The following is a 72,089-nucleotide window of genomic DNA, read 5'->3' as shown; positions in this document are numbered from 1 at the left end:
AGACGATAGGAATACTTCCCATCCTTGATGTCTCACTGTTTCAACCCAAAACCTCACTGATGGATAAATAACTTCATTGTAAATCGATCTTTTCCAGACTTGGACGAAAGACAGAAGCATTAAATACCTAAAACTGCAGAAATCTGGCATTGTAACCGAGAAACTCATATTCCCCGCTGTTTTGTCGCCACCTATGGGTTGTAAAGGGAGAGACGGCGCCGAAGTCCCAATGAACTGCACTGACCCCGAGCTTCAGGTGAAATTGCATGACGAGCACTCGGATCCAGACCTCATCACAGCCTTGGTCCAAACATGGATAACAGACCTAAATTCCGGAGGTGAGCTGATAGTGACAGCCCATGACATTAAGGCAGCATTTGACCGAGTGTTTGGCATCAAGGAACCATATCAATGGGAATGAGGGAGAAAAAAATCCCCATTGGCGACAGTCATTGCTCGCGCAATGGAAGATCGTTATAGTTGTTGGAGGCCAATCCTTTCAGCCCCACGACCTCGTTGCATAAATTCCCCAGTGCAGTGTCCCAGGCCCATCCACCTTCAGTTGCTTCACGAATGACCTTCCCTCCATCGTAAGGTCAGAAGTGAGGATGTTCACTGTTGATTGCACAGTGTTCACAACTCTTCAGATAATGAGGCAGCCCGTGCCCACATGCAGCAAAACCTGGACAAAATTCAAGCTTGGGTTGATAAGTGGGATCTCTTTTGTGCCACACAAGTTCCAACAAATGAACATACTCGACAAAATAAAGTCTAACCTTCAACGGAATTACCACCGCAGAAGCCTCAATATCAACAGCCTGGAGGTGCCCATTGACCAGAGACTTACCTGTTTCAGCCACAGAAACAATGGGGCTACAAGAGCAGGCCAGAGGCTGGGTATTCTGTGGCGAGTGGCTCACATTCTCTCTCCCCAAAGCATTTCCATCACGTACAGTGCACAAGCCAGGAGTGTGATGGAATACTCTCCCCTTCCCTGGATGAGAGCTGCTCAATCAAAACTCAAGAAACTCGGTACCATCAAGAAAACAGCAGCCCGATTGATTGGAACTCCATCCATTACTGTAAACATTCAGTCCTTTCTCCACCATCGCACCGTGGCTGCAGTGTGTACCCTCTACAAGATGCACTGTAGCAAGGCTTCTTTCACAGCTCCTTCAAAATCCGATACCCCTCCTGGCTGGCACTCTGTGTGTTATTGAGGCATTTAGGGCTTGAAAGGCCCAGAGTCCAGCTCTGGCCCGTGCAATGTTAGTTCATCTCGCAAGTTAAGGGACTGAGCACCACAGAGAGCAGGATGGGCCCACGAACCATCCCCGGTCTTTTCTGACTTATCTGATCTCAACTGGTGATGTACTGGACCATACAGAAATGGAAAGTCCGAGGATTCATCTCCGCCCTGTGCTGAGATTGATGATCTCACCCAGTGTGTTTCCGGGCCACACAGAGAGTAGGAAGGGCTCAGGATACAACATTGGTTTGTGCTGCATTAGCTGATCTCACCCGGCAGGGTGCTGAGCCACACAGAGCATGTTGGGCCCAGGCTTCATTCCCGGCCTGTGGTATGTTAGATCACCTCACGGGTTGCGCTACTGAGACAATACAAAACAGGAAAGGAACAGGCTTCATCGCTGGCCTGCGCTGAGTTAGCAGATTTGCATTGAGGTGAACTTGTGTAGAATTATATAAATTTACAGCGCTGAAGGAGGCCATTTCGGCCCACCGTGTCCACGCTGTCCAACAAAGAGCCGCACATATAAGAACATAAGAATTAGGAACAGGAGTAGGCCATCTAGCCCCTTGAGCTTGCTCCGCCTTTCGACAAGATCATGGCTGACCTGGCCGGGACTCAGCTCCACTTACCCGCCTGCTCCCCATAATCCTTAATTCCCTTATTGGTTAAAAATCTATCTATCTCTGAATTGAGTACATTCAATGAGCTAACCTCAACTGCTTCCTTGAGCAGAGAATTCCACAGATTCACAACCCTATGGGAGAAGAAATTCCTTCTCAACTCGCTTTTAAATTGGCTCCCCCGTATTTTGAGGCTGTGCCCCCTAGTTCTAGTCTCCCCAACCAGTGGAAACAACTTCTCTGCCTCTTTCTTGTCTATTTCTTTCATTATTTTAAATGTTTCTATAAGATCACCACTCATCCTTCTGAACTCCAACGAGTAAAGACCCAGTCTACTCAATCTATCATCATAAGGTAACCCCTTCATCTCCGGAATCAGCCTAGTGAATCGTCTCTGTACCCCCTCCAAAGCTAATATATCCTTCCTTGAGTAAGGTGACCAAAACTGCACGCAGTACTCCAGGTGCGGCTTCACCAATACCCTATACAGTTGCAGCAGGACCTCCCTACATTTGTACTCCATCCCTCTCGCAATGAAGGCCAACATTCCATTCGCCTTCCTGATTAGCTGCTGCACCTGCTTTCCCACTAATCTTTGTGTCATCTGCAAATTTTGTTTCACTACACTCTGTCCCCTCTTCCAGGTCATCTATGTATATTGTAAACAGTTATGGTCCCAGCACCGATCCATGTGGCACAACACTAACCACCGATTTCCAACCCGAAAATGACCCATTTATCCCGACTCTCTGCTTTCTGTTAGCCAGCCAATTCTCTCTCCATGCTAATACATTTCCTCTGACTCCGCATACCTTTATCTTCTGCAGTAACCTTTTGTGTGGCACCTTATCGAATGCCTTTTGGAAATATAAATACACCACATCCATCGGTACACCTCTATCCACCATGCTCGTTATCTCCTCAAAGAATTCCAGTAAATTTGCTAAACATGATTTCCCCTTCATGAATCCATGTTGCGTCTGCTTGATTGCACTTTTCCAATCTGGATGTTGCGCTATTTCTTCCTTAATGATAGCTTCAAGCATTTTCCTTACGACAGATGTTAAACTAACCCGCCTATAGTTACCTGCCTTTTGTCTGCCCCCTTTTTTAAACAGAGGCGTGACATCAGCTGCTTTCCAATACGCTGGTACCTCCCCAGAGTCCAGAGAATTTTGGTAGATTATAACGAATGCTTCTGCTATAACTTCTGCCAACTCTTTTAATACCCTGGGATGCATTTCATCAGGACCAGGGGCCTTGTCTACCTTGAGTCCCATTAGCCTGTCCAGCATTACCCCCCTAGTGATAGTGATTGTCTCAAGGTCCTCCCTTCCCACATTCCAGTGACCAGCAATTTTTGGCATGGTTTTTGTGTCCTCGGGCCTCGATCAGCAACCCGGAAGGTTACATATAAACCGATGAACAATGAACAATGGCGGACGGTAAAGAGCATCCGGCCGAACCTGTCTGCCCCACGCAACTGCGATTCCCAGGCATCGCCAAATTTATATTCCACACCAACCGGAGTCATGAGATCTCCTTTGAAAGGCAAAAAAACATTTAAAATGCAGGCCAATTGGGGAAACAAAAATCTCGTAAAATTCCTCTCCAATCTCTCCAGGCGATCATCCTGGCCGTAGTCGACTCACTGCACTACTTACCATCGTACCTGCGCCAGCCAACAAGAGGTTATCCAGTCTAATCCCATTTACCAGATCTCGGTCCGTAACCATGCAGGTTACGGCACTTCAAGTGTCCATCAAAGCAATTTTTAAATGTGGTGAGGGTTTCTGAGTTCCAGATACCCACAACCCACTGCCTGAAGAAGCCTCCCCTCAAATTCACCCTGAACCTTCCACAAACCACCTTACAACTATGCCCCTCATAATGGACGCTTCCACCAAGGGAAATATGTCCTTGCTGTCCACTATATCTAGGTCCCTCAAAATGTTATACACGTCAATGAAGTCTCCTTTCAGCCTCTTCTGTTCCAAGGACAACATATGCAACCTGTCCTCATAGCTAAGATTCTCCATTCCAGGCAGTCTCCTCATAAGTCTCCTCTGCAACCTCACCAGTGCCGTCCTTCCTATAATATGGCGACCAGAACTGCACGCAATATTCTAGCTGTGGCCTAACCATCTTATTATACAATTTAAGCATAACTTCCCTGCTCTTATATTCTATGCCTCTGACCCATAAAGGCAAGCTTTCCGTATACTTTCTGAACTACCTTATCCACCTGGCCTGCTACATTAAGAGATATTTGGACAAGCACTCCAAGGTCCCTTTGTTCATCTACACTTCTAAATTTATTTAGCCAATATTTAATAGGCCCAACAAGGAAGTTAGCGGTTCTGTACTTGGTTTTGGGGAATGCAGAGGTGCAGGTGGAAAGGCAATCAATGGGCGAGCATTTTGGTGCTAGTGATCATAATAGAGTAAGAATGAGTGATTTATGGAAAAGGACAAAGGTGGACCCAGAAAAATTTTCTCAATTGGGGTAGCCAATTTAACTGAGCCGAGGTGGGATTTGGCCTAACTATAATTCAAACGGCTACTTGATGGTAAATCAGTGTTAGAGCATTGGGAGGCATTAAAGAAGATACTGAGGGTGTAGAGCAAATATGTTCCATTAGAAAAAAGGTGGGACTAACAATCCAGTGTCCCCTGGATGTCAAGGAAAATCCAGGGTACGATAAAGACAAAAATGGAAGCTTTTATGAGAGGTACCAAGAACACAACACTGCAGAAACTCTAGAGGAGTATAAGTGCATGGGTATCAGGAAATGAAAGACAGAGCATGTAATAATGCTGGCAAGTAAAACCAGGGAACCCCAAAGACGTTTTATAAATACATTAAGAGCAAGAGGATAAGTACAGAAAGAATGTGGCCTTTTGCAAACCATAAAGCAAATCTGTGTGCGGAGGCAGAAGACGTGGGTGTGATTCATCTTGAATACTTTGCATCTGTTTTCTCAACAGAGAGGGGCGATGCAGACTTTGCAATGCGGGAGGAGGAGTGTGAGATATTACACAAAATAGACATCGCGAGAAAGGAAGTATTAAGTGGCTTAGCAGCATTAAAAGTGGATGACTGCTAATGTTGTACCCTTGCTTGAAAAGGGAGAATGGGAGAACCGAGTAATTATGGGCAAAGTCAGCCGAACCTCAGTGCTGGAATTTTTATTGGGAACAATCCCGAGGGAGAGGATAAATCTTCATTTGGAAATACATGGATTAATCAAGGATAGTCAACAAGGATTTGTAAAGGGAACATCGTGTCTGAATAAACTGATTGAGTTTTTCAAGGAGGTAACCATGAGGGTGTGCATTATATAATGTATATGTATTTTAGCCAAGCTTTCGATAAGGTCCTCCATGGCAGACTGGTCACGAAAGTAACCATGGGATCCAAGGCAACGTGTGACGTTGGACCAAAATTGACTTCGAGTCAGAAAGGAAAGATTTACGGTTGATGGGTGTTTTTGTAACTGGAAGAATATATCCAGTGCGGTTCCACAGGGCTCAGTTCTGGGTCCCTTGCTTTTTGTGGTATGTTACAATGACTTGGTCTTGAATGTTGGGGGTATGATTAAGAAGTTTGCAGATGAAACTAAAATAGACTGTGTGGTGGATAATGAAGAAGAAAGCTGCGGACTGCCGGAGGATATCAATGTACTGGCCAAGTGGGCAGAACAGTGGCAAATGGAATTCAATCCGGATAATTGTGAGGTAATGCATTTGGGGAGATCTAACAAGGCAAGGGATTATAACTAAAATTGTACGACACTGAAAAGTGTAGAGGAACGAAGGAACCTCTGAGTACAGGTCCACAGATCCCTGAAGGTAGCAGACCTAATTAAGGTGCTTCAGAAGGCATATGAAAAGCTTGCCTTTATTAATTGAAGCACGGAATGCAAGAGCAAGGAGGTTATGCTTGAACTGCATAACACTTTGTTTAGGCCGTAGCTGTAGTACTGTGTGCAATTGTGGTCACCACATTACAGGAAATATGTGATTGCACTGGAAAGGATGCAGAGGAGAATTACAAGTATGATGCCTGGACTGGAGAATTTTGGCTATGAGGAAAGATTGAAGATGCTGGGTCTGTTTTGTTTGGCAGAGAGGAGGCTGTGGAGAGACCTGATTGAGGTGCATAAAATTATGAGAGGCATGGAAGAGTGCCTCAGAAGGACCTGTTTCCCTTGGCAGAGGGCTCAACCACCAGGGGGCATAGATTTAAAGTAATTGGTGGGGGGTGGGAGAGGGCGTGTTTAGTGGAGATATGAGGGGAAATGTTTTCACCCAGAAGGTGGTGGGTGTCTGGAACTCACTGCCTGAAAGGATGGTAGAGGCAGACATTCGCACCACATTTAAAAAATACTTACATGTGCATTTAAAGTGCTGCAATCTACAGGACTACCGATCAAGAGCTGGACAGTGGGATTAGTCTGTATGGCTCCTGTTCGGCCGGCGTGGAGACTATGGGGCAAAATGGCCTCATTCCATGCTGTCAATTTCTATGAAACTATGATTCTATGGTAAGATATCTCACGGCGTGGTAATGAGAGCCACACAGAGCAGGATAGTCCCAAGGTCATTCCGCGGCTTGTGGTGTCACTTGGTGCAGTACTAAGCCAAGAAAAACATGAAATCTTCCGGCTTCATATCTGGTCATGCTGAATTTCCTGGTCTCACATGCTGCCTAGGCATGTGTTGGGCATTACTGGTTCCCTGTAACAACTGTCAGATTCTCAGTAGGATGTCCAGGTTCTGTGCAGGTTTTGTCTGGGTTTGTGTGTCGGTCCCAGGTCCATGCGACAGCTGTTTGTGTCAGGGTAGGAGCTGTATGTGCCTATATGTTATATCACAGTCTCTGTAGTCTCGCTGTAGGTTTGTATAGGAGCAATGGAGCAAAGGAGCAGGGTCTATGGAGAAGCTGAAACGTAATTGATCGGAAAAATTCACTTTGATTCTCCCTCCAGAGATGCCATCTGACCCGATGAGTATATCCAGCATTTTTCGTTTTTCGTTGAGATTTCGAGCAACCAATAGCTCTGTAAAGGAGCTGTCTGGGTCTATGTTGTAGCTCGCTATGTCATGGTTGAAACTGACTGCGTCTGTGCAAGAGCTGTCTGCGACTGTGTAGGACCTATTACTGTCTGCTGAATAGTTTCTGGGTCTGTGTAGGAGTGTCACGGTCTGTTCTGGAGCTCCTTGGGACAGTGTAGGAGCTGACGGATCTGTGTAGGAGCGCCCTGGGTCTGTGTCAAAAGAGTCTGGTTATGTGTTGGAGCTGTCTGACGCTCTGTAGTAGCTGTCTGAGTTTCTGTATTTCTAAGGCTGTGTCGGAACAGTCTGCGTCTGTGTAATAATGGTCTGCGACTGTATTGGAGCTGTCTGAGCCTGGCACAGTCTATGTCTGTGCAAGGTCATTCTGATTGTGTATAAGGCCTGTCTGTGTCGGTCATCCTTTGGTCTGTCGAAGCTTCCTTGGCCTGTGTGGCAGCTGTCTGGGTCTACGTTGCTCCTGGTTTAACCTTTATCGATGTGTAAACCTGTGTGATGGGGCTGAGAATTGGTCAGCGGTCACAGACACCCCGTCCCCTCCAGCATTGGGTGAATTTTCAGGTGCGCATTTACAGACTGGGGAAGTTGGTGATTAGCGGAGCTGGAGCCTCAGGGAACCCGGTTGAGACAGGAAACAACCTGCGAGAGGTTGTACGTAGAAATCCTGGAAAGATATCTCCTTTACCCCCGATCATTGACTTTGAACTGCCAGTGAAACTTGTGCAAAGCTGGAAAAGTTGCCTAGTCACTCCTTGTGAATCCGAAATGCTGTGGGGAGAGGTTCGATGTTACGAATCCCCATTAAAGGCACTTTAACTTCGTATGAATGGATTTGTTTGGAATTTGATTTCGATCTTCAACCCGTTCTAGAGCAGATGAAAGACAGTCTTGCATTTATATAGCGCAGTTGGTGACCACCGGACGCCGCAACTAGCATTCCAGCCAATGCAGCACTTTTCAAGTGTCGTCACTGTTGTATTGTAGGAAACACAGTTGCCAATTTACAGACAATAAGCCCCACAAACAGCAATATGATAATGACCAGATAATCTGGATTTTGTTATGTTGATTGATGGATAAATATTGTCCCACATGAGTGATGTCCCAGTCTTATTCAGTTTGAATACAGTCATTAAGGTAAATAGTATTGAAAACTGGGGAGGACACCTTTTCCACCTCTACCCGTATTGATCCCAAGATCCATATCCATGAGGAAGGCCATAATGCTCACTCTATTTCAGCCCTCTGGATCAAGCACATACTTCACCACATTGCTTAATCCATTTGTTTCCAAAATTATTCCCAGTCTTTCTCCATCACCACTCTGCCTGGAGTCCACTCGAAGTGGTGATCATTCTCCTGATCTTAGTCCTAAATAAGTCACTTTTAATTTTAAGCCTGTTCCACCTTGGTCTTTCTCCCACAATGTAATTTGCACGAATATTCCCCGCAAGTTACAATATGATATATCTCTGTAATACCATAACACAGATGCCTCCATTCTGGGCTGAAATGTCCAATGTGTCGATTTATTCTCCCAGCAGCTAGGTGTAAAATCCCTCCCCACGGGTGTATGTTCTACAAGATCGTTGTGCGTCTGGTACTGCTGCTCTGTCTCTGGCTGCTGAGCAGCATTGCACCACCTGGGACAGCTGCTCACTCATCTGGCCGTTGTACTATATTGCACTACCTAGTACAGCTGCTCCATCCTCTGCCAGCTGTACAGCATTGCACCACCTGGTAATGATGCTCCCTCCTCTGGCTGCTGTACAGCATTGCACCACCTGGTACTGCTGCTTTGTCTCTGGCCGCTGTACAGTATTACACCACCTGGTACAGCTGCTCCCTCCTCTGGCCGCTGTAATGTATTGCAACACCTGGCACAGCTGATCCCAGATATGGCCGCAGTACAATATTGCACGACCTAGTATAGCTGCTCTCTCCTCTGGCCGCAGTACAGTATTGCACTACCTAGTATAGCTGCTCCATCCTCCGGCCGCAGTACAGTATTACAGCACCTAGCACAGCTAACCCCTCAGCAGTATTGCAACATCTGTTCCCTCCAACACTTGGAGCACTGACAACATTGTCCTGAAAATCCAGCCCGTGTGCACAGACCGTCAATGTTGTAAATTAACTCAAACCAGGAAATGCTAAAATCTCAGCGGGTCAGTCAACATCTGTGGAGAGAATAACAGAGTTGACATTTAAGGTCGATGACCTTCGTCATGATCTGACAGCTTCTGCTGGAGAAACCAATTTACGTATTCTTACATCAAGTCCAAGGCTTTCTCAAGCTGTTGGGTGTACAAGAGTTCTGTTTGGTGTAAGAGACGGTCTCAACCACTGTGTACAAGGCCAAGGGCTAGTACTCCAACCTGTCATCTTCTGATAACAACACGATTCAAACCTAACCCAGATTCTACATCCATTAGTCCTCTCGACCAGTCACTGACGGCGAATGTATCTGGTGCGTTTTTGCTATCATCACCAGACTCAAATCGTATATCCTGCACTTCAGCAAAAGCTGAAAGGTATAGTCAGCTAAATTGTGCCCTGACCCATGATACCCGCAATCATCCTCGGAAGTAACAACTTTTAAACATTTTCCATTTCTTGCTTTATCAAAATGTATAATTACAACTAATAGTAATCCAAAAACGTCAGTCACGTGAGATTAAAGCAAATCCTAATCCTATATATATATGTGTATCGGAATATGGTATAATTTGGCTAGATCTGCTCTTCTACAAGATACAATGCCTTTGGGAACTCGGGCAGACTAATACGAGCTGCTGCATGTTTAACAGCCAAATACAATTTTATTGTGGAGAGAAGGGAGGGAAGAACAGTTTGAGAATTGAGGCAACCCACAATGTTAAGTCTTATCGCCCTTCTTTGGTTGTGGATATGCCCACAATGAACTGTTCATAGGTGTTGAAATAAAATCAGTTATATTCCCCTTTCACTATTCTTTAGTATTAAGTTTTGCTAGATTGCAGATTAATATTAACTTTGCGAGCCTATAATGTTGTTAATTCAGCTTTATTTTACAACTTTTTTAGCATGAAGGGAAATCATTTTATTTACAGATAGAGGTCGTTTTGATTCCAAGATCCACGGGGTTTGTTATCAGCTGTTGGAACAGAAAACAGAACACGTTCCGCTAAAACCAGAAGACAGATATGGGAAGCCCAAGGTCAGTCGTTATGGTTGAATGGACCTTTCCGTTTTTCGGGTGTGTATCCTAGGTGTTTTGGTTGTTTCTGTGTAGAAGGCCCACAGCGGGAAACAGGGAAACATGTGTCTGTGAGCAAACAGTACAGGAAATTGGTCGCGTCTAATATGCATAGGACAGGAGTAATATAATTCTCTATTGTACTATGCACACTGCTGGTTAGAAATAGTAATCTGTTAATTCTTGTTTATGTTAATAAAACCAGATAATTATAACGAATATGATGTCAATGTTAAACAATTGAATGGACAGACAGATCCGAAAAGGACTACAAGGTGGGCCTTCGCTTTTACAGGACAATTCATGAGGTTATGATAGACCATAATTAATCAGCCAGTCCAAGTCGTGGTGATGGACATTCTCTTTAACGGGGCGAGCCTGGAGGTGATGTTGGGCTGAAACGGGAGAGCCTCGAGGTGAGGATCGAACTTTTCTTTCAACGGGATTTTCATGAGGTAATGTTGCACACTCTTGCACAGGAAGGCCTTGAGATGATGATAGATCTGTTCTTTAAATGGTCCAGTTAACATGCGCACCAAGAAGGGAAGTTGGGATGTCAGAGTTTGTTGGAAATTGGGTCAGAAAGCAGAAGGTTTGTCGCATTGACACGATGAGCTCAGGTCGAGCACAAGGGGAGATATGAAAGAATCTGCAGGAAGATCATAATAACAAGCTAGAACAAGTGGCGTTTTCCTTGATGCGGAAAAGATGGAGCAAAAGCAGATCAATAGACACCTTCAGTATTTCCTCTGAGTTGTTCTCGGAGGTTTGTGGAAGGGACAGGACAGAGGTGCTTAAGGATATGGTTGCTAGTTTTGAAAAATAAATCGGTGGCTATATTTGGGTTCCATGATAATATTGTTGATTGGGACCTTTTGGGTGAACGAAGCAGGATCTGATGGGGCTTGATGAGACGAGACAGATACGGCGATAAATGAGTAAACCAGGTGTGTGCCACATACGATCCAATCTTTCCCTTGGACCTATAGGAGCTAGAATGGGATGCATTCGTGTGGAAATGACCAAAGTTGGAGTGGGTAAGGGTTTTACTGTGGACAAAGACATCAAAACTGTTGGTCAGTGAGTGGTGGAGGACATCGACAGCTGCATAAATACCTTAGGAAATTGAGAAGGTTAGTCAGCAGAGAATTTTGAAAAGTCGTAAGTGACATGTGGAGAGCTTTCTTCAGGTGCAAGCGCACTGGAGGAAGTGGTGTTGAAATGCAATAGTGGGCGTGGATGGTGAAAAATTCACGAAGCAGTCGGAGATGGCTTTGTATGTGATGGAGACAATGATAGCATCGAAGCTGCTCAATTGACTAGCTTGAAGAAATCAAGCTGACAACCAGGGTGCTCAGAATGTTGGTTTGTCATTGTTTGTCCTTACCCAACGTTATTGAAATTCTTTTATCTCATTGGGCATTTCCACTGCACATCCATGGTACATGTCTTTCACTATATTTATTGGAGTGAGGACTGTTGGTTTGAAAGGGGTTAACTGAATGTGTTTTACCGTGACTGTAATTAATGTCAGCCCCTTGGTTTAACTGAATGTTTTTGTTCAGTGACTGTAATAAATGTGACTGGCCATGGTTACTAATTGTGTCACTGGAGAGTTTCCATCTTCTATTAATCAGGATCATTTCAGTGTGTTGTACCACACTGTCAGGGAGAGCATCACCTCTGGCACTAACACGGATCAGCGGCTCCACCGAGATGAGAAGAATGTATCTTGAGTTTGAAATACTAACGGTCTTTTATGAGATAGAAAAGATATACTACCCAATTCTGGCTGCTGTCGGGGTTCCTGGTAAGTACTATATCTGGCTATTCGAGTTGTAGATCATGTATAACTCTGTGAATGCATTTTCTCATTGAGGTAACAATATCCAGCAAGTAATTGAACCCAGAGCTTCACTCTGGCTGTGCAGCAGGTAATGCTCCATGATCCCTGACAGTCACTGTCACATCACCCGTTCACTGGTCTGAGTGCAATGAATTGCAAATCGCACCTTGAGATCTTTTCTCCGTGTGATAGGGTCTGATAGTGATCTGAATCATCTGTTGGTTTCCAACACAAGTGATTTTACTGGATGTTTCTGTTATATAGCAGCTGAGCGTCTCTATCCGATCGGACAGATGTGTCCACAGGTTTCCAAAATGCATCACCGTGTGTTGGGAACAGTGTTTATACCAAATGGAGGAATGCAGTCTTGACAGAAAGCTCAGAAACATAACATGAATGTTCGACACAATCCACCATGATCCAGATCAGTCTCCCTTTGTGCAATCTCCTTCACAGCTAAGTCAGTGTTTGGAGTGGTTAGCATGGGAATATAAATTCATCCTTGATTCAATGAAATGTGTCTATAGTTATTGATGATCATGACTGCTCATATAATTGCAACAGTTAAAGTCGAGATTATATAAAACCTATTAGAGATTCTGTGAGCTGAAAAATGTTTAAAATGTTAATCAATAATGTGTTACTTTCAGTGGATGTGAAATTTCAGATTTAGGTGGCAGTGGAAGCATTGCTCTGTTCTATGACTTGTTTCCTAACCTGATTAATATGTCAAATAGTTGTCCATTCCACACCTTAAACAACCGCTCCTATCTGGCCCGTGATACCATGTAGAATTTCAATTAGCTCAGTGGAAGCAAGAGGCCAGTTTGAGCCACTGCCACCTGATACCCGCACTTGCTTTCCTCTGGTTTATTATGTTCATTCTCCTCCAGATTCTATCTCAATGGTCACTGCCTCACTCTACCTGGTCACTGACTCACTCTCCGCAGTCATTGAATCACTCTCCCTAGTAAGTGATTCACTCTCCCCAGTCACTGACTCACTCTCCCCGGTTACTGACTCACTCTCCGCAGTCACTGAATCACTCTCCCTGGACACTGACTCACTCTCCCCGCTCACGGACTCACTCTCCACGGACACTGTCTCACTCTCACCAGTCAATGACTTACTCTCCACAGTCACTGACTAACTTTCCCCACTCAACAACTCACTCTCCGCATTCACTAACTCACTCTCCCCAGTCACTGACTCACTCCCCATAGTCACTGACTCACTCTCCCCACTCACTAACTCACTCTCCGCAGTCACTGACTCACTCCCCCCAGTCACTAACTCACTCTCCCCAGTCACTGACTCACTCTCCCTAGTCATTGACTCACTCTCCCCACTCACTAACTCACTCTCCGCAGTCACTGACTCACTCTCCCCAGTCACTGACTCACTCTCCCCAGTCACTGACTCACTCTCCCCAGTCACTGACTCACTCTCCCCAGTCATTGACTCACTCTCCCCAGTCACTGACTCACTCTCCCCAGTCACTGACTCTCTCTTCACAGTCATTGACTCACTCTCCATAGTCACTGACTTACTCTCCCCAGTCACTGAATCACTCTCCCCAGTCACTGACTCACTCTCCCCAGTCACTGACTCTCTCTTCAGAGTCACTGACTCACTCTCCCTAGTCATTGACTCACTCTCCCCACTCACTAACTCACTCTCCGCAGTCACTGACTCACTCTCCCCAGTCACTGACTCACTCTCCCCAGTCATTGACTCACTCTCCCCAGTCACTGACTCACTCTCCCCAGTCACTGACTCTCTCTTCACAGTCATTGACTCACTCTCCATAGTCACTGACTTACTCTCCCCAGTCACTGAATCACTCTCCCCAGTCACTGACTCACTCTCCCCAGTCACTGACTCTCTCTTCAGAGTCATTGACTCACTCTCCATAGTCACTGACTTACTCTCCCCAGTCACTGAATCACTCTCCCCAGTCACTGACTCTCTCTTCACAGTCACTGACTCACTCTCCCCAGTCACTGACTCACTCTCCCCACTCACTAACTCACTCTCCCCAGTCACTGACTCACTCTCCACAGTCACTGACTCACTCTTCACAGTCACTGACTCACTCTCCGCAGTCACTGACTCACTCTCCCCAGTCACTGACTCTCTCTTCACAGTCACTGACTCACTCTCCCCAGTCACTGACTCTCTCTTCACAGTCACTGACTCACTCTCCCCAGTCACTGACTCACTCTCCCCAGTCACGGACTCTCTCTTCACAGTCACTGACTCACTCTCCCCAGTCACTGACTCACTCTCCCCAGTCAATGACTCTCTCTTCACAGTCACTGACTCACTCTCCCCAGTCACTGACTCACTCTCCCCAGTCACTGACTCTCTCTTCACAGTCACTGACTCACTCTCCCCAGTCACTGACTCACTCTCCCCAGTCACTGACTCTCTCTTCACAGTCACTGACTCACTCTCCACAGTCACTGACTCACTCTCCTCAGTCACTAACTCACTCTCCCCAGTCACTGACTCACTCTCCCCAGTCACTGACTCACTCTCCCCAGTCACTGACTCTCTCTTCACAGTCACTGACTCACTCTCCCCAATCACTGACTCACTCTCCCCAGTCACTGACTCACTCTCCCCAGTCACTGACTCACTCTCCCCAGTCACTGACTCTCTCTCCACAGTCACTGACTCACTCTCCCCAGACACTGACTCTCTCTTCACAGTCACTGACTCACTCTCCCCAGTCACTGACTCACTCTCCCCAGTCACTGACTCTCTCTTCACAGTCACTGACTCACTCTCCCCAGTCACTGACTCTCTCTTCACAGTCACTGACTCACTCTCCCCAGTCACTGACTCTCTCTTCACAGTCACTGACTCACTCTCCCCAGTCACTGACTCTCTCTTCACAGTCACTGACTCACTCTCACCAGTCACTAACTCACTCTCCCCAGTCACTGACTCACTCTCCCCAGTCACTGACTCACTCTCCATAGTCATTGACTCAATCTCCTCAGTCACTGACTCACTCTCCCCAGTCACTGACTCACTCTCCATAGTCATTGACTCAATCTCCTCAGTCACTGACTCACTCTTCACAGTCACTGACTCACTCTCCACAGTCACTGCCTCACTCTCCTCAGTCACTAACTTACTCTCCCCAGTCACTGACTCACTCTCCCCAGTCACTGACTCACTCTCCCCAGTCACTGACTCACTCTCCCCATTCACTGACTCACTCTCCCCAGTCACTGACTCACTCTCCCCAGTCACTGACTCTCTCTTCACTGTCACTGACTCACTCTCCACAGTCACTGACTCACTCTCCTCAGTCATTAACTCACTCTCCCCAGTCACTGACTCACTCTCCCCAGTCACTGACTCACTCTCCTCGGTCACTGACTCACTCTCCCCAGTCACTGACTTACTCTCCCCAGTCATTGACTCACTCTCCCCAGTCACGGACTCACTCTCCACAGTCACTGACTCACTCTCCCCAGTCACCGACTCACTCACCACTGTCACTGACTCACTCTCCCCAGTCACTGACTCACTCTCCATAGTCATTGACTCACTCTCCTCAGTCACTGGCTCATTCTCCGCAGTCACTGACTCACTCTCCCCAGTCATTGACTCACTCCTCCCAGTCATTGACTCACTCTCCATAGTCATTGACACACTCTCCTCTGTCACTGGCTCACTCTCCGCAGTCACTGACTCACTCTCCATAGTCATTGACTCACTCTCCCCAGTCATTGACTCACTCTCCCCAGTCACTGACTCACTCTCCATAGTCACTGACTTACTCTCCCCAGTCACTGACTCACTCTCCCCAGTCACTGACTCTCTCTTCACAGTCACTGACTCACTCTCCCCAGTCACTGACTCACTCTCCCCAGTCACTAACTCACTCTCCCCAGTCACTGACTCACTCTCCCCAATCACTGACTCACTCCCCGCAGTCACTGACTCACTCTCTCCAGTCACTGGCTCACTCTCCGCAGTCACTGACTCACTCTCCCCAGTCATTGACTCACTCTCCCCAGTCACTGACTCTCTCTTCACAGTCACTGACTCACTCTGCATAGTCACTGACTTACTCTCCCCAGTCATTGACTCACTCTCCCCAGTAACTTACTCTCTCTTCACAGTCACTGACTCTCTCTTCACAGTCACTGACTCACTCTCCACAGTCACTGACTCACTCTTCACAGTCACTTACTCACTCTCCGCAGTCACTGACTCACTCTCCCCAGTCACTGACTCTCTCTTCACAGTCACTGACTCACTCTCCCCAGTCACTGACTCACTCTCCCCAGTCACTGACTCTCTCTTCACAGTCACTGACTCACTCTCCCCAGTCACTGACTCACTCTCCCCAGTCACTGACTCTCTCTTCACAGTCACTGACTCACTCTCCCCAGTCACTGACTCACTCTCCCCAGTCACTGACTCTCTCTTCACAGTCACTGACTCACTCTCCCCAGTCATTGACTCACTCTCCCCAGTCACTGACTCTCTCTTCACAGTCACTGACTCACTCTCCACAGTCACTGACTCACTCTCCCCAGTCACTGACTCTCTCTTCACAGTCACTGACTCACTCTCCACAGTCACTGACTCACTCTCCCCAGTCACTGACTCACTCTCCCCAGTCATTGACTCACTCTCCCCAGTCACTGACTCTCTCTTCACAGTCACTGACTCACTCTCCCCAGTCACTGACTCACTCTCCCCAGTCACTGACTCACTCTCCCCAGTCACTGACTCACTCTCCCCAGTCACTGACTCACTCTCCCCAGTCACTGACTCACTCTCCCCAGTCACTGACTCTCTCTTCACAGTCACTGACTCACTCTCCACAGTCACTGACTCACTCTCCCCAGTCACTGACTCACTCTCCCCAGTCACTGACTCACTCTCCCCAGTCACTGACTCACTCTCCCCAGTCATTGACTCACTCTCCCCAGTCACTGACTCTCTCTTCACAGTCACTGACTCACTCTCCCCAGTCACTGACTCACTCTCCCCAGTCACTGACTCACTCTCCCCAGTCACTGACTCACTCTCCCCAGTCACTGACTCACTCTCCCCAGTCACTGACTCACTCTCCCCAGTCACTGACTCTCTCTTCACAGTCACTGACTCACTCTCCTCAGTCACTGACTCACTCTCCCCAGTCACTGACTCACTCTCCCCAGTCACTGACTCACTCTCCACAGTCACTGACTCACTCTCCTCAGTCACTAACTCACTCTCCCCAGTCACTGACTCACTCTCCCCAGTCATTGACTCACTCTCCCCAGTCACTGACTCACTCTCCACAGTCACTGACTCACTCTCCCCAGTCATTGACTCACTCTCCCCAGTCACTGACTCTCTCTTCACAGTCACTGACTCACTCTCCCCAGTCACTGACTCACTCTCCCCAGTCACTGACTCTCTCTTCACAGTCACTGACTCACTCTCCCCAGTCATTGACTCACTCTCCCCAGTCACTGACTCTCTCTTCACAGTCACTGACTCACTCTCCCCAGTCACTGACTCACTCTCCACAGTCACTGACTCACTCTCCTCAGTCACTAACTCACTCTCCCCAGTCACTGACTCACTCTCCCCAGTCACTGACTCACTCTCCACAGTCACTGACTCACTCTCCTCAGTCACTAACTCACTCTCCTCAGTCACTGACTCACTCTCCCCAGTCACTGACTCACTCTCCCCAGTCACTGACTCACTCTCCCCAGTCACTGACTCACTCTCCGCAGTCACTGACTCACTCTCCCCAGTCACTGACTCACTCACCACAGTCACTGACTCACTCTCCCCAGTCACTGACTCACTCTCCATAGTCATTGACTCACTCTCCTCAGTCACTGGCTCGTTCTCCGCAGTCACTGACTCACTCTCCATAGTCATTGACTCACTCTCCCCAGTCATTGACTCACTCTCCCCAGTCACTGACTCACTCTCCTCAGTCACTGGCTATCTCTCCGCAGTCACTGACTCACTCACCACAGTCACTGACTCACTCTCCCCAGTCACTGACTCACTCTCCATAGTCATTGACTCACTCTCCTCAGTCACTGGCTCGTTCTCCGCAGTCACTGACTCACTCTCCATAGTCATTGACTCACTCTCCCCAGTCATTGTCTCACTCTCCTCAGTCACTGGCTCACTCGCCGCAGTCACTAACTCACTCTCCCCAGTCACTGACTCACTCTCCCCAGTCACTGACTCACTCTCCGCAGTCACTGACTCACTCTCCCCAGTCACTGACTCACTCACCACAGTCACTGACTCACTCTCCCCAGTCACTGACTCACTCTCCATAGTCATTGACTCACTCTCCTCAGTCACTGGCTCATTCTCCGCAGTCACTGACTCACTCTCCATAGTCATTGACTCACTCTCCCCAGTCATTGACTCACTCTCCCCAGTCACTGGCTCACTCTCCGCAGTCACTGACTCACTCTCCGCAGTCACTGACTCACTCTCCCCAGTCACTGACTCACTCTCCCCAGTCACTGACTCACTCTCCTCAGTCACTGGCTGACTCTCCGCAGTCACTGACTCACTCTCCATAGTCATTGACTCACTCTCCGCAGTCACTGACTCACTCTCCGCAGTCACTGACTCACTCTCCCCAGTCACTGACTCACTCTCCCCAGTCACTGACTCACTCTCCTCAGTCACTGGCTCATTCTCCGCAGTCACTGACTCACTCTCCATAGTCATTGACTCACTCTCCCCAGTCATTGACTCACTCTCCCCAGTCACTGGCTCACTCTCCGCAGTCACTGGCTCACTCTCCGCAGTCACTGACTCACTCTCCCCAGTCACTGACTCACTGTCCCCAGTCATTGACTCACTCTCCCCAGTCACTGACTCACTCTCCCCAGTCACTGACTCACTCTCCTCAGTCACTGGCTCATTCTCCGCAGTCACTGACTCACTCTCCATAGTCATTGACTCACTCTCCCCAGTCATTGACTCACTCTCCCCAGTCACTGGCTCACTCTCCGCAGTCACTGACTCACTCTCCCCAGTCACTGACTCACTGTCCCCAGTCACTGACTCACTCTCCTCAGTCACTGGCTCACTCTCCGCAGTCACTGACTCACTCTCCATAGTCATTGACTCACTCTCCCCAGTCATTGACTCACTCTCCCCAGTCACTGGCTCACTCTCCGCAGTCACTGACTCACTCTCCCCAGTCACTGACTCACTCTCCTCAGTCACTGGCTCGTTCTCCCCAGTCACTGACTCACTCTCCATAGTCATTGACTCACTCTCCTCAGTCATTGACTCACTCTCCCCAGTCATTGACTCACTCTCCCCAGTCATTGACTCACTCTCCCCAGTCACTGTCTCACTCTCCATAGTCACTGACTCACTCTCCCCAGTCACTGACTCACTCTCCCCAGTCACTGACTCACTCTCCCCAGTCACCGACTCACTCTCGCCAGTCATTGACTCACTCTCCACAGTCATTGACTCACTCACCTCAGTCACTGGCTCACTCTCCGCAGTCACTGACTCACTCTCCTCAGTCACTGACTCACTCTCCCCAGTCACTGACTCACTCTCCATAGTCATTGACTCACTCTCCTCAGTCACTGACTCACTCTCCCCAGTCACTGACTTACTCTCCCCAGTCATTGACTCACTCTCCCCAGTCACTGACTCACTCTCCGCAGTCACTGACTCACTCTCCCCAGTCACTGACTCACTCACCACAGTCACTGACTTACTCTCCGCAGTCACTGACTCACTCTCCATAGTCATTGACTCACTCTCCTCAGTCACTGACTCACTCTCCCCAGTCACTGACTTACTCTCCCCAGTCATTGACTCACTCTCCCCAGTCACTGACTCACTCTCCGCAGTCACTGACTCACTCTCCCCAGTCACTGACTCACTCACCACAGTCACTGACTTACTCTCCGCAGTCACTGACTCACTCTCCATAGTCATTTGCTCACTCTCCTCAGTCACTGGCTCACTCTCCGCAGTCACTGACTCACTCTCCCGAGTCACTGACTCACTCTCCCCGCTCACTGACTCACTCTGTCTCGTTACTGACCCACTCCCCCTGGTTACTGACTCACTCTCCCCTGGTCACTGACTCACTCACCCCCGCTCATTGGGAGACGAGACTGGCGAATGATACTTAAAGGGTTGACATCGGATAGGCAATGGCAAACATTTAAAGATCACATGGATGAACTTCAACAATTGTCCCTCCCTGTCTGGAGTAAAAATAAAACGGGGAAGGTGGCTCAACCATGGCTAACAAGGGAAATTAAGGATAGTGTAAAATCCAAGGAAGATGCATATAAACTGGCCAGAAAAGGCAGCAAACCTGTGGACTGGAGAATTTTAGAATTCAGCAGAGGAGGATAAAGGGTTTAATTAGGAAGGGGAAAATAGAGTACGAGAGGAATCTTGCTGGGAACATAAAAACTGACTGCAAAAGCTTCTAGATATGTGAAGATGAAAAGATTAGTGAAGACAAACGTAGGTCCATTGCAGTCAGATACAGGTGAATTTATAATGGGGAACAAAGAAATAGCAGACCAGTTGAACAAATACTTTGGTTCTGTCTACACTAAGGAAGACACAAATAACCTTCCGGTAATAATAGGGGACCGAGGGTCTTGTGAGACGGAGGAACTGAAGGAAATCCTGATGAGGAGTGAAACTGTGTTGGGGAAATTGATGGGATTGAAGGCCGACAAATTCCCGGGGCCTGATAGTCTGCATCCCAGAGTACTTAAAGAAGTGGCCCTAGAAATAGTGGATGCACTGGTGATCATTTTCCAACAGTCAATCGACTCTGGATCAGTTCCTATGGACAGGAGGGTAGCTAATGTAAAACCACTTTTTAAAAAAGGAGGGAGAGAGAAAATGGGGAATTACAGACTGATTCACCTGACATCAGTAGTGGGGAAAATGTTGGAATCAATTACTAAAGATGAAATAGCAGCGCATTTGGAAAGCAGTGACAGGATCGGTCCAAGTCAGCATGGATTTATAAAAGGGAAATCATGCTTGCCAAATCTTCTAGAATTTTTTGAGGATGTAACTAGCAGGGTGGACAAGGGAGAACCAGTGGATGTGGTGCATTTGGACTTTCAAAAGGCTTTTGTCAAGGTCCCACACTAGAGATTAGTGTGCAAAATTAAAGCACATGGTATTGGGGGTAATGTTCTGATGTGGATAGAGAACTGATTGGCAGACAGGATGCAGAGAGTCAGGATGACGGGTCCTTTTCAGAATGGCAGGCAGTGACTAGTGGGGTGCTGCAGGGCTCAGTGCTGGGAACCCAGCTATTTACAATATAGATTAATGGTTTACATAAAGGAATTGAGTGTAATATCTCCAAGTTTGCAGATGACACTAAACTGGGTGGGGGTGTGAGCTGTGATGAGGACGCTAAGAGGCTGCAGCATGACTTGAACAGGTTAGGTGAGTGGGCAAATGCATGGCAGATGCAGTATTATATAGATAAATGTGAGGTTATCCACTTTGGTGACAAAAACACGAAGCAGAATATTATCTGAATGGTGGCAGATTAGGAAAAGGAGAGGTGCAACAAGATCTGGGTGTCATGGTACATCAGTCATTGAAAGTTGGCATGCAGGTACAGCAGGTGGTGAAGAAGGCAAATGCAATGTTCGCCTTCATAGCTAGGGGATTTGAACATAGGAGCAGGGAGGCCTTACTGCAGTTGTACAGGGCCTTGATGAGGCCTCACGTGGAATATTGTGTTCAGTTTTGGTCTCCTAATCTGAGGAAGGACGTTCTTGCTATTGAGGGAGTGCAGCGAAGGTTTACCGGACTGATTCCCGGGATAGCAGGACTGACATATGAGAGACTGGATCGACTGGGCCTGTATTCACTGGAGTTTAGAAGGATGAGAGGGGATCTCATAGAAACATATAAAATTCTGACGGGATTGGACAGGTTAGAAGCAGGAAAAATGTTCCCGATATTGGGGAAGTCCAGAACCAGGGGACACAGTCTAAAGATAAGGAGTAAGCCATTTAGGACTGAGAGGAGGAGAAACTTCTTCACTCACAGAGTTGTTAACGTGTGGAATTCCCTACTGCAGAGAGTTATTGATGCCATTTCATTGCATATATTCAAGAGGGAGTTAGATATGGCCCTTATGGCTAAAGGGATCAAGGTGTATGGAGAGAAAGTAGGAAAGGGATACTGAGGTGAATGATCAGCCATGATCTTATTGAATGGTGGTGCAGGCTCGAAGGGCCGAATGGTCTAAACCTGCACCTATTTTCTATGTTTCTATGTTTCTATATTTACAAATGCCACCATGGCCTAGCCCCTCCCTATCTCTGTAATCTCCTCCAGCCCCAGAACCCTCTATGATACCTGCAATTCTCTAATTCTGCCCTATTGCATCCCTGATGATAATTGCTCAACCATTGGTGGTCGTGCCTTCTATTGCCTAGACCGCAAGCTTGGAATTCCCTGCCTAAACCCCTCCACCTCCCTACCTCGCTTTCCTCCTTTAAGACGCTCCTTAAAATTTACCTCTTCAACGAAACTTTTGGCCATTTTCACTAATTTCTCCTTATGTGGCTCGAAATCAATTGTCTTTGCCCTTAAATGCTCCTATGCAGTGCCTTGGGATGCTCTACTACGTTAAAAATGCTATTTAAATAAAAGTTGATTTTGTTATGCCTGACGAAACTGATTGAATTTTTTGATAAATTGACTAAAGTAGTGGACAGTCGAATGTCTTTGGATGCTGATTATGTGGATTTACAGAAGGCATTTCATAAAGTCCCTCATGAGAGACAGGCTGGTGGACGACCTTTGTCTTACGGATGTTAAGCATAAGGCCTATGCTTTTATATGCCTCGGAATACATCGACTTTATCCTGGAGTTCAGCCTCAGACTGTGCGCAGTCGCAGGCATCATCCATGTACTGTAGCTCAACGACAGGTCCTCGACAACATGAGCCATTTCCCATACCTTGGGAGCCTCTTACCAACAAAGGCAGATATTGACACGGAGATTTAACATTGCCTCCAGTGCGCCAATGCTGCCTTTGGCCGCCTGAGGAAACGAGTGTTCGAAGACCAGGCCCTCAAATCTACCAACAAGCTCATGGTCTCTACAGGACTGTAGTAATACCCGCCCTCCTGTATGGCTCAGCGACATGGATGATGTACAGGAGACAGCTCAAGTCGCTGGAGATATATCACCAACGATGTCTCTGCAAGATCCTGCGAATCCCCAACATCAGCGTCCTCATCCAAGCTAACATCCCCAGCATCGAAGCACTGACCACACTCGATGAGCTTTGCTGGACAGACCACAAAGTTCGCATGCCAGACATGAGACTCCCAAAGCAAGCGCTCTATGCGGAGCACCTTCACGGAAAACAAGCCAAAGGTGGGCAGTGGATACGTTACAAGGACACCCTCAAAGCGTCCCTGATAAAGTGCAACACCTCCACTGACACCTGGAGTCCCTGGCCGAAGACCGCCCTAGGTGGAGAAAGTGCATCAGGGAGGGCGTTGGGCTCTTTGAATCTCAACACCGTGAGTGTGAAGAGGTCAGGTGCAGGCAGCGGAAGGAGCGTGTGGCAAATGAGTCCCACCGCACCCATCCCCCCACCCCCTTCCCCGATGAATGTCTGTCCACCTGTGACAGGGACTGTAGCTCTCCTATGGGATTGTTCAACCACCAAAGGACTCACTTTAGGAGTGGAAGCAAGTCTTCCTCGATTCCAAATCACTGCCTATGATGATGATCATCATCATCATAAGAGACAGTTAGCTAAAGTTGAAGCTCATGGAATTGGGGGCAAATTATTGACACGTTGAGGAGATTTGCTGAGCGGTAGGAGACAGAATAGGGATAAGGGCGCGTACTCTAATTTGTAGCATGTGTCACGTGGTCTCCCGGAACGCTCAGTATCGGGGCCACAAATATTCATCATGTTTATTAATGAATTATATGATGGGATAGAAAGCCATATATTCCAGTTTGCAGATGACACAAAGATAGGCGGCTTTGTTAGCAAATGGAAGCATAGAATTCCATTGCAAATGGGCTAAACTGTGGCAAATTGATTTCAATGTAGGCAAATTTGAGGTTATCCACTTTGGACCTAAAAGAGATAGAACAGAGTACTTTTTAAATCATGAAAAGCTAGACCCAGTGGCGGTCCAAATAGGCCTAGATGTACATGTACCATAGATCATCCGTAATACGAGTATCTGTAATAAGGTGGATGAATTAACTGTGCAAATAGATGTTAACAAATATGATATGATTGGGATTACGGAGATGTGGCTCCAGGATGATCAGGGCTGGGAACTCAACATGCAGGGGTATTCAACATTCAGGAAGGATAGAATAAAAGGAAAAGGAGGTGGGGTAGCATTGCTGGTTAAAGAGGAGATTAATGCAATAGTGAGGAAGGACATTAGCTTGGATGATGTGGAATCTATATGGGTAGAGCTGCAGAACACCAAAGGGCAAAGCACGTTAGTGGGAGTTGTGTACAGACCTCCAAACAGTAGTAGTGATGTTGGGGAGGGCATCAAACAGGAAATTAGGGGTGCATGCAATAAGGGTGCAGCAGTTATAATGGTTGACTTTAATATGCACAGAGATTGGGCGAACCAAACTGGAAGCAATACGGTGTAGCAGGATTTCCTGGAGTGCATAAGGGAAAATTTCGAGACCAATATGTCGAGGAACCAACTAGGGGGAGGCCATCTTAGGCTGGGTGCTGTGTAATGAGAGAGGATTAATCAGCAATCTCGTTGTGCGATGCCCCTTGGGGAAGAGTGACCATAATATGGTGGAATTCTGCATTAGGATGGGTAATGAAACAGTTAATTCAGAGACCATGGTCCAGAACTTAAAGAAGGGTAACTTTGAAGGTATGAGGCGTGAATTGGCTAGGATAGATTGGCGAATGATACTGAAGGGGTTGACTGTGGATGGGCAATGGCAGACATTTGGAGACCGCATGGATGAACTACAACAATTGCACATCCCAGTCTGGCGTTAAAATAAAAAAGGGAAGGTGGCTCAACCGTGGCTATCAAGGGAAATCAGGGATAGTATTAAAGCCAAGGAAGTAGCATACAAATTGGCCAGAAATAGCAGCGAACCCGGAGACTGGGAGAATTTTAGAACTCAGCAGAGGAGGACAAAGGGTTTGATTAGGGCAGGGAAAATGGAGTACAAGAAGAAGCTTGCAGGGAACATTAAGACGGATTGCAAAAGTTTCGATAGATATGTAAAGAGAAAAAGGTTAGTAAAGACAAACGTCGGTCCCCTGCAGTCAGAATCAGTGGAAGTCATAACGGGGAACAAAGAAATGGCTGACCAATTGAACAAGTACTTTGGTTCGCTATTCACTGAGGAGGACACTAACAACTTTCCGGATATAAAAGGGATCAGAGGGTCTAGTAAGGAGGAGAAACTGAGGGAAATCCTTATTAGTCGGGAAATTGTGTTGGGGAAATTGATGGGATTGAAGGCCGATAAATCCCCAGGGCCTGATGGACTGCATCCCAGAGTACTTAAGGAGGTGGCCTTCGAAATAGCGGATGCACTGACAGTCATTTTCCAACGTTCCATTGACTCTGGATCAGTTCCTATCGAGTAGAGGGTAGCCAATGTAACCCCACTTTTTAAAAAAGGAGGGAGAGAGAAAACAGGGAATTATAGACCGGTCAGCCTGACATCGGTAGTGGGTAAGATGATGGAATCAATTATTAAGGATGTCATAACAGCGCATTTAGAAAGAGGTGACATGATAGATCCAAGTCAGCATGGATTTGTGAAAGGGAAATCATGCTTGACAAATCTTCTGGATTTTTTTCAGGATGTTTCCAGTAGAGTGGACAAGGGAGAACCAGTTGATGTGGTATATTTGGACTTTCAGAAGGCTTTCGACAAGGTTCCACACAAGAGATTAATGTGCAAAGTTAAAGCACATGGGATTCGGGATTGTGTGCTGACATGGATTGAGAACTGGTTGTCAGACAGGAAGCAAAGTGTAGGAGTAAATGGGTACTTTTCAGAATGGCAGGCGGTGACCAGTGGGGTACCGCAAGGTTCTGTGCTGCGGCCCCAGCTGTTTACACTGTACATTAATGATTTAGACGAGGGGATTAAATGTTGTATCTCCAAATTTGCGGATGAAACTAAGTTGGGTGGCAGTGTGAGCTGCGAGGAGGATGCTATGAGGCTGCAGAGCAACTTGGATGAGTTAGGTGAGTGGGCAAATGCATGGCAGATGAAGTATAATGTGTATAAATGTGAGGTTGTCCACTTTGGTGGTAAAAACAGAGAGAAAGGCTATTATCTGAATGGTGACAGATTAGGAAAAGGGGAGGTGCAACGAGACCTGGGTGTCATGGTACATTAGTCATTGAAGGTTGGCATGCAGGTACAGCAGGCGGTTAAGAAAGCAAATGGCATGTTGGCCTTCATAGCGAGGGGATTTGAGTACAGGGGCAGGGAAGTGTTGCTACAGTTGTACAGGGCCTTGGTGAGGCCACACCTGGAGTATTGTGTACAGTTTTGGTCTCCTAACCTGAGGAAGGACATTCTTGCTATTGAGGGAGTGCAGCGAATGTTCACCAGACTGATTCCCGGGATGGCGGGACTGACCTATCAAGAAAGACTGGATCAACTGGGCTTGAATTCACTGGAGTTCAGAAGAATGAGAGAGGACCTCATAGAAACGTTTGAAATTCTGACAGGTTTAGACAGGTTAGATGCAGGAAGAATGTTCCCAATGTTGGGGAAGTCCAGAACCACAGTCTAAGGATAAGGGGTAAGCCATTTACGACCGAGATGAGGAGAACCTTCTTCACCCAGAGAGTGGTGAACCTGTGAAATTCTCTACCACAGAAAGTTGTTGAGGCCAATTCACTAAATATATTTAAAAAGGAGTTAGATGTAGTCCTTACTACTAGGGGGATCAAGGGGTATGGCGAGAAAGCAGGAATGGGGTACTGAAGTTGCATGTTCAGCCATGAACTCATTGAATGGCGGTGTAGTCTAGAAGGGCCGGATGGCCTACTCCTGCACCTATTTTCTATGTTTCTATGTTTCTATCACTAAAATGACATGGACAGGTACAAAAAAACTATCCAACAGGCTAACAGAATGCTAGCCGTTATATCTAGAGGACTAGAATACCTGGCGCTGGAAGTTATGCTACAGCTATACAAAGCCTTTATACAGCAACACTTGCCTTTATACAGTAACACTTGCCTTTAAACAGCAATACAGCAACACTTGGCTTCATACAGCAACACTTGCCTGCCGTTATACACCAACACTTATCTTTAGACCACACCTGGATTACAATGAACAGTTCAGGGCACCGCACATTAGGTGGGATATATTGGCCTTGAAGGGAGTGCAGCGCAGATTCACCAGATTGATTCCCAGTCTCCAAGGTTTAAAATACGAGAAGAGATGATACAAACCTATGTTATGTGCCCTGGAATTTAAAAGGTGACGCGGTGATTTGATGGACGTTTTCAAGATATTAACAGACTGAGGGAGTCGATAGAGAGATGTTATTTCCGCTGGTTTGAGACTCTAAGGTTAGCGGGCAAATTTGAAAATTAACCCAGACCTTTCCTGCGTGAAGTTAGGAAGTTAAGGGTGAAGGGGATGTAGCAAAGGCGCCATAAGATCAATACTTTTTTTTACACAGCGAGTGGTTAGGATCTGGAATGCACTGCCCCAAAGGGTGGAGGAGGCAGATTCAATCGCGACTTTCAAAAGGGATTTCGATAAGTAGCTGAAGGATAAGGAATGCTGGGCTACAGGGAAAGGGTGGGGGAATGGGACTGGCTGAAGTGCCATTGCAGAGACCCGGCACGGGCTCGACCGGCCGAATAGCCTCGTCCTGCTCTGTTTCTGTAATTCTATGATTCCAGGAAACCATTCAACATGCAGAGGATGGTATAAATTTGGAACTCTCTTCCAGAAACGACAATTATTGTTAGATCAATTGATAATGTTAGGTCTGACCAAGCAAAGGTATACAGGGATATGGCACAAAGGTGGATATAAGAATTTAGGAAGCAGATCAGCCACGATCTTATTGAATGGCGGAATATGCTCGAGGGGCTAAATGACATCATCCTAGTCCTGTGTTCCTATGTTTTCTAATCGATACACATTCAAATAGACCCATCTACCATACCCGCATTAGTAAGATTGCTATTATTCACAGTCACGTCCATTTGGGCACATCTATAGGAAGACCATCAATCAGACACCCATCATAAGATTGACTTCAATCAAACCACATCGATCAGATCCCATCTGCGGTGCTCATCTCTATTGGACACCTATCAGTCAGACTCCCATCAGTCAGTTCACCATCAAACAAATCACAACCTTTGAGATCCATCATTAACCAGCAATCAGACCGCATCAAGCAGATACCTATCCATCAGACCCCCCTTTCATCGTTCGCCATCTATCAGACCCACAAATTTCAGAATTCTAGACTCGATTTATCAGAGACCCTATCAATTAGATTTCCATCAATTCGACTCTCATTAATTGGAAGCTCATCTATCAGAATCCATCAGATTCCCATATATTAGATCTCAATCTGTGAGATCCATCAATGACCTGCATCAATCAGATCCACATCTATTTAGATTATTATGTATCCACCCCATCAAACAGATGCCCATCAATGCGATTCGCAATCAGATTCCTATTAATCAGACCCCCATCAATCAGACCAACTTCTATCATTGTACTATTTATCCACCCCATCAATCAGATGCCCATCAATCTGGTCCCTTTCTATCAGCCCCCATGAAGAAACTTCCCATTAAACCGCCGCTCATCTTTCAGGCACCCATCTATCTGATTCCAATTAAACAAATGCACATTAATCAGATTACCCTCTGTCTCAACCGCTAGAATCAGAATCCCCTTTATCATATCCCTGTCTATCATACCCCCAACAATGAGACCCGCATCTATCAGAACCTCACCCAGAAGATCCCCATCCATCAGACCCCATCTATCCGATTCCTATAAATCAAACCCAGATCTATCAGACCCCAAATATACGATATCTCAATCTATCAGCCATCCATCAACCAGATTCCCATCAATCAGCCCCCATTAATCAAATTATTATCAACAAGAACCCCAACAAAAACGATTACCATGAATAAGAGCCCCTTCGATCAGATTTCCTTCAATAACATCCCACATATCACATCCCCTATTATCAGATTCAAATCTGCGTGTCCCATCAATGAACCATACTCATGAGACTCCCATCTATCAGACCACAATCAATCAGATTCCCATCTACCAGACAACTATCAATCAGATTCTTATCTATCAGATCACTATCAATCAAATGACTGTCAATCATATTCCTATCAATCAGTTTTCCATCCAGCAGACGCCCATCCAACAGGCGCCCATATAACAGGCCCCCATCAATCAGACACCAATTTATCGGGCCTATATCTGTCAGATACTTTATCTATGAGAGCAACCATCTATCAATAGGCTGTGTTTTGGTGACTGAAGTGCTGTGTGACACCAGGACTGCAGCCCTGTGGAGTTGCATTAATCCCTGTCCTCGGTCCATTAATCCTCTTCTAACTTCAACCTTCTTCCTTTACACCGTGTTCTCAATCCCTTGTCATGTATTTGGCATTTTACATCGACACAACTCCAAAATCATTCAAAATAAATGTATTTAATTAATTATAATTGATTACATCAGTGTGAATTAAAGTTACTCTATTTTTACTCATTAAATTAATAAATTTTATTCTTCCTCCTCCTCCGCCTTTTTGTCGAGATCCGAAGAATCGACCCGCACCTCTTCGTAATCCTTCTCGAGTGAGGCCATGTCCTCCCGTGCGTCCTGGAACTCCCCTTCCTCCAGCCCCTCTCCCACGTACCAGTGGACAAAGCCCCGCTTGGCGTACATCTTGTCGAATTTGAGGTTGAGGCGGGTCCAAGCCAAGGAAATGGTGGTGGTGTTGCTCAGCATACAAACAGCGCGCTGCACCTTTGCCAGATCGCCCCCTGGCACCACCGTCGGGGGCTGGTAGTTGATGCCAACCTGTGGGGGAAAGAGAATACGTTAGATTTCAGTTGCAGAAAAAGCAGCTTCAAAATCACATCTGTTGGCAGGCACTTCATTTACAGAAAGATAAATTTAGGAAAGAGTTTCACTGAACAAAATTCTGGCCCGGGTCATTCACTGGGCTTTTCCCCAGTTTTATACCTTCAGTTTTTGGTGTAAGCTCACTGTGTCATGTGACTGCATTCAGGAGCCCAATCAATTCCTTACCTCATCTACAACAAAGTGTGCTTGAATTTCAGGAGGCTTTTTCCTCGTTCCAATGCACGACCTCTCCTCGGACACTCAGGGCTGCATTCAAGGATTGAAACTGAGAATTCCACCTCCAGCGTCAGAGGGAGCTCGTCTTTGGGACGATCTCTCTCATTCCCGTGGATTATTCCGGTCTCCATCGATCCCCGCATTCCAGTGCATTCCCGCTGTGTCAGTGCATTCTCCCCCTGGCTTCGCTTTCCCCGTGAATCCCTCTCTCTCGGTACAACACCGTCGCCCTGTGCATTTCCCCCCGCGCCCACTCACTATGATCTCCGTGTATTCTCGCAGCTCCAGAAAATGTGGCGGGTGTCGCCGCTCCCGCTATTTATACCGCGCGGGTCAGAACGCTGCTATTCAGTCAAATCGGCCTCTGATTGGTCGGTGAGATAAAGGGCTGCGGTTGCTTGTGGAAACAGAAACACTGAGGGTTTGAAGGTGCTGAGCGCTGATTGGTCCTTTGTGTCCAAGGCGGAACATGAGGCAAGAAGTGAGCAGCTTTGACTATCAGATTATTATCAATAAAACCCCGATCAATCAGAACATCAGCAATCAGATCCGCATCTATCACACCCCCATTAACCGCAGCTCAATCAATCACATCACAGCAATTAGACCCTAATCACACCCACATCAATCAGGCCCCCATCATTCAGACATACATCAAACAGACCCCATCAATCACACCCACATCAATCAGACGCACAGAAATCAAACCTCCATTTATGAAACGATCATCAACAACACCTCCAACAGTCGGGTCTCCATCAACCAAAGCCGTATCGCACCCTAGCTATCAGATCCTCTTCCACAAGCGGCAATTCGTGTTAGATCAATTGATAATGTTAAGTCTAACCAAGCAAAGGTTTTCAGGGATATGGGGCAAATGTGGTTCTAAGGATTTTGGGCACAGATCAGCCACGATCTCATTGAGTGGCAGAACAGGCTCGAGGGGCTAAATGACCTAATCCTAGTCTTGTGTTCCTATGTTTTCTCACCGATACCCATTCAGATAGACCCAGCTGCAATACCCGCATTAGTAAGACCGCCATCCTTCACAGTCACGTCCAATTAGGCCCATCTCTTGGATGACCATCAATCAGACACCCGTCATCAGGTTGACTTCAATCAAACCACATCCATCTGATCCCATCTGCGGTGCCCATATCTATTGGACACCTATCAGTCAGACTCCCATCAGTCAGGCCGCAATCAGACCACATCAAGCAGATTCCTATCCATTAGGCCTCTAATCATCAAATTTTCATCTACAAGGCAACTCTCGATTATCTGAGGCCCTCCGGGATCGGGCTATTCCTTGTAAACAATTTTGCCGCTAGGGCGAGTGCACGTACTTGCCGAGAATGCTTGGGTCCTGGAGGTCGAATGAGACTCGGCTTTTCTTACCCGCGAGGCCGGGCGGCACCCTCAGTGATACTCCAGACTAAACAAGAGCACATTCACCAAGATTTATCCCAATTTCTTTATGTTTGCAGAGGAGTTCCGAAGTGACAGTCTGCTGATCTGATTGCCTATGAATAGAGTTGCAGAAGTGTCAGTAAACGGAAAAACGGCAGGGAAGAGAGGAAGAGTTGGATAAATCTTTGGCCCCTTTGAACTTACTTCCAGCGTGATGATCTGGACAGTGCCTTAAAAGAGCGGATTTGGGAGCAATGCCTTCTATCTGATAACGTGAGGATGGGTCGCAGTATGAGCGGACAGACTGTCCAGATCTGAGTTAACTTGATTGACGAGATTGATTGGAAGTTTTCTAAATATATAAATCGGAATTCAGAAGTGATCCATGTGCATAGGCTTGACTCCCGAACTGCGTAAAAAATAAGTACAAATGTTACTCTACAAGGATTCCTTTAAGGTCGATACAGCATTAAACTTTATTAGAAAATAAAGCCCTTCCTCTGTGTGTAGTGATAATGCTGTGTGTCAGCGCAGGAATGTGTGTGGGGTGGGTTTAATGGTCGTGTACACGGGACAGAATCACAGTTTTTAAAAGTGCCGTTGCAGCGGGTTCTCAGTTAGATCCGTGTATGAATAATCGAGAGTTGCCTGTATTAGACATAATCTAACACGCTAATAACCTCCATTTATTAGAACCCCATCAATCAGATTCCAATCCATCAGACCCGCTTTCATTGGTCTCTATCTATCAGACCTGCAACTTTCAGAATTCTAATCTCCATTTATCATTGAACCTTTCAATTAGCTGATGGTCTTGCCGGCCGGTACCGCACCGATTTCCGGGCCGGGCCACCGCACGCTGCTCCTTCCAATGGGCGCGGCCTGCTGATGGTATTGCCGGCCGGAACCGTGCTGCTGCAGGAGGGCGACGGCTGCAAAGCCAGGTCGCTGATTGCAGTGCGGGGCCAGGTTGGTGCGAAGGAGTGGCCAGAGTTTGTAGATGGAAGTGACTGGGGCCCAAGAGAGGCGTGAGTTTGGGGCTCAGAAGAGGCGAGGGCCCCAGGGCAGCTCAGGCCAGCCCACACTTGGATATGGAAAGCAGTGACAGGATCGGTCCAAGTCAGCATGGGTTTATGAAAGAGAAATCATGCTTGACGAATATTCTGAAATTTTTTGAGGATGTAACTAGCAGAGTGGACAAGGTAGAACCAGTGGATGCGGTGTATTTGGACTTTCAAAAGGCTTTTGATAAGGTCCCACACAAGAGATTGGTGTGCAAAATCAAAGCACATGGTACTGGGGGTAATTTACTGACGTGGATAGAGAACTGGTTGGCAGACAGGAAGCAGAGTCGGGATAAATGCATCCTTTTCAGAATGGCTGGCAGTGACGAGTAGAGTGCCGCAGGGCTCAGTGCTGGGACCCCAGCTCTTTGCAATATACATCAATGATTTAGATGAAGGAATTCGTGTAATATCTCCAAGTTTGCAGATGACACTAAACTAGGTGGCGATGTGAGCTGTGAGGAGGATGTTAAGAGGCTGCAGGGTGATTTGGACAGGTTAGGTGAGTGGGCAAATGCATGGCAGATGCAGTAGAATGTGGATAAATGTGACGTTATCCACTTTGGGGGCAAAAACGTGAAGACAGAATATTATCTGAATGGCAGCAGATTAGGAAAAGGGGAGGTGCAACGAGACCTGGGTGTCATGGTACATCAGTCATTGAAAGTTGGCATACAGGTACAACCAGCAGTGAAGAAGGCAAATGGTATGTTGGCCTACATAGCGAGGGGATTTGAGTATAGCAGCAGGGTGGTCTTGCTGCAGTTGTACGGGGCCTTGGTGAGGCCACACCTTGAATATTGTGCACAGTTTTGGTCTCCTAATCTGAGGAAGAACACTGTTGCTATTGAGGGAGTGCAGCGAAGGATCACCAATCTGATTCCTGGGATGGCAGGACTGATACACGAGGAGAGAGTGGATCAACTGGGCCTTTATCCACTGGAGTTTAGAAGAATTAGAGGGATCTCATAGAAACATAAAATTCTGACGGGATCTGACAGGTTAGAGGCAGGAAGAATGTTCACTTTGCGGGCGAGTTCCAGAACCAGGGTTCATAGTTGAAGAATAAGGGGTAAGCCATTTAGGACCGAGATGAGGAGAACATTCTTCACTCAGAGAGTGCTTAACCTGTGGAATTCTCTACAGCAGAAAGTTGTCGAGACAAGGTCGTTAGATATATCCAAAAGGGAGTTAGATGTGGCCCTTACAGCCAAAGGGATCAAGGGGTACGGAGAGAAAGCAGGAAAGGGGTACTGAGGTTGAATGATCAGACATGATCCTATTGAATGGCGATGCAGGCTCGAAGGGCCGAATGGCATGATTCTGCACCTAACTTCTATGCTTCTATGCGTCTATGCCTCACAGGCAGCACAGTGTAGAAAGTGCGTGAGCGAATGTGTTATTATTCACTCTGATCACTGGCCCCTCACAGTGAGCCCAGTGTACACAATGTGTGAGTGAGCAAGTTAATATTCACCTGGATCACAGGCCCCTCAAAGGGAGACCAGTGAAAAAACTGTGTGGGTGAGCGTGTCAATATTCCCAGTGATTAACAAACCCTTGAAGGGAGCCGGTGTAGACATTGTGAGAGTTAGTGCGTTAATATTCACCCGCATCACTGGCCCCTCACAGGGAGCTCAGTGCAGACAGTGTGTGAGTGAGCATGTTAGTATTCAATCGGATCACTGGCCAGTCTGAGGGAGCCCAGTGTAGACAGTGCGTGAGTGAGTGTGTTAATATTCACCCTGATCTCAGGCCTCATCACAGGGGGCCCAGTGTAGACAGTGTGAGAGTGAGTGTGTTAATATTCATCCTGATCGCAGGCCTCACACAGGGAGCCCAGTGTATACAGCGTGTGAGTGAGCGTGTTAATATTCACCCTGATCACAGGGCCACACACAGGGAGCAGAGTGTAGACAGTGTGTGAGTGAGCATGTTAGTATTCACTCGGATCACTGGCCAGTCTGAGGGAGCCCAGTGTAGACAGTGTGTGAGTGAGTGTGTTAATATTCACCCTGATTTCAGGCCTCATCACAGAGGGCCCAGTGTAGACAGTGTGAGAGTGAGTGTGTTAATATTCACCCTGATCGCAGGCCTCACACAGGGAGCCTAGTGTATACAGCATGTGAGTGAGTGTGTTAATATTCACCCTGATCACAGGGCCACACACAGGGAGCACAGTGTAGACAGTGTGTGAGTGAGTGTGTTAATATTCACCCTGATCACAGGCCTCACACAGCGAGCCCAGTGTAGACACTGTGTGAGTGGGTGTATTAATATTCACCCTGATCGAAGGCCTCACACAAGGAGCCCAGTGTAGACAGTGTGTGAGTGAGTGTGTTAATATTCACCCTGATCACAGACCTCACACAGGGAGCTCAGTGTGGACAGTGTGTGAGTGAGTGTGTTAATATTAATTCGTAACACTGGCCCCACACAGAGAGCCCAATATAGATAATGTATGAGGAAGTGTGTTAAAATTCTTCCAGATCACTGCCTACTCGCAGGGGAGCCGGTGTAGACAGAGTGTTAATGAGTGTGATTGTACTCCCCCGGATCACTGGCACCTCACACGGTGCCCAGTGTACACAGTGTGTAAGTGAACGTGTTGTCATTCACCATGATCACTGGCCCCTCACAGCGTGCCAAATGTAAACTTTGTTTATGTGGGCCTCTTAATATTCACCTAGATCACTGGCCCCTCATAGGGAGCCCAGTGTAGACATTGTGTGAGTGAGTTAGTTAAAATACAGCAGGAGCACTGGGCCTGTCACAGGGAGCCCAGAACAGACAGTGTGAGTGAGCGTGTTAATATTAGCTGGATCAGCAGTATTCACTGGGAGACCAGTATACACAATATGTGAGTTAGTGTGTTAATATTCACCAGGAGCACTGGCCCGTCACAGGGAGCCCAGTGTAGATTGTGTGAGTGAGCGAGTTAACATTAGCTGGATCACTGGTGCCTCACAGTGAGCCCAGTGTACACAATGTATCCGTGAGCCTGTTAATATTCACGTGGATCACTGGTCAGTAATTGGGAGCCCAGTGTAGGCGCTGTTTGACTGAGCTTATTAAAATTCACCCGGATCACTGGCCCGTCAATGTGAGCCCAGTGGAAAAACTGTGTGGGTGAGTGTGTTAATATTCACACTGATTACCGAACCCTCGAAGGAAGCTGGTGTAATGGGTGTGAGAGGGAGTGTGTTAATATTCATCTGCATCCCCCACCGGGAGTCCAGTGTAAAGTGTGTTCGAGTAAGCCTATTAATATTCACCCGGATCACTGGCTGCTCACAGCGAGCCCAATTAGACAGTGTGTGAATGAGCATTTTGTTATTCACTCGGATCACTGCCACTCTCAGTGAGTCCAGTGTCGACAGTGTGTGAGTGAGCATGTTAATATTCACCCTGATCACTGGCCCCACACAGCGAACGTAGTGTAGACAGTGTGTGAGTGAGCATATTAATATTCACCCTGATCACTGGCCCCACACAGCGAATGCAGTGTAGACAGTGTGTGAGTGAGTGTGTTAATATTCACTCTGATCACAGACCTCACACAGGGAGCCCAGTGCAGACAGTGTGTAGTGAATGTGTCAATATTCACCCTGATCACAGGCCTCTGACAGGGAGCCCAGTGTAGACAGTGTGTAGTGAGTGTGTTAATATTCACTCTGATCACAGGCCTCACACAGGGAGCCCAGTGTAGACAGTGTGTGAGTGAATGTGTCAATATTCATCCTGATCACATGTCTCACACACGGAGCCCAGTGTAGACTGTGTGTGAGTTAGTGTGTTAATATTCACCCTGATCTCAGGCCTCATCACAGTGAGCCCAGTGTAGACAGTGTGTGAGTGACTGTGTTAATATTCACCCTGATCACAGGCCTCACACATGGAGCCCAGTGTAGACAGTGTGTCACCGAGTGTGTAAATTTTCACCATGATCACAGGCTTCACACAGGGAGCCCAATGTAGACAGTGTGTAGTGAGTGTGTTAATATTCACTCTGATCACAGGCCTCACACAGGGAGCCCAGTGTAGACAGTGTGTGAGTGAATGTGTCAATATTCATCCTGATCACATGTCTCACACAGTGAGCCCAGTGTAGACTGTGTGTGAGTGAGTGTGTAAATATACATCATGATCACAGGCCTCACACAGGGAGCCCAGTGTAGACAGTGTGAGTGAGTGTGTTAATATTCACCGGGATCACAGGCCTCACACAGGGAGCCCAGTGTAGACAGTGTGTGTGTGAGTGTGTTAATATTCACCGGGATCACAGGCCTCACACAGGGAGCCCAGTGTAGACAGTGTGTGAGTTAGTGTGTTAATATTCACCCTGATCTCAGGCCTCATCACAGTGAGCCCAGTGTAGACAGTGTGTCAGTGACTGCGTTAATATTCACCCTGATCACAGGCCTCACACATGGAGCCCAGTGTAGACAGTGTGTCACCAAGTGTGTTAATATTCACCCTGATCACAGATCCCTCACAAAGGGAGCCCAGTGTAGACAGTGTGTGAGTGAGTGTGTTAATATTCACCCTGATCACAGGCCTCACACAGGGAGCCCAGTGTAGACAGTGTGTGAGTGAGTGTGTTAATATTCACCAGGATCACAGGCCTCACACAGGGAGCCCAGTGTAGACAGTGTGTGTGTGTGTGTGTTAATATTCACCCTGATCACAGGCCTCACACAATGAGCCCAGTGTAGACAGTGTGTGAGTGAGTTAATATTCACCCAAATCACTGGCCCCTCATAGGGATCCATGTGTAGTGTGTGCGATTGTCAGTATTCACCCGGATCACTCGCCCAGTGGACGGGCGTGGGAGAGCAGCTCGCTAACAATATCACACCACATGGAGTCTGAGGCTCCAAAGTCTCTGCTTCTTCTCATCGTTTAATGAATTTCACAAGCACAGTAAAGGGATATTTTGCCAAATTCTTGAGCTGCACTCTGAACTTTGCCTGGGTCACGGCATAAATACCAGTGTTTGTGCAGCAACTCAGCATCTGCAGCATGAATCCAAGTACACTTACATAATCAGGTATTTTGACAGACTTATACCCGAACCACCACATCCGGTAATATATAGAATACAACATAAATACCGCCCATAACAGGATGAAATTTCCGGAGATAACAAACAGTGAAATTATCGATTTTTTGCGGCTCGCCATCTCTGGGTCTCTGGGCCTCTCCCCACTGCTGGGACCCCGGAGTCTCCTGCGGGCTCTGCTGGCCACTAAAATATGTCTGACGGTGACTGTATTGAGCAGCAGAATCAGAACAAACGGGACACGCGGGGTTAGGATATTATGTAGGAACTCGATTGCTGTCCAGACCGGCGAATACAGAACAGCCACTGATACAACACAAAACCAGGGGACGTTCACAAGCAAATACCAACGGTTCAGCATAAAATACCAGACAATGTTTTTTAAACCGCTCAGTACAGTCACTGTTCCCAGAACCACAGCCGCTGTTTTCTTGGTGCAATATTTAGTTTTCAGCTTCTGACAACAAATGGCCACAAATCGATCAAAGGTGAAAGTGACGGTGAACCAGACAGAACAGTCTGTGACTGCATACAGCAGGACGGCGTGGATATTACACATGGGGAGGGACCGCACAAATTGAAACTGCCACCAATAAACAACCGGAATGTGCCTCAATATCAGATCGAGGATAACGACCAGTAGATCGGCCACTGCCATGGCCACCAGGTATCGAGTTACACATTTGGAGAGACCGCACTTTCCCCGAGACAGGATCACAATCGTCACTAAGTTCACTGTGAGGGAGGGGAAAAAAAGCAGGAAAATTATATATCAGGCTGGGAGCAAGAGCAACAGTTTAATTAGATTTGGGGTGATGTCTGTAATGCATTACCATTATTCATTGATATCGTCAAGTATATTACCCGTGGAGCGGAATACAGGGTTTATTGTGGCATCAATAAAGGAAATAGCGATAAACTGAATGATTAGCGGATATTTCAGACATGTAAACCTGTGCCTATGATCTGCTAGCAAATTTCCCTGTGTCTCTGTGTAAATAACCATACCGAACATTGGGTGAAAACAACTGCAAAATACTGCGGTTGCTGGAAATCTGAAATGGAAACAGGACATTTTGGAAATTCTCAGCATGTCACGCAGCATCGGTGGAGAGAGAAACAGAGTTAATGTTTCAGTTCCATGCCCTGTCATCATTAGGTGAAAAATCTTATGAACCAAGACAACATTATTCTGATCTGTTACACATTTTGAGTGCAGAAAACAGGCTGTAATTCGTTAAATAAAGAGTCTCGACCAATATAATCGGCTGAGTTAAATATAGAACATTTGAATCTTGGTAACATTGAACAACGTTCAGAATCGATAACCGACAGCAGCGTGGATGGGATTGGGAATGACAAGGAGAGAAACACAATAAACATTATTTATAGCAACATTGCTGTGTAAATAGACTTAGCAGGGACACAAACAGAAGCAAGGATGTTCCAGTAATTTTAAACTACTACCCATGTTGTAAGAAAGAAGCAGTAACTAGAACCACAGTGTACCATTAATCAGAGAGTATCCCACGGGTAATAGTAAGAATAATATTACAGTGTAACATGGTTTATAGAAATAATATAGGGACTGACATACTTACTAGTAACACCAACAATATCAAGGATGGGATAGTAAATATTTGGAGAATCATAGAATGTTTACAGCACAGAAGGATGTAATTCGGCCCCCGAAGCCGTGCTAGCTCTGTTCAGTAGCACTTCAGGTCGTCCCAATCCCCCGCCCTCTCCCCGTAGCCCTGATTCATTTTATTTCAAGTAGTTACCCGATTCCCTTTTGAAAGCTACGATTTAATCTACCTCCACTAGCATTTGAAGCAGCGCATTCCAGATCCTAACCACTCATTGTGTAAAAAATATTCAAGGTGAATGTCAGAAGAATCAAAGGCGACATGAGGAAACACTGTTTATGCAGCAAGTGGTTGTAATCAAGAATGCACAGAGCCAGCACGGGCTTGAGGGGAAGAATGGATTCCTCCTGTGCTCTAACCATTCTATGATTCTATGTTTAATTTACCAATAATCTTATACCAGTGTAACTTTGCTCATGACATTGTGGCCATTGGAGCAAACCCTCATAATTTTGAACACTTCTATTCAATCTCCCTCTGAACGTCTCTACTATAAGTAAACCAAACCCAGCGTCTCTCGTCTCCCCACATAACTGAAATCCTCATCCCTGATGTCTATGATAAATTCTCTCCACACAAGCGGCAGACGATGACCACCTCCAACAAGCGATAGTCTAACTTCGTCCACGGGAAAATCATCCCCGAATACTCCACCATCAAAATCCTCAGGGTCGCCATTAATCAGAAACTTAACTGGACCAGCCACATGAATGTTGTGGCGACTACAGCAGGCCAGAGGCTGGGTATTCTGCAATGACTCATGACTCCACCAAGTGTCTCCAGCACTTAAAGCACACAGTTACGTTATGGATTGCTATCTGTAGACATTCTTAGGACATGTGGGTAAAACCATACTATTTCATATTAAATATTTCACAATACTATGGACAATTAAATATATTAAAAGGAGTCTGCAAGATAAGAGTTTCTAAAGTGTCATATTCATGACAAGATTGGTATCTGTGAATGAACATTAATGGTCTAATAATCTGTAAGAACTATATGAGGGCCTAGAATTTACGCTCTGAATTACCGATCCAAAACTATCTGTTCTGTGCGGCCCCCTTAGAGGGATTTAAGTTTCATGGGTAGACTGGAGAAGCTGAGGTTGTTCTCCTTGGCACAGAGAAGATTGGGAGGAGATTTGAAAGAGGTGATCAGAATCAGGAGACGAATTTCAAGCCCGTCTTTTTAGAGTTTATTCTCCGTAAATGCATGTGTGACGGCTCTTGTCTCTTTCAAAAGACATGTGTGACTTGTCCTATCGCTTTTCTCGCCTGTGCGGCAGAAGAAGATACGAAATACGATCTGGAGTCATCATCATAGGTCGTCCCGAAAACGAGGATGACTTGCTTCCACAGCAGAAGGCTGAAATTCATAGATGTTTCAATGCAGCACCCGATGTTCCAGTCCTGAACTCCAGGGGTGGAAGATGCCTGTGCGTGGATGTTTTAACGTGTGATGACCGTGGCACATCAGCCATCACACGGGCTTGACAGAGCTAGGTCTTTAACCAGTGGCAAGGGTTAACCAGGCCAACTGGAGACCTGCTCTGCTGCATGGACCTAGTGCACACACAAATTGCAGTGCAGTCAGGCCGTGCTGCCCCTAGCCCATTTGACACATTCTGCCTGCTCTGCCATTCAACAAGATCATGGCTAATCTTCTAACACAACTCCACTTTCTGGCACTATCCTCATATCCCGTAATTCTCCTAGTTGCCAAAAATATATCGAACTCTGTCAGGAATGTACTCAAAAACTCAGCATCCACATGCCTCTGGGATAGAAAATTCCAAAGATTCACAACTATTTGAGTGAAAAGATATCTCCTTATTTTAATCCTAAATGACCGAGCCATTCTTCTGAGACTGTGACCCCGTGTTTTAGATTGCCCAGCATTAACCCTGTCAAGACTGTTACGGGTTATATATTTTTCAATTAGATTACCACTCATTCTTCTAAACTCTACGAAATATAGGCCTAATCTACTCAAACGGTTCACATTGGGCAATGCCCTCATGCCAGGTTCCAATCTAATGAACCTTCACTTCACTTAGGTAAGGTGACCAGACAAGGACACAGTACACCAGAGTTGGCTAAATTGGACTGGGGAAATAGATTAAAGTTTAGGACGGTTGATAAACAGTGTCATAAATATAAGGAGATATTTCACAACTCTCAAGAAAAATATATTCCAGTGAGAAGAAAAGGGTGTCAAAGAAAAGCTAGCCATCTGTGTTTAACTAAAGAAATAAAGGACGGTATCCAATTAAAAACAAAGGCATACAAAGTGGCCAAAACTAGTGAGAGGACAGAAGATTGGGAAGCTTTCAAAAATCAGCAAAGAATGACAATAAAATGAATGAGAAAGGGATGATAGATAATGAAATTAAACTAGCACTAAATATAAACAGATAGCAAGAATTTCTACAGGTATATAAAAAGAAAAAGAGTGGCTAAAGGTAATCCGGGTCCCTTAGAGTATGAGACTGGGGAATTAGTAATGGGGAACATGGACAAGGCAGAAACTATTAACAAATATTTTGTATCAGTCTTTACGGTAGAGGATACAAACAAATTCCCAACAGTGGATAGTCAAGGGGCAAATGGGGTGGGAGGAACTTAACACAATCACAATCACTGAGGAGGTGGTACTCAGTGAGATAATAGGAATACAGGCGGATAAACCCCCTGGACCTGATTGCTTGCATCCTCGGGTCTTCAGAGAAGTAGTGGCAGGGATAGTGGATGCATTGGTTGTAATTTAGAAAAATCACCTGGATTCTGGGGACGTCCCAGCAGATTGAAAAACTGCAAATGTAACGCCCCTTTTTAAAAAAGGAGGCAGACAAAAAGCAGGAAACTATAGACCAGTTAGCCTAACATCTGTGGCTGGGAAAATGTTGGAATCCATTATTAATCAAGCAGTAGCGGGACATTTGTAAAAGCATAATTTGGTCAGGCAGAGTTCGCATGGATTTATGAAAGAGAACTCATGTCTGACAAATTTGCTGGAATTATTTGAGGATGTAACGAACTGGGTGGATAACGGGGAATCAGTGGGTGTGGTGTATTTGGATTTCGAGAAGGAATTTGACAAGGTGCCAAATAAAAGGTTACTGCACAAGCTAAAAGTTCACGTTGTTGCGGGTAATAGAGTAGCAAGGATAGAGGATTGGCTAATTAAATGAAAACAGAGAGTCGGGATAATTGGTTAATTCTCGGGTTGGCAATCAGCAACTAATGGGGTGCTGCAGGGATCAGTGCTGGGAACCCAACTATTTACACTCTATATTAACTGCTTCGAAGAAAGGACCGAGTGTAATATATCCAAATATGCTGATGATATAAAGATGGGAGGAAAAGCAATGTGTGAGCAGGATTCAAAAAATCTGCCAAAGGACATAGACAGGCTAAGTGAGTGGGCACACATTTGGCAGATTTAGTATAATGTTGGAAAGTGTTGAGGCAGAAAAATGTCACAAGAAAGTTAGTATTTAAATGGAGAAAAAATGCAAAGTGCTGCAATACAGCGGGATCTGGCGTTACTTGTGCATGAAACAGCAAAGGTTAGTATGCAGCCAAAGCAAGTGATGAGGAATGCCAAAGAAATCTCGGCTTTATTGCAAAGTTGATGGATTATAAAAGCAGGGAAGTCTTGCTACAGTTCCACAGGGTTTTGGTGACGCCACGCTTGGAATACTGCGTGCAGTTTTGGTTTCCATATTTGTGAAAGAATATAATTGCTTTGGAGGCAGTTCAGAGAAGGTTCACTAGGTTGATTCCGGAGATGAGGGGGTTCACTTATAAGGAAAGGTTGAGTAGGTTGGGCCTCTACTCATTGGAATTCAGAAGAAAGAGAGGTGATCTTATCGAAATGCATAAGATTATGAGGGGGCTTGACAAGGTGGATGCAGAGAGGATGTTTCCACTGATGGGGGAGACTATAACTAGGGGGCATGGTCTTAGAATAAGGGGCCGTGCAATTTAAACTGAGATGAGGAGGAATTTCTTCTCTCAGCGGGTTGCAAATTTGTCGAATTCGCTGCCTCAGAGAGCTGCGGATGCCGGGACATTCAATACATTTAAGACAGAGATATATAATTTCTTAAACGATAAGTGAATAAGGGGTTATGGGGAGCGGGAAGGGAAGTGGAACTGATTCCATCATCGGATCAGCCCTGATCGTATTAATTGGCGGAGCAGGCTCGAAGGGTCGCATGGCCTACTCCTGCTCCTATTTCTTGTGTTCTTATGTTTACCAAGTGTGGTATCACAAATGCCCTGTATAATTGTAGAGACGTGTCCTGTCTCTTTAAAGCGCCTATGTCACTGCTCCTGGCTCGTTAAACAGCCTGTGTGACTGGTACTGTCTCAGCAAAAAGCCTGTGTGACTAGCCCTTCTTTAAAAAAGCCTGTGTGACAGGTCCTGTCTCGTTTAAAAGCCTGTGAGACTGGTCCTGTCCCTATACAAAGCCTGTATGACTTGTGTAAAAATCCGTATTACTGGTTCTGTCTCTTTAAAAATCAAATGTGACTTGTCCTTTATCTTTAAAACGACAGTGACAGTGTTTCTGTGTCACTCCGCCCTGCTGTTTAGGGGCTCACTGCATGTTGTACAATTACTGGCTGTTTGTCCGCCCTCCTGTTTTGAGGCACATTGCATGTTATACAATGAGAAACTTATCTCGAGTAGAGCCGTAATGTTTTTTTTTAAAGAGGACGATGGATTTTGGGACGACAGGTGTGTCGATGGTGCAGAATTACTGAGATTAGTTCTGTGACACAGAAGTGGCTTCACAGAGTTGCGAAGACACCTTTGCTGGAAAATAGTGTTGATAATTGAAGACCTATGCCTAGAAATCCGTCATTCACTGCAGTACAACTAAATATCCGGTGCTGAGTGTAACGGGCGCCCGATCAGATACCGCCCGTTTAGCTCCACTGCCCGGAGAAATGTCTCCGTCCTTGTCTGCAGACCTCGGCAGATATCAAACATCACAGCGTGCTGATTAATTGGACTAAGATTTTGCCTCTCAAAGGCTTGGCTTGAAACCAATTCACAGTCATTTGTTATCCTCCGAGGTAAATTGTTCCAGGTGTGGGGAGATGTGAGTTAAATCTAAAAGTAATTACAACTATTTCTGTCTCAGCCAACACTCTGCTGCCCGTGTCCTAACTCACTCCAAACCTAGCTCACCCAACCACCCCGCCCGTTGCTCGGTGACCGACAACGGTGCCCAGTCCGATAATGCCTCGATTTTAAACTTTTCATCCTCGTGTTCAAGGCCCAACTCATTGCCACATGTCCAGTAAAGGATTTGCATCCCGAAAATGCAAACGTTAGTTTTTTTATGTTTAGTATTTTACCATAAATACTTTTCACCCCCCGCCCCCAGGCAGCAATTGCATGCTTACAATTGGCATCAAGGGGATGAGGCACCCGGGAGGGACTGTAATTCAGCTCGGACTGCAGCACAAAACAACACGAACTCTAATTCTCCCCTCAAAGTCACACATCATGCAGACATCGACTTTTCCTTAAATCCATTCTTGGGATGAGGGCATCACTGGCAAGACCAGCTTTTTTTGCCTATCCCTAATTGCCTTTGAGAAGATGGTGGTGAGCCACCTTATACAATTGAATGGCTTGCTCGACCATTTCAGAGTCAAGCACATTACTGTGGTCTGGAGTCACATTTTGGTCAGAATGGGTAAAGACAGCACATTTCCTTCCCAAAAGGACGTTAGTGAATCAGATCGTTTTTTTTTTACTACAATCCATTAGTTTCATGGTTACCATGACTGATATTGCTTTTTAATCCTGATTTGTTTATTTAATTTAATTAAAATTCCCCCGAGTATGTGATTACTCTGAGTCATTCATCCATGTATCTGGATTACTAGTCAAGCATCATAAGCACTATGCTACCATATGCTTCAAATCTCGCGTCGTTCCTTCATCGTCACTAGTTCAAAATCGTGAAATTCCTTCAGCATCAGCATTGTGTGAGCACCTTCACCACATGGACTGCAGCAGCTCTAGATGAACGCCAGCCATTTTCTCATGGGTAACTATGCATGTGCAATTAACACCGGCTGTAACAGCATCACACCTAGTCTGCAAGCAAATAAATCCAATAATAAAATGAGAATAAAATCAATGATTCTGAATTTCAGGAAGTCACAGACAGACTGTTGAATTGGGCAGACACATGGCAGATGCAATTTGGCACAGAAAAGTGTGAAGTGATAGATTTTGGTAGGAAATATGAGCAGAAGCAAACTAAACTAAACGGTAAAAGTTTAAAGTGGGTACAAGATCAGAGAGACATGGGGAATCCCTACAGAAATATTTGAAGGTGCTAGGACACGTTGCGATAGCTGTTAAAAAAGCATACGGAGTTCTTGGCTTTAAAACAGAGACATGGTGTAACACAAATCCACTACCGAACATCAACCTTTTAGAAATCATTTGCTCGGCCCCAGCTGGAGTGTTCCGTCTAATTCTGAGAAGGACATATTATCAATGATGTCAAGGATAAGAGTGGGTGCAGAGGATGTTACCAGAATGGCACGTGGGATGTGAGAATTAATAGAATCATAGAAATTTACAGCACAGAACGAGGCCATTCGGCCCTTCAAGTCTGCCACTGTCGACGAAGAGTTATCAACCTAATAACGTTTCAGTGGTTTTGGTTCATACCCTTGCAGGTTTCCGCACTTCAAATGACTATACAAGTACTTTTTAAATGTAATAAGATTATCTGCCTCCACCATCATTTCAGGCAGTGATTTCCAGACCCACACCACACACTTGGTAATATAAAATCTGCTCAACTCCCTTCTAATCCTTCTATCAATTACCTTAAATATATGGCCACTGGTTACTGACCTCGCTGTTACTGGAAATTGCTCCTTCCAATCCACTATACGTCGGCCCTTCATCATTGTGTACACCTCAATGAAGATTCCCCTCACACTCCTCTGTTCCAAAGAAAACAGCGCCAGCCTGTCCAATATTTGCTCATAGATATAATTTTCTAGTTTTGTCAAAATCCTTTTAATTCTCGTCTGTACTCTCTCCAGTTCAAGCACATATTTCCTGTAATGCTCTGACAAGAATTGTACGCAAGAATTGAAGCTGTGGCCTAACTAATGATTTTTACAGTTCTCGCATAATCTATCTGCTCTTATATCCTTGGCTCGGCTAATAAAGGCAAGCATTCCATAGGTCATCTTAAACAGCTGATCTGCCTGTCCTGGTACCTTCAGGGATCTGTGGGATGCACAACATGGTCCCGTTGTTCCTCTGCATTTCTCAGTATCCTACCATTTACTGTGTATTCCCTTGCCTTGTGAGCATTCCCCAAATGTATTACCTCTCACTTCTCCAGATTGAATTCCATGTGCCACTGCTTTGCCAAACTGACAAGTCCATTGATATCGTCCTGCAGTCTACAGCTATCTTACTCACTATCACTGACAAGGGTGGCGGTGCTGCTGTTTGGTGAACCGACCTCTATCTTGCAGAGGCTGATCTCGTAATCTCTGACCCCACTACCGAACATCAAGCCACCATTTCCCAGTCCGTCACTGACCTCATCTCATCTGGAACCTTACCTCCACAGCCAGCAACCTCATAGTTCCCCAAACCCGCTCAGCCCACTTCTACCTCTTTCCCGAGATCCACAAACAGGACTTACCCGATAGACGCATCGTTGCAGCTGTTCTTGACCCATGGAATGGATTGCTTCCTTTGTCGACTCTACTTTTTCCCCCTTTGCTCCCTCTTCTCATCGACATTTGCGACTCCTTCGATGCCCTCTGTCACTTTAACAGTTTCCAGTTTTGTGGCAGCAACCATCTCCTTTTCACCATGGACGTCCAATCCCTCTGCATGTCCATCGCCCACCAGCATGGCCTGAGGGCGCTCTGCTCCTTCCTCAAGCAGCGGCCCAATCAGTTCCCCACCACCAACACCCTCTTCCACCTGACTGAACTTGTTGTCATCTTGAACAGTTCGTCTTTAACTCCCTTCAATTCCTCCAAATTAAAGGTGTTGCTACGCGAACCTGCATGGGTCCTTGCTATGCCTTCTGTTCACGGAAGATGTGGAATATTTTTTCCACTCCAAATCCGGTCCCCTCCCACACCAAGGTTTTCCGATAGATTGATGACTGTATCCATACCTTTTCTTGCTCTCGCCCTAAACTTGAACATTTTGTTCACTTTGCATCCAATTTCCACCCTTCCCTCAGCATAACATGATCCACCTCCGACTCTTCCGTTCCATTCCTCGACTTCTCTGTCTCCATTTCTGGTGATAGACTATTGACAAACATTGACTTTAAGCCCACTGACTCCCACAGCTACCTGGACTACACTTCCACCCACCTGGAATCCTGTAAGGACTCCATTCCATTCTCCCAGTTGCTTGATCTGCATCGCATCTGCTCTGACGATGCCACCTTCCACACTATTGCCTCTGAAATGTCTTCGTTCTTTTCTCAACCAAGGATTCCCATTCCCCACGGATAACATGGCTCTCTACCATGCCTATTCTACTTCGTGGACCTCTGCTCACACACTTTCCCCTCCCTCTTGGAACCTTCCCCTCTCTCTTAGAACCATGACAGGTCTCCCTTCGTCCTCACCTTTCACCCCACCAGCCTCCACGTTCAAGGGATCATCCTCCACCATTTCTGCTAGCTCCAGCGTGACCCACCACCAATCACATCTTCCCCTCCCACTCTCAGCATTCTGAAGGGATTGCTCCATCCACAACACCCTGGTCCATTCCACAATCACGTCAAGCACCACCTCCTCTTCCCATGGTACATTCCCGTGCAAGCACAGGAGATGCAATACCTGCCATCTTATCTCTTTCCTTCCTATTGTCCAGTGCCCCAAATATTCGTTCCAGGTGAAACTGCGATTTACATGTACTTCTTTCAATTTAGTAAACAATATTTGCTGCTCACGATATGGTCCCCGCAATATTGGGGAGACCACATGCAAATTGGTTGACTGCTTTTTAGAACACCTTCATTCAGTCGGTATGTGTGACCCCAAACAACCATTCGCCTGTCACTTTAATTCTCGACTCCAGTCCCACCCTGATAGGTCCATCCTCTGACTCCTGCACTGTTCCAATGAAGTTCAATGCAAGTTCGAGGAACCTCACCTTTCCTTTAAGAACTTTTATGCCCTCTGGATTCAAAATCGAGTTCAGCAATTTTAGAGATTAAACTTTACCCATATTTTACTCTGATATATTTTTTTCTCTCACTTTGTTTCCCATGGCAGCTTATAATTATCCTCCCCTTTGCATTCTATCTCAGCTAATCTTTTTCTAACTTCCGATACTATCATCTCAAGTTGGCCCATCATGCCTTTGGTCTCTCAAATCTCTCCTGTCTTCCACCCCATTACAGATCATCCATTTTGTTCTTTTCTCCCCTCCTCCTTTCAGTGATCCTTAACAATTTGTTCATTTTGAAAATTTGCCACTTCTGACGAAGGGTGAACGAACTGATATGTTACATCTGCTTCACTCGACAGATGCTGCCTGACCCGCTGAGATTTCCAGCCTTTTCTGTTCGTATTTCAGGTTCCAGCATCTGCATTGTTTTGCTTTCATATGATATGAGTTCGGAACTCTGCTCAGGTTCAAATAGATCGCTCAGGTTTTGAACAGTCTCGTTCAGCCTCAGACATTTGCCAGTGAGGGGGCTGAGTTGTTTGATAGATAACCGAGTTTGTGACGAGGACTGAAGGCAATGACTTGGGTGCTCCAAGATTTAAATGACACACACAGTAATGCAGTTATTCATGGTTTACAAATCTAATAGTCGGTTATAGAGAATTACCAGGGACACCGATAGCAGCAAAGAGGGGAGAGTAAATTACAAGGACAGTGATACAGTTAGCAAAGGTTTGCAGAGTTAACAGTTGGGCACAGAGACTTACCAGGAACACCAACAGCAGCAAGGAGCGGATAGTAAAGGTATTCAATAATCTGAAGTACACCACTGATTCGCAATTCTAATGGCAATCTATCATAATTTTCAACAAGAACGTTAAAAAGCAAGATGAAACTCCTGTCCATCGTTGTAATATTCCAATGCACTGTTTTCAGATTCCGATCCATTGCTGTATCATTCTGATCCAGTTTTTTCAGATTCTGTCTCCCTTTCTGTGGAGCAGCATGCACACCCCTGATAGTGCTGAAGGGGATGCTCACACTGACACTATGGGAAAACACATTGAAAGGAGTCCTTTTTTAATAGAACATGTAAAATCTGCACTGATACAATTAGTCTCTGTGGAGACTGACATTAGGTACAGTCACTGAACAAACAGTTTCTGTTACCCCGTGGAGACTGACATTAATTACAGTAAGTGAACAACCAGTTTCAGTTAACCCCTTTCAATCATGGTTCTATATTAATGGCAGGGCTTCTTCTGATCGAGCATGATGGCCTGGACATGTCTAAAGGCATAATCTCAAAGTTTGCAGATGATATGGAACTCAGAAATGTAGTAAACAGTGAGGAGGGGAGCAGAGTTCAGGGGAGCATAGAACGTCTGCTGAATTGGACAGACACACGACAGGTAAAATTTAACAAGTGTGAAGTGATACATTTTGGGAGGAAAAATGAGGAGTGGCAATATAAACTGAATGGTGCAATTTTAAATAGGGTGCAGATCGACAGACTTAATTGTTTACGTATACTACTCCTTGAAATACAACTTGATAAGATTGCAAAAAACGCATGCAGGATCTTTGACACTTTAAATAATCAAGTACGGCAGCATAGTGGTTATTTTACAGGACTAGTAATCCAGAGGCCCGGACTAATGATCCAGAGACCTGAGTTGAAATCTCACCATGGCAGCTGTGGAACTTAAATGCAATTAAATAAACTGGAATGAAAAGATAATATCGGTAAGGTTGACCGTGCACCTACTGGATTGTAGTAAAAACCCATCTGTCATGCACTATCCCTATATGCCTTGATTCCCTTAATATCCAAACATCTAGCGATCTCTGTATTGACTATACTCAACGAATGAGCTTCAACAGACCCCTGGGGTAAGAATTCCAAACATTCACCATCCTCTGAGTGATGACATTTCTGCTCATCTCTGTCCCAAATGGCCGACCCCTTATTCTGAGACTGTGACCTCGTATTCGAGAAACCCCATCCAGGGGAACCATCCTCCCTGTCTATGCTGTCAAGCCCTGTAAGAATTTGGTATGTTTCAATCATTCTTCTAAACTTTAGAGAATATAGGCATAGTTTACTCAATCTCTCCACACGTGACAATCCCGCCATCCCAGGAATCAGCCTGGTGAACCTTCGCTGCATTCCCTCAATGCCATGTATGTCCTTCCTTTGGTACCTGCATGTTATCTTTTAGTGATTCGTATAAAAGGGCATCCAGGTCCCTATGAACACCAACTTTTCACAATCTCTCACCATTTAAATAACCCTCCACTCTTCCATTTTGTTCCCCAAAGTAGACACATTCCCATGTCTCCACATTATCTTTCAATTTCCATGATCTTGGCCACTTACTTATCTTGTCTATATCCCTTTGAAGCCTCTTTGCATCAACGTCACAGCTTACTTTCCCACCTAGCTTTGTATCATCAACAAACTTGTATATAGTACATTCGGAAGTCTCATCCAAATTATTGATATAGATTGTGAATAACTGAGACCCAAGCCCTGATCCTTGTGGTACACCATTAGTTACATCCTGCCAACCCAAATATGACTGTTGTATTCCTGCTCTCTGTTTTTTTTCCCCCCGTTAAACAATCCTCAATCCATGCTGGAATATTACGACCAATCCCATGGGCCCTAATTTTTGTTTGGTAACATCTTGTGTGGTACCTTATTGAATGCCTTCTGAAAATCCAAATATATCACATCTACTGCTCTCCCCCTTATCTATTCTGTTACTTACAACCTCAGAAATCTCAATCAGATGCGACAAACCTGATTTCCCTTTCAAAATGATTGGAGGCCTAGATAGGAATGAGAATTTCGTCTGTCTACTGATTGTGAGGGGGTTTTCATGATTAAGAACTGTACAATATTCCTACAGGTTACGGTCCACAATGAAAAGAAGGACTGGTAGCTGTAAGCAAAATGGAATGGAAGGGATTTGAGTTTAGGAGCAGGAAGGTCTCACTGCAGTTGTATAAGGCCTTGGTGAGGCCTCACCTTGAATACTGTGCACAGTTTTGTTCTCCTAATCTCAGGAAGGACATTCTTGCTATTGCGGGAGTGCAGCGAAGGTTCACCAGACTGATTCCCGGGATGGCAGGAGTGACATATGAAGAAAGAGTGGATCGACTAGGCTTATATTCACTGGGATTTAGAAGAATGAGAGGAGATCTCATAGAAACATATAAAATTCTGACGGGATTGGACAAGTTAAATGCAGGAAGAATGTTCCCGATGTTGGGGAAGTCCAGAAGCAGGGGATACAGTCTAAGTATGAGTGGTAAGCCATTTAGGACCGAGATGAGGAGAAACTTCTTCACTCAGAGCGTTGTTAACCTGTGGAATTCTCTACCACAGAAAGTTGTTGATGCCAGTTCGTTAGATATATTCAAGAGGGAGTTAGATATGGCCCTTGGGGCTAACGGGATCAGGGGGTATGTCGAGAAAGCAGGAATGGGGTACTGAAGTTGCATGATCAGCAATAATCTTATTGAATGGTGGTGCAGATTCGAAGGGGCGAATGGCGTACTCCTGCACCTATTTTCTATGTTTCTCTAAACCCTGTGTTCGCTCTTCCCAATCCTATTATTTTTTTCTAAGTGCCCTGTTACCAAGTCCTGACTAATATATTCTAGCTAACTTCTACTGATATCAGGCTAACTGCTTTGTAGTTCCCCGTTTTCTCTCCCCCTCCTTTCTTAAATAGGGGGGTGGGGATAACATTTGCTACCTTCCAATGCACAGGAAACATTCTAGAATCTATGGCAGTTTAGAAGATGAAAACAAATGCAGCCACTATCTCTATAGCCATCGAATTCAAAACCCTAGGATGTAAGCCATCAGGTCCACGGGATTTATCGGCTTTCAGTCCCACTAATTTCTCCAGTATTATTTTCTTTCAGTTACTCATTCTCGCCAGAACCTTGGTTCACCACTATTTCTGCGAGGTTTTTTGTACCTTTTTTCATGAAGACACAAAGTATGTGTTTAATTGTTCTGCCATTTCTAATTACACGTTATAATTTCTCCTGTCTCACCCACTAAGGGACCCATTTTTACTTTCTCTAATCTTTTCCTTTTTGCATACTTATATCAGATTTTACTGTCTATCCTCCTGTAATTTGTTGCTGGTCTTCTCTCTATTGACTATGCCCTACAATGAGGTGTCATCAGCTAATTTAAAAATTCTGTTTTGGTTCCAAAGTCTAAATCTTTAACATAAATTGTGAACAACTGTGGTTCGAGGGCTGATCCTTGTCGAACACCACGTCCTGACTGCTGCCACGATGAATCGCTGCACTTTACCTCCATCCTATGCTTTCTGTCTTGAAGCCAGCTAACTATCCATTCTGCTATTTGTACCAAAAGTCCATATTCTCTGACCTTATTCACTAGTCTATTATGTGGTACTTTATCGAATGCCTTTTAAAGCTATGTATATTAGATCTACTGCATTACTATTGTCGACTGCCTCTGTTAGATCTTCAATAAAGTCAGTGAGGTTGCCCAAGCAACCCATTTTAAATTCTAGCTAACTTCTACTGATATCAGGCTAACTGCTTTGTAGTTCCCCGTTTTCTCTCCCCCTCCTTTCTTAAATAGGGGGGTGGGGATTACATTTGCTACCTTCCAATGCACAGGAAACATTCTAGAATCTATGGCAGTTTAGAAGATGAAAACCAATGCAGCCACTATCTCTATAGCCATCGAATTCAAAACCCTAGGATGTAAGCCATCAGGTTCACGGGATTTATCGGCTTTCAGTCCCACTAATTTCTCCAGTATTATTGACTCACTCACCACAGTCACTGACTCACTCTCCCCAGTCACTGACTCACTCTCCATAGTCATTGACTCACTCTCCTCAGTCACTGGCTCATTCTCCGCAGTCACTGACTCACTCTCCATAGTCATTGACTCACTCTCCCCAGTCATTGACTCACTCTCCCCAGTCACTGGCTCACTCTCCGCAGTCACTGACTCACTCTCCGCAGTCACTGACTCACTCTCCCCAGTCACTGACTCACTCTCCCCAGTCACTGACTCACTCTCCTCAGTCACTGGCTCACTCTCCGCAGTCACTGACTCACTCTCCATAGTCATTGACTCACTCTCCTCAGTCATTGACTCACTCTCCCCAGTCATTGACTCACTCTCCATAGTCATTGACTCACTCTCCTCAGTCACTGGCTCACTCGCCGCAGTCACTGACTCACTCTCCATAGTCATTGACTCACTCTCCCCAGTCACTGACTCACTCTCCCCAGTCACTGACTCACTCTCCCCAGTCACCGACTCACTCTCCCCAGTCATTGACTCACTCTCCACAGTCATTGACTCACTCACCTCAGTCACTGGCTCACTCTCCGCAGTCACTGACTCACTCTCCTCAGTCACTGACTCACTCTCCCCAGTCACTGACTCACTCTCCATAGTCATTGACTCACTCTCCTCAGTCACTGACTCACTCTCCCCAGTCACTGACTTACTCTCCCCAGTCATTGACTCACTCTCCCCAGTCACTGACTCACTCTCCGCAGTCACTGACTCATTCTCCCCAGTCACTGACTCACTCACCACAGTCACTGACTTACTCTCCGCAGTCACTGACTCACTCTCCATAGTCATTGACTCACTCTCCTCAGTCACTGACTCACTCTCCCCAGTCACTGACTTACTCTCCCCAGTCATTGACTCACTCTCCCCAGTCACTGACTCACTCTCCGCAGTCACTGACTCACTCTCCCCAGTCACTGACTCACTCACCACAGTCACTGACTTACTCTCCGCAGTCACTGACTCACTCTCCATAGTCATTTGCTCACTCTCTTCAGTCACTGGCTCACTCTCCGCAGTCACTGACTCACTCTCCCGAGTCACTGACTCACTCTCCCCGCTCACTGACTCACTCTGTCTCGTTACTGACCCACTCCCCCTGGTTACTGACTCACTCTCCCCTGGTCACTGACTCACTCACCCCCCTCATTGGGAGACGAGACTGGCGAATGATACTTAAAGGGTTGACATCGGATAGGCAATGGCAAACATTTAAAGATCACATGGATGAACTTCAACAATTGTCCCTCCCTGTCTGGAGTAAAAATAAAACGGGGAAGGTGGCTCAACCATGGCTAACAAGGGAAATTAAGGATAGTGTAAAATCCAAGGAAGATGCATATAAACTGGCCAGAAAAGGCAGCAAACCTGTGGACTGGAGAATTTTAGAATTCAGCAGAGGAGGATAAAGGGTTTAATTAGGAAGGGGAAAATAGAGTACGAGAGGAATCTTGCTGGGAACATAAAAACTGACTGCAAAAGCTTCTAGATATGTGAAGATGAAAAGATTAGTGAAGACAAACGTAGGTCCATTGCAGTCAGATACAGGTGAATTTATAATGGGGAACAAAGAAATAGCAGACCAGTTGAACAAATACTTTGGTTCTGTCTACACTAAGGAAGACACAAATAACCTTCCGGTAATAATAGGGGACCGAGGGTCTTGTGAGACGGAGGAACTGAAGGAAATCCTTATTAGGAGTGAAACTGTGTTGGGGAAATTGATGGGATTGAAGGCCGACAAATTCCCGGGGCCTGATAGTCTGCATCCCAGAGTACTTAAGGAAGTGGCCCTAGAAATAGTGGATGCACTGGTGATCATTTTCCAACAGTCAATCGACTCTGGATCAGTTCCTATGGACAGGAGGGTAGCTAATGTAAAACCACTTTTTAAAAAAGGAGGGAGAGAGAAAATGGGGAATTACAGACTGATTCACCTGACATCAGTAGTGGGGAAAATGTTGGAATCAATTACTAAAGATGAAATAGCAGCGCATTTGGAAAGCAGTGACAGGATCGGTCCAAGTCAGCATGGATTTATAAAAGGGAAATCATGCTTGCCAAATCTTCTAGAATTTTTTGAGGATGTAACTAGCAGGGTGGACAAGGGAGAACCAGTGGATGTGGTGCATTTGGACTTTCAAAAGGCTTTTGTCAAGGTCCCACACTAGAGATTAGTGTGCAAAATTAAAGCACATGGTATTGGGGGTAATGTTCTGATGTGGATAGAGAACTGATTGGCAGACAGGATGCAGAGAGTCAGGATGACGGGTCCTTTTCAGAATGGCAGGCAGTGACTAGTGGGGTGCTGCAGGGCTCAGTGCTGGGAACCCAGCTATTTACAATATAGATTAATGGTTTACATAAAGGAATTGAGTGTAATATCTCCAAGTTTGCAGATGACACTAAACTGGGTGGGGGTGTGAGCTGTGATGAGGACGCTAAGAGGCTGCAGCATGACTTGAACAGGTTAGGTGAGTGGGCAAATGCATGGCAGATGCAGTATTATATAGATAAATGTGAGGTTATCCACTTTGGTGACAAAAACACGAAGCAGAATATTATCTGAATGGTGGCAGATTAGGAAAAGGAGAGGTGCAACAAGATCTGGGTGTCATGGTACATCAGTCATTGAAAGTTGGCATGCAGGTACAGCAGGTGGTGAAGAAGGCAAATGCAATGTTCGCCTTCATAGCTAGGGGATTTGAACATAGGAGCAGGGAGGCCTTACTGCAGTTGTACAGGGCCTTGATGAGGCCTCACGTGGAATATTGTGTTCAGTTTTGGTCTCCTAATCTGAGGAAGGACGTTCTTGCTATTGAGGGAGTGCAGCGCAGGTTTACCGGACTGATTCCCGGGATAGCAGGACTGACATATGAGAGACTGGATCGACTGGGCCTGTATTCACTGGAGTTTAGAAGGATGAGAGGGGATCTCATAGAAACATATAAAATTCTGACGGGATTGGACAGGTTAGAAGCAGGAAAAATGTTCCCGATATTGGGGAAGTCCAGAACCAGGGGACACAGTCTAAAGATAAGGAGTAAGCCATTTAGGACTGAGAGGAGGAGAAACTTCTTCACTCACAGAGTTGTTAACGTGTGGAATTCCCTACTGCAGAGAGTTATTGATGCCATTTCATTGCATATATTCAAGAGGGAGTTAGATATGGCCCTTATGGCTAAAGGGATCAAGGTGTATGGAGAGAAAGTAGGAAAGGGATACTGAGGTGAATGATCAGCCATGATCTTATTGAATGGTGGTGCAGGCTCGAAGGGCCGAATGGTCTAAACCTGCACCTATTTTCTATGTTTCTATGTTTCTATATTTACAAATGCCACCATGGCCTAGCCCCTCCCTATCTCTGTAATCTCCTCCAGCCCCAGAACCCTCTATGATACCTGCAATTCTCTAATTCTGCCCTATTGCATCCCTGATGATAATTGCTCAACCATTGGTGGTCGTGCCTTCTATTGCCTAGACCGCAAGCTTGGAATTCCCTGCCTAAACCCCTCCACCTCCCTACCTCGCTTTCCTCCTTTAAGACGCTCCTTAAAATTTACCTCTTCAACGAAACTTTTGGCCATTTTCACTAATTTCTCCTTATGTGGCTCGAAATCAATTGTCTTTGCCCTTAAATGCTCCTATGCAGTGCCTTGGGATGCTCTACTACGTTAAAAATGCTATTTAAATAAAAGTTGATTTTGTTATGCCTGACGAAACTGATTGAATTTTTTGATAAATTGACTAAAGTAGTGGACAGTCGAATGTCTTTGGATGCTGATTATGTGGATTTACAGAAGGCATTTCATAAAGTCCCTCATGAGAGACAGGCTGGTGGACGACCTTTGTCTTACGGATGTTAAGCATAAGGCCTATGCTTTTATATGCCTCGGAATACATCGACTTTGTCCTGGAGTTCAGCCTCAGACTGTGCGCAGTCGCAGGCATCATCCATGTACTGTAGCTCAACGACAGGTCCTCGACAACATGAGCCATTTCCCATACCTTGGGAGCCTCTTACCAACAAAGGCAGATATTGACACGGAGATTTAACATTGCCTCCAGTGCGCCAATGCTGCCTTTGGCCGCCTGAGGAAACGAGTGTTCGAAGACCAGGCCCTCAAATCTACCAACAAGCTCATGGTCTCTACAGGACTGTAGTAATACCCGCCCTCCTGTATGGCTCAGCGACATGGATGATGTACAGGAGACAGCTCAAGTCGCTGGAGATATATCACCAACGATGTCTCTGCAAGATCCTGCGAATCCCCAACATCAGCGTCCTCATCCAAGCTAACATCCCCAGCATCGAAGCACTGACCACACTCGATGAGCTTTGCTGGACAGACCACAAAGTTCGCATGCCAGACATGAGACTCCCAAAGCAAGCGCTCTATGCGGAGCACCTTCACGGAAAACAAGCCAAAGGTGGGCAGTGGATACGTTACAAGGACACCCTCAAAGCGTCCCTGATAAAGTGCAACACCTCCACTGACACCTGGAGTCCCTGGCCGAAGACCGCCCTAGGTGGAGAAAGTGCATCAGGGAGGGCGTTGGGCTCTTTGAATCTCAACACCGTGAGTGTGAAGAGGTCAGGTGCAGGCAGCGGAAGGAGCGTGTGGCAAATGAGTCCCACCGCACCCATCCCCCCACCCCCTTCCCCGATGAATGTCTGTCCACCTGTGACAGGGACTGTAGCTCTCCTATGGGATTGTTCAACCACCAAAGGACTCACTTTAGGAGTGGAAGCAAGTCTTCCTCGATTCCAAATCACTGCCTATGATGATGATCATCATCATCATAAGAGACAGTTAGCTAAAGTTGAAGCTCATGGAATTGGGGGCAAATTATTGACACGTTGAGGAGATTTGCTGAGCGGTAGGAGACAGAATAGGGATAAGGGCGCGTACTCTAATTTGTAGCATGTGTCACGTGGTCTCCCGGAACGCTCAGTATCGGGGCCACAAATATTCATCATGTTTATTAATGAATTATATGATGGGATAGAAAGCCATATATTCCAGTTTGCAGATGACACAAAGATAGGCGGCTTTGTTAGCAAATGGAAGCATAGAATTCCATTGCAAATGGGCTAAACTGTGGCAAATTGATTTCAATGTAGGTAAATTTGAGGTTATCCACTTTGGACCTAAAAGAGATAGAACAGAGTACTTTTTAAATCATGAAAAGCTAGACCCAGTGGCGGTCCAAATAGGCCTAGATGTACATGTACCATAGATCATCCGTAATACGAGTATCTGTAATAAGGTGGATGAAATAACTGTGCAAATAGATGTTAACAAATATGATATGATTGGGATTACGGAGATGTGGCTCCAGGATGATCAGGGCTGGGAACTCAACATGCAGGGGTATTCAACATTCAGGAAGGATAGAATAAAAGGAAAAGGAGGTGGGGTAGCATTGCTGGTTAAAGAGGAGATTAATGCAATAGTGAGGAAGGACATTAGCTTGGATGATGTGGAATCTATATGGGTAGAGCTGCAGAACACCAAAGGGCAAAGCACGTTAGTGGGAGTTGTGTACAGACCTCCAAACAGTAGTAGTGATGTTGGGGAGGGCATCAAACAGGAAATTAGGGGTGCATGCAATAAGGGTGCAGCAGTTATAATGGTTGACTTTAATATGCACAGAGATTGGGCGAACCAAACTGGAAGCAATACGGTGTAGCAGGATTTCCTGGAGTGCATAAGGGAAAATTTCGAGACCAATATGTCGAGGAACCAACTAGGGGGAGGCCATCTTAGGCTGGGTGCTGTGTAATGAGAGAGGATTAATCAGCAATCTCGTTGTGCGATGCCCCTTGGGGAAGAGTGACCATAATATGGTGGAATTCTGCATTAGGATGGGTAATGAAACAGTTAATTCAGAGACCATGGTCCAGAACTTAAAGAAGGGTAACTTTGAAGGTATGAGGCGTGAATTGGCTAGGATAGATTGGCGAATGATACTGAAGGGGTTGACTGTGGATGGGCAATGGCAGACATTTGGAGACCGCATGGATGAACTACAACAATTGCACATCCCAGTCTGGCGTTAAAATAAAAAAGGGAAGGTGGCTCAACCGTGGCTATCAAGGGAAATCAGGGATAGTATTAAAGCCAAGGAAGTAGCATACAAATTGGCCAGAAATAGCAGCGAACCCGGAGACTGGGAGAAATTTAGAACTCAGCAGAGGAGGACAAAGGGTTTGATTAGGGCAGGGAAAATGGAGTACAAGAAGAAGCTTGCAGGGAACATTAAGACGGATTGCAAAAGTTTCGATAGATATGTAAAGAGAAAAAGGTTAGTAAAGACAAACGTCGGTCCCCTGCAGTCAGAATCAGTGGAAGTCATAACGGGGAACAAAGAAATGGCTGACCAATTGAACAAGTACTTTGGTTCGCTATTCACTGAGGAGGACACTAACAACTTTCCGGATATAAAAGGGATCAGAGGGTCTAGTAAGGAGGAGAAACTGAGGGAAATCCTTATTAGTCGGGAAATTGTGTTGGGGAAATTGATGGGATTGAAGGCCGATAAATCCCCAGGGCCTGATGGACTGCATCCCAGAGTACTTAAGGAGGTGGCCTTCGAAATAGCGGATGCACTGACAGTCATTTTCCAACATTCCATTGACTCTGGATCAGTTCCTATCGAGTAGAGGGTAGCCAATGTAACCCCACTTTTTAAAAAAGGAGGGAGAGAGAAAACAGGGAATTACAGACCGGTCAGCCTGACATCGGTAGTGGGTAAGATGATGGAATCAATTATTAAGGATGTCATAACAGCGCATTTGGAAAGAGGTGACATGATAGGTCCAAGTCAGCATGGATTTGTGAAAGGGAAATCATGCTTGTCAAATCTTCTGGATTTTTTTCAGGATGTTTCCAGTAGAGTGGACAAGGGAGAACCAGTTGATGTGGTATATTTGGACTTTCAGAAGGCTTTCGACAAGGTTCCACACAAGAGATTAATGTGCAAAGTTAAAGCACATGGGATTCGGGATTGTGTGCTGACATGGATTGAGAACTGGTTGTCAGACAGGAAGCAAAGTGTAGGAGTAAATGGGTACTTTTCAGAATGGCAGGCGGTGACCAGTGGGGTACCGCAAGGTTCTGTGCTGCGGCCCCAGCTGTTTACACTGTACATTAATGATTTAGACGAGGGGATTAAATGTTGTATCTCCAAATTTGCGGATGAAACTAAGTTGGGTGGCAGTGTGAGCTGCGAGGAGGATGCTATGAGGCTGCAGAGCAACTTGGATGAGTTAGGTGAGTGGGCAAATGCATGGCAGATGAAGTATAATGTGTATAAATGTGAGGTTGTCCACTTTGGTGGTAAAAACAGAGAGAAAGGCTATTATCTGAATGGTGACAGATTAGGAAAAGGGGAGGTGCAACGAGACCTGGGTGTCATGGTACATCAGTCATTGAAGGTTGGCATGCAGGTACAGCAGGCGGTTAAGAAAGCAAATGGCATGTTGGCCTTCATAGCGAGGGGATTTGAGTACAGGGGCAGGGAAGTGTTGCTACAGTTGTACAGGGCCTTGGTGAGGCCACACCTGGAGTATTGTGTACAGTTTTGGTCTCCTAACCTGAGGAAGGACATTCTTGCTATTGAGGGAGTGCAGCGAATGTTCACCAGACTGATTCCCGGGATGGCGGGACTGACCTATCAAGAAAGACTGGATCAACTGGGCTTGAATTCACTGGAGTTCAGAAGAATGAGAGAGGACCTCATAGAAACGTTTGAAATTCTGACAGGTTTAGACAGGTTAGATGCAGGAAGAATGTTCCCAATGTTGGGGAAGTCCAGAACCACAGTCTAAGGATAAGGGGTAAGCCATTTACGACCGAGATGAGGAGAACCTTCTTCACCCAAAGAGTGGTGAACCTGTGAAATTCTCTACCACAGAAAGTTGTTGAGGCCAATTCACTAAATATATTTAAAAAGGAGTTAGATGTAGTCCTTACTACTAGGGGGATCAAGGGGTATGGCGAGAAAGCAGGAATGGGGTACTGAAGTTGCATGTTCAGCCATGAACTCATTAAATGGCGGTGTAGTCTAGAAGGGCCGGATGGCCTACTCCTGCACCTATTTTCTATGTTTCTATGTTTCTATCACTAAAATGACATGGACAGGTACAAAAAAACTATCCAACAGGCTAACAGAATGCTAGCCGTTATATCTAGAGGACTAGAATACCTGGCGCTGGAAGTTATGCTACAGCTATACAAAGCCTTTATACAGCAACACTTGCCTTTATACAGTAACACTTGCCTTTAAACAGCAATACAGCAACACTTGCCTTCATACAGCAACACTTGCCTGCCGTTATACACCAACACTTATCTTTAGACCACACCTGGATTACAATGAACAGTTCAGGGCACCGCACATTAGGTGGGATATATTGGCCTTGAAGGGAGTGCAGCGCAGATTCACCAGATTGATTCCCAGTCTCCAAGGTTTAAAATACGAGAAGAGATTATACAAACCTATGTTATGTGCCCTGGAATTTAAAAGGTGACGCGGTGATTTGATGGACGTTTTCAAGACATTAACAGACTGAGGGAGTCGATAGAGAGATGTTATTTCCGCTGGTTTGAGACTCTAAGGTTAGCGGGCAAATTTGAAAATTAACCCAGACCTTTCCTGCGTGAAGTTAGGAAGTTAAGGGTGAAGGGGATGTAGCAAAGGCGCCATAAGATCAATACTTTTTTTTACACAGCGAGTGGTTAGGATCTGGAATGCACTGCCCCAAAGGGTGGAGGAGGCAGATTCAATCGCGACTTTCAAAAGGGATTTCGATAAGTAGCTGAAGGATAAGGAATGCTGGGCTACAGGGAAAGGGTGGGGGAATGGGACTGGCTGAAGTGCCATTGCAGAGACCCGGCACGGGCTCGACCGGCCGAATAGCCTCGTCCTGCTCTGTTTCTGTAATTCTATGATTCCAGGAAACCATTCAACATGCAGAGGATGGTATAAATTTGGAACTCTCTTCCAGAAACGACAATTATTGTTAGATCAATTGATAATGTTAGGTCTGACCAAGCAAAGGTATACAGGGATATGGCACAAAGGTGGATATAAGAATTTAGGACGCAGATCAGCCACGATCTTATTGAATGGCGGAATATGCTCGAGGGGCTAAATGACATCATCCTAGTCCTGTGTTCCTATGTTTTCTAATCGATACACATTCAAATAGACCCATCTACCATACCCGCATTAGTAAGATTGCTATTATTCACAGTCACGTCCATTTGGGCACATCTATAGGAAGACCATCAATCAGACACCCATCATAAGATTGACTTCAATCAAACCACATCGATCAGATCCCATCTGCGGTGCTCATCTCTATTGGACACCTATCAGTCAGACTCCCATCAGTCAGTTCACTATCAAACAAATCACAACCTTTGAGATCCATCATTAACCAGCAATCAGACCGCATCAAGCAGATACCTATCCATCAGACCCCCCTTTCATCGTTCGCCATCTATCAGACCCACAAATTTCAGAATTCTAGACTCGATTTATCAGAGACCCTATCAATTAGATTTCCATCAATTCGACTCTCATTAATTGGAAGCTCATCTATCAGAATCCATCAGATTCCCATATATTAGATCTCAATCTGTGAGATCCATCAATGACCTGCATCAATCAGATCCACATCTATTTAGATTATTATGTATCCACCCCATCAAACAGATGCCCATCAATGCGATTCGCAATCAGATTCCTATTAATCAGACCCCCATCAATCAGACCAACTTCTATCATTGTACTATTTATCCACCCCATCAATCAGATGCCCATCATCTGGTCCCTTTCTATCAGCCCCCATGAAGAAACTTCCCATTAAACCGCCGCTCATCTTTCAGGCACCCATCTATCTGATTCCAATTAAACAAATGCACATTAATCAGATTACCCTCTGTCTCAACCGCTAGAATCAGAATCCCCTTTATCATAGCCCTGTCTATCATACCCCCAACAATGAGACCCGCATCTATCAGAACCTCACCCAGAAGATCCCCATCCATCAGAACCCATCTATCCGATTCCTATAAATCAAACCCAGATCTATCAGACCCCAAATATACGATATCTCAATCTATCAGCCATCTATCAACCAGATTCCCATCAATCAGCCCCCATTAATCAAATTATTATCACCAAGAACCCCAACAAAAACGATTACCATGAATAAGAGCCCCTTCGATCAGATTTCCTTCAATAACATCCCACATATCACATCCCCTATTATCAGATTCAAATCTGCGTGTCCCATCAATGAACCATACTCATGAGACTCCCATCTATCAGACCACAATCAATCAGATTCCCATCTACCAGACAACTATCAATCAGATTCTTATCTATCAGATCACTATCAATCAAATGACTGTCAATCATATTCCTATCAATCAGTTTTCCATCCAGCAGACGCCCATCCAACAGGCGCCCATATAACAGGCCCCCATCAATCAGACACCAATTTATCGGGCCTATATCTGTCAGATACTTTATCTATGAGAGCAACCATCTATCAATAGGCTGTGTTTTGGTGACTGAAGTGCTGTGTGACACCAGGACTGCAGCCCTGTGGAGTTGCATTAATCCCTGTCCTCGGTCCATTAATCCTCTTCTAACTTCAACCTTCTTCCTTTACACCGTGTTCTCAATCCCTTGTCATGTATTTGGCATTTTACATCGACACAACTCCAAAATCATTCAAAATAAATGTATTTAATTAATTATAATTGATTACATCAGTGTGAATTAAAGTTACTCTATTTTTACTCATTAAATTAATACGTTTTATTCTTCCTCCTGCTCCGCCTTTTTGTCGAGATCCGAAGAATCGACCCGCACCTCTTCGTAATCCTTCTCGAGTGAGGCCATGTCCTCCCGTGCGTCCTGGAACTCCCCTTCCTCCAGCCCCTCTCCCACGTACCAGTGGACAAAGCCCCGCTTGGCGTACATCTTGTCGAATTTGAGGTTGAGGCGGGTCCAAGCCAAGGAAATGGTGGTGGTGTTGCTCAGCATACAAACAGCGCGCTGCACCTTTGCCAGATCGCCCCCTGGCACCACCGTCGGGGGCTGGTAGTTGATGCCAACCTGTGGGGGAAAGAGAATACGTTAGATTTCAGTTGCAGAAAAAGCAGCTTCAAAATCACATCTGTTGGCAGGCACTTCATTTACAGAAAGATAAATTTAGGAAAGAGTTTCACTGAACAAAATTCTGGCCCGGGTCATTCACTGGGCTTTTCCCCAGTTTTATACCTTCAGTTTTTGGTGTAAGCTCACTGTGTCATGTGACTGCATTCAGGAGCCCAATCAATTCCTTACCTCATCTACAACAAAGTGTGCTTGAATTTCAGGAGGCTTTTTCCTCGTTCCAATGCACGACCTCTCCTCGGACACTCAGGGCTGCATTCAAGGATTGAAACTGAGAATTCCACCTCCAGCGTCAGAGGGAGCTCGTCTTTGGGACGATCTCTCTCATTCCCGTGGATTATTCCGGTCTCCATCGATCCCCGCATTCCAGTGCATTCCCGCTGTGTCAGTGCATTCTCCCCCTGGCTTCGCTTTCCCCGTGAATCCCTCTCTCTCGGTACAACACCGTCGCCCTGTGCATTTCCCCCCGCGCCCACTCACTATGATCTCCGTGTATTCTCGCAGCTCCAGAAAATGTGGCGGGTGTCGCCGCTGCCGCTATTTATACCGCGCGGGTCAGAACGCTGCTATTCAGTCAAATCGGCCTCTGATTGGTCGGTGAGATAAAGGGCTGCGGTTGCTTGTGGAAACAGAAACACTGAAGGTTTGAAGGTGCTGAGCGCTGATTGGTCCTTTGTGTCCAAGGCGGAACATGAGGCAAGAAGTGAGCAGCTTTGACTATCAGATTATTATCAATAAAACCCCGATCAATCAGAACATCAGCAATCAGATCCGCATCTATCACACCCCCATTAACCGCAGCTCAATCAATCACATCACAGCAATTAGACCCTAATCACACCCACATCAATCAGGCCCCCATCAATCAGACATACATCAAACAGACCCCATCAATCACACCCACATCAATCAGACGCACAGAAATCAAACCTCCATTTATGAAACGATCATCAACAACACCTCCAACAGTCGGGTCTCCATCAACCAAAGCCGTATCGCACCCTAGCTATCAGATCCTCTTCCACAAGCGGCAATTCGTGTTAGATCAATTGATAATGTTAAGTCTAACCAAGCAAAGGTTTTCAGGGATATGGGGCAAATGTGGTTATAAGGATTTTGGGCACAGATCAGCCACGATCTCATTGAGTGGCAGAACAGGCTCGAGGGGCTAAATGACCTAATCCTAGTCTTGTGTTCCTATGTTTTCTCACCGATACCCATTCAGATAGACCCAGCTGCAATACCCGCATTAGTAAGACCGCCATCCTTCACAGTCACGTCCAATTAGGCCCATCTCTTGGATGACCATCAATCAGACACCCGTCATCAGGTTGACTTCAATCAAACCACATCCATCTGATCCCATCTGCGGTGCCCATATCTATTGGACACCTATCAGTCAGACTCCCATCAGTCAGGCCGCAATCAGACCACATCAAGCAGATTCCTATCCATTAGGCCTCTAATTATCAAATTTTCATCTACAAGGCAACTCTCGATTATCTGAGGCCCTCCGGGATCGGGCTATTCCTTGTAAACAATTTTGCCGCTAGGGCGAGTGCACGTACTTGCCGAGAATGCTTGGGTCCTGGAGGTCGAATGAGACTCGGCTTTTCTTACCCGCGAGGCCGGGCGGCACCCTCAGTGATACTCCAGACTAAACAAGAGCACATTCACCAAGATTTATCCCAATTTCTTTATGTTTGGAGAGGAGTTCCGAAGTGACAGTCTGCTGATCTGATTGCCTATGAATAGAGTTGCAGAAGTGTCAGTAAACGGAAAAACGGCAGGGAAGAGAGGAAGAGTTGGATAAATCTTTGGCCCCTCTGAACTTACTTCCAGCGTGATGATCTGGACAGTGCCTTAAAAGAGCGGATTTGGGAGCAATGCCTTCGATCTGATAACGTGAGGATGGGTCGCAGTATGAGCGGACAGACTGTCCAGATCTGAGTTAACTTGATTGACGAGATTGATTGGAAGTTTTCTAAATATATAAATCGGAATTCAGAAGTGATCCATGTGCATAGGCTTGACTCCCGAACTGCGTAAAAAATAAGTACAAATGTTACTCTACAAGGATTCCTTTAAGGTCGATACAGCATTAAACTTTATTAGAAAATAAAGCCCTTCCTCTATGTGTAGTGATAATGCTGTGTGTCAGCGCAGGAATGTGTGTGGGGTGGGTTTAATGGTCGTGTACACGGGACAGAATCACAGTTTTTAAAAGTGCCGTTGCAGCGGGTTCTCAGTTAGATCCGTGTATGAATAATCGAGAGTTGCCTGTATTAGACATAATCTAACACGCTAATAACCTCCATTTATTAGAACCCCATCAATCAGATTCCAATCCATCAGACCCGCTTTCATTGGTCTCTATCTATCAGACCTGCAACTTTCAGAATTCTAATCTCCATTTATCATTGAACCTTTCAATTAGCTGATGGTCTTGCCGGCCGGGACCGCACCGATTTCCGGGCCGGGCCACCGCACGCTGCTCCTTCCAATGGGCGCGGCCTGCTGATGGTATTGCCGGCCGGAACCGTGCTGCTGCAGGAGGGCGACGGCTGCAAAGCCAGGTCGCTGATTGCAGTGCGGGGCCAGGTTGGTGCGAAGGAGTGGCCAGAGTTTGTAGATGGAAGTGACTGGGGCCCAAGAGAGGCGTGAGTTTGGGGCTCAGAAGAGGCGAGGGCCCCAGGGCAGCTCAGGCCAGCCCACACTTGGATATGGAAAGCAGTGACAGGATCGGTCCAAGTCAGCATGGGTTTATGAAAGAGAAATCATGCTTGACGAATATTCTGAAATTTTTTGAGGATGTAACTAGCAGAGTGGACAAGGTAGAACCAGTGGATGCGGTGTATTTGGACTTTCAAAAGGCTTTTGATAAGGTCCCACACAAGAGATTGGTGTGCAAAATCAAAGCACATGGTACTGGGGGTAATTTACTGACGTGGATAGAGAACTGGTTGGCAGACAGGAAGCAGAGTCGGGATAAATGCATCCTTTTCAGAATGGCTGGCAGTGACGAGTAGAGTGCCGCAGGGCTCAGTGCTGGGACCCCAGCTCTTTGCAATATACATCAATGATTTAGATGAAGGAATTCGTGTAATATCTCCAAGTTTGCAGATGACACTAAACTAGGTGGCGATGTGAGCTGTGAGGAGGATGTTAAGAGGCTGCAGGGTGATTTGGACAGGTTAGGTGAGTGGGAAAATGCATTGCAGATGCAGTAGAATGTGGATAAATGTGACGTTATCCACTTTGGGGGCAAAAACGTGAAGACAGAATATTATCTGAATGGCAGCAGATTAGGAAAAGGGGAGGTGCAACGAGACCTGGGTGTCATGGTACATCAGTCATTGAAAGTTGGCATACAGGTACAACCAGCAGTGAAGAAGGCAAATGGTATGTTGGCCTACATAGCGAGGGGATTTGAGTATAGCAGCAGGGTGGTCTTGCTGCAGTTGTACGGGGCCTTGGTGAGGCCACACCTTGAATATTGTGCACAGTTTTGGTCTCCTAATCTGAGGAAGAACACTGTTGCTATTGAGGGAGTGCAGCGAAGGTTCACCAATCTGATTCCTGGGATGGCAGGACTGATACACGAGGAGAGAGTGGATCAACTGGGCCTTTATCCACTGGAGTTTAGAAGAATTAGAGGGATCTCATAGAAACATAAAATTCTGACGGGATCTGACAGGTTAGAGGCAGGAAGAATGTTCACTTTGCGGGCGAGTTCCAGAACCAGGGTTCATAGTTGAAGAATAAGGGGTAAGCCATTTAGGACCGAGATGAGGAGAACATTCTTCACTCAGAGAGTGCTTAACCTGTGGAATTCTCTACAGCAGAAAGTTGTTGAGACAAGGTCGTTAGATATATCCAAAAGGGAGTTAGATGTGGCCCTTACAGCCAAAGGGATCAAGGGGTACGGAGAGAAAGCAGGAAAGGGGTACTGAGGTTGAATGATCAGACATGATCCTATTGAATGGCGATGCAGGCTCGAAGGGCCGAATGGCATGATTCTGCACCTAACTTCTATGCTTCTATGCGTCTATGCCTCACAGGCAGCACAGTGTAGAAAGTGCGTGAGCGAATGTGTTATTATTCACTCTGATCACTGGCCCCTCACAGTGAGCCCAGTGTACACAATGTGTGAGTGAGCAAGTTAATATTCACCTGGATCACAGGCCCCTCAAAGGGAGACCAGTGAAAAAACTGTGTGGGTGAGCGTGTCAATATTCCCAGTGATTAACAAACCCTTGAAGGGAGCCGGTGTAGACATTGTGAGAGTTAGTGCGTTAATATTCACCCGCATCACTGGCCCCTCACAGGGAGCTCAGTGCAGACAGTGTGTGAGTGAGCATATTAGTATTCAATCGGATCACTGGCCAGTCTGAGGGAGCCCAGTGTAGACAGTGCGTGAGTGAGTGTGTTAATATTCACCCTGATCTCAGGCCTCATCACAGGGGGCCCAGTGTAGACAGTGTGAGAGTGAGTGTGTTAATATTCATCCTGATCGCAGGCCTCACACAGGGAGCCCAGTGTATACAGCGTGTGAGTGAGCGTGTTAATATTCACCCTGATCACAGGGCCACACACAGGGAGCAGAGTGTAGACAGTGTGTGAGTGAGCATGTTAGTATTCACTCGGATCACTGGCCAGTCTGAGGGAGCCCAGTGTAGACAGTGTGTGAGTGAGTGTGTTAATATTCACCCTGATTTCAGGCCTCATCACAGAGGGCCCAGTGTAGACAGTGTGAGAGTGAGTGTGTTAATATTCACCCTGATCGCAGGCCTCACACAGGGAGCCTAGTGTATACAGCATGTGAGTGAGTGTGTTAATATTCACCCTGATCACAGGGCCACACACAGGGAGCACAGTGTAGACAGTGTGTGAGTGAGTGTGTTAATATTCACCCTGATCACAGGCCTCACACAGCGAGCCCAGTGTAGACACTGTGTGAGTGGGTGTATTAATATTCACCCTGATCGAAGGCCTCACACAAGGAGCCCAGTGTAGACAGTGTGTGAGTGAGTGTGTTAATATTCACCCTGATCACAGACCTCACACAGGGAGCTCAGTGTGGACAGTGTGTGAGTGAGTGTGTTAATATTAATTCGTAACACTGGCCCCACACAGAGAGCCCAATATAGATAATGTATGAGGAAGTGTGTTAAAATTCTTCCAGATCACTGCCTACTCGCAGGGGAGCTGGTGTAGACAGAGTGTTAATGAGTGTGATTGTACTCCCCCGGATCACTGGCACCTCACACGGTGCCCAGTGTCCACAGTGTGTAAGTGAACGTGTTGTCATTCACCATGATCACTGGCCCCTCACAGCGTGCCAAATGTAAACTTTGTTTATGTGGGCCTCTTAATATTCACCTAGATCACTGGCCCCTCATAGGGAGCCCAGTGTAGACATTGTGTGAGTGAGTTAGTTAAAATACAGCAGGAGCACTGGGCCTGTCACAGGGAGCCCAGAACAGACAGTGTGAGTGAGCGTGTTAATATTAGCTGGATCAGCAGTATTCACTGGGAGACCAGTATACACAATATGTGAGTTAGTGTGTTAATATTCACCAGGAGCACTGGCCCGTCACAGGGAGCCCAGTGTAGATTGTGTGAGTGAGCGAGTTAACATTAGCTGGATCACTGGTGCCTCACAGTGAGCCCAGTGTACACAATGTATCCGTGAGCCTGTTAATATTCACGTGGATCACTGGTCAGTAATTGGGAGCCCAGTGTAGGCGCTGTTTGACTGAGCTTATTAAAATTCACCCGGATCACTGGCCCGTCAATGTGAGCCCAGTGGAAAAACTGTGTGGGTGAGTGTGTTAATATTCACACTGATTACCGAACCCTCGAAGGAAGCTGGTGTAGAGGGTGTGAGAGGGAGTGTGTTAATATTCATCTGCATCCCCCACCGGGAGTCCAGTGTAAAGTGTGTTCGAGTAAGCCTATTAATATTCACCCGGATCACTGGCTGCTCACAGCGAGCCCAATTAGACAGTGTGTGAATGAGCATTTTGTTATTCACTCGGATCACTGCCACTCTCAGTGAGTCCAGTGTCGACAGTGTGTGAGTGAGCATGTTAATATTCACCCTGATCACTGGCCCCACACAGCGAACGTAGTGTAGACAGTGTGTGAGTGAGCATATTAATATTCACCCTGATCACTGGCCCCACACAGCGAATGCAGTGTAGACAGTGTGTGAGTGAGTGTGTTAATATTCACTCTGATCACAGACCTCACACAGGGAGCCCAGTGCAGACAGTGTGTAGTGAATGTGTCAATATTCACCCTGATCACAGGCCTCTGACAGGGAGCCCAGTGTAGACAGTGTGTAGTGAGTGTGTTAATATTCACTCTGATCACAGGCCTCACACAGGGAGCCCAGTGTAGACAGTGTGTGAGTGAATGTGTCAATATTCATCCTGATCACATGTCTCACACACGGAGCCCAGTGTAGACTGTGTGTGAGTGAGTGTGTAAATATTCACCATGATCACAGGCTTCACACAGGGACCCAGTTTAGACAGTGTGTAAGTGAGTGTGTTAATATTCACCTGGCTCACAGGCCTCACACAGGGAGCTCAGTGTAGATAGTGCGTGAGTGAGTGTGTTACTATTCACCCTGATCACAGGCCTCACACAGGGAGCCCAGTGTACACAGTGTGTGAGTCAGTGTGTTAATATTCACCGGGATCACAGGCCTCACACAGGGAGCCCAGTGCAGACAGTGTGTGAGTTAGTGTGTTAATATTCACCCTGATCTCAGGCCTCATCACAGTGAGCCCAGTGTAGACAGTGTGTGAGTGACTGTGTTAATATTCACCCTGATCACAGGCCTCACACATGGAGCCCAGTGTAGACAGTGTGTCACCGAGTGTGTAAATTTTCACCATGATCACAGGCTTCACACAGGGAGCCCAATGTAGACAGTGTGTAGTGAGTGTGTTAATATTCACTCTGATCACAGGCCTCACACAGGGAGCCCAGTGTAGACAGTGTGTGAGTGAATGTGTCAATATTCATCCTGATCACATGTCTCACACACGGAGCCCAGTGTAGACTGTGTGTGAGTGAGTGTGTAAATATTCATCATGATCACAGGCCTCACACAGGGAGCCCAGTGTAGACAGTGTGAGTGAGTGTGTTAATATTCACCGGGATCACAGGC

The 72,089-nt window shown here is 46.0% G+C and overlaps 2 protein-coding genes across 2 annotated transcripts; both read right to left on the bottom strand.

Annotated features, from left to right (window-relative positions):
* Window positions 1-37,811: 37,811 nt before the first annotated feature.
* Window positions 37,812-49,812, bottom strand: LOC139240607 (probable G-protein coupled receptor 139). The gene is made up of 2 exons (XM_070869161.1): window positions 49,602-49,812; window positions 37,812-38,713 (listed from the first exon to the last, which is right to left on the bottom strand). The coding sequence occupies exons 1-2, from the start codon at window positions 49,780-49,782 to the stop codon at window positions 37,812-37,814; spliced, it is 1,083 nt and encodes a 360-aa protein (XP_070725262.1). The 5' UTR covers window positions 49,783-49,812.
* A 14,734-nt stretch (window positions 49,813-64,546) lies between these two features.
* Window positions 64,547-65,259, bottom strand: LOC139240553 (tubulin alpha chain-like). Its single transcript, XM_070869098.1, has 2 exons — window positions 65,191-65,259; window positions 64,547-64,846 (listed from the first exon to the last, which is right to left on the bottom strand). The coding sequence occupies exons 1-2, from the start codon at window positions 65,257-65,259 to the stop codon at window positions 64,547-64,549; spliced, it is 369 nt and encodes a 122-aa protein (XP_070725199.1).
* Between the last annotated feature and the right edge of the window lie 6,830 nt (window positions 65,260-72,089).

The sequence above is a fragment of the Pristiophorus japonicus genome, chromosome 32, assembly GCF_044704955.1.
Source record: "Pristiophorus japonicus isolate sPriJap1 chromosome 32, sPriJap1.hap1, whole genome shotgun sequence".
NCBI classification, from domain to species: Eukaryota; Metazoa; Chordata; class Chondrichthyes; family Pristiophoridae; genus Pristiophorus; species Pristiophorus japonicus.
This window is presented reverse-complemented; position numbering and strand designations above follow the sequence as displayed.

Bases quoted from the DNA above. Each gene is read 5' to 3' on its own strand.
- LOC139240607 (XM_070869161.1), bottom strand. From the start codon at position 49,782: ATGGATCGGAATCTGAAAACAGTGCATTGGAATATTACAACGATGGAC. The intron at 38,714-49,601 runs GTAAGTCTCTGT...CCTCCCTCACAG, and splicing joins TGCTGCTGTTGGTGTTCCTG to TGAACTTAGTGACGATTGTG.
- LOC139240553 (XM_070869098.1), bottom strand. From the start codon at position 65,259: ATGGAGACCGGAATAATCCACGGGAATGAGAGAGATCGTCCCAAAGAC. The intron at 64,847-65,190 runs GTGGAATTCTCA...TTTCCCCCACAG, and splicing joins AGCTCCCTCTGACGCTGGAG to GTTGGCATCAACTACCAGCC.